Here is a 72,089-nt window from a genome sequence, read left to right on the forward strand (position 1 = left end):
TCTGGTAGCTCTGTGTCTCTTTTGGTTCTTTTTATTTATGTTTCTGTAAGTTGTTTTTGTTTGGTGGTATTTCATACTTTTATCCTCTGGTCCCTCTTCTTTTAAGCTATGTGTTGCAGTATTATATTATATGGGTGGTTACCATTAGGCTATTAAGAAAAATTTTTATATATAAGAGTCTTATGTGTGCTTCTGCCCTCTTCTACTCTTTGCTAATGAAGATCTTTATCTATTTCCCTTTCATGATTTTGTTGTCACAGATTATCCTTGTGTATATTGTAAACTTGTAGTTTGTGTGGTTTTTGTTCTTTGTATTTCAACCCCTTGAGTATTTCCTACAGTGGGGGATTTCTGGTGATAAGTTCCCTGAGCTTCTACATTTCTGGGAAAGTTTTTATTTCTCTTCATATTTGAAGGATACCTTTGATAGATATACTATTATTGGATGGTAATTACTGTTTTTAGTACTTTCAATGTTTGGGTCCACTCTCTTCTGGCTTGTAGTTTCTCCTGAAAAGTCTGAAGATGATCTGATGAGCTTTCCTTTATATGTTATGTTCTTTTTTTTCTTGCTGCCTTGAGAATTTTTTCTTTGTCATTGTTTTTGACAATATTATTATTTTTTTATTTTTAAAAATTTTATTTAGACAATTAATTTTAATGGGGTGACATTGATCAGTTAGAGTACTTAGATTCAGAGAAAACATCTCCGATCATTTTGGCATTTGATTATGTTGTATACCCATCACCCAAAGTCAGATTGTCCTCCATCACTTTTTATTTGGTTTTCTTTTTTTTTTCCAGGTTATCTTGTCATTCAATTATGTTGCATACCCATCACCCAAAGTCAGATTGTCCTCTGTCACCTTTATCTCGTTTTCTTTGTGCCCCTCCCCCTCCCCCTTTCCCTTTCCTTCTCCCCCTTCCCCCCGTAACCACCTTATTAAAATGTGCCTTGGAGAAGGTCTGTTTGAGTTGAGGTAACTCGGAGTTCTATGTGCTTCTTGGATTTGAGGATCTAACTCTTTCCATAGGCTCAGGAAATTCTCATCAATTATTTGTTTGAACAGGCTCTCCATTCCCTTCTTCTTCTTTTATTCTTCTAATATATGCATTATTTTTATATTTCTCTTTCTAATGAATCAGACAATTTTCATAGAGCTCTCTCATTTAAAAAAAAATTTTTAGTCTCTCTTTTCTTCCCTCTTTATAATTTCTAGTTGCCTGTCTTCAGTATCACTGATTATCTTCTCTGTCTGTCCTGTTCTATTAACTAAACTTGCTAGTTCATTTTTAAATTCATGTATTGAGTTCTTCATCTCTCTTTTTAAAGTGTCCTGTGGACAATGCCCACCGGGGGTGAGGATGACAGAGAAGCAGAGACCTGACTCCGGGGACCAGGTTCAGTGATGCAGATCCACTTTATTCAGGAAGTAAGCTAGCTTATATACACAGGTTTAGCCTATATGGTGTTACAGCATGTTCTTCAAAGCCAATGGCTGCAAAGGTCAGGGAGCTGCCTGGTTGGCGCTGAGTCATTTCCATACAGTGGTGAGCTCCCTTCCTAGGTGTGCCCAGGAAGGTTCCGGGACTGGAGTATTTTCACAACATTGCGTCAGCCACCGCTGCTAGGTAAATGCTTTGCGCTCTACCTATATCTCTCCCTTATCTTTTAATTAAGGCCAATTGAACCTGCTTGATGACTGCTTGTTGCTGTTACAGCTTCTGAATGCTACACATTATGCAATGAAACCCTAGTAGAACTAAAACAACTATAATACCTATTATCTAATAGATTAGCTGGATTAAAAATGAGGCAAGCTTCTGTACAAGACAGACAGACAAATGAGGGGGGAACACGTGTTGCAGTTAAAGCTGGGGTAGAAAATGGTGTCTGGGAGGCTGGGGTGGGGCATTGAGCCCCGGCAGGGAATGCGGAAGTAGCGACTTTGCGGTTTCTAATGTATCTAGTTTTGTTTCTGCACGCTCATCAAACTCGGGGGCCCAACCCTTTTCTTCCTCTACAGGGGAGGCAAATACAGAGGTAGGGGTTCCTCTGAAAGAGGAGTAGCCTGTAGGACCTTAGGGACCAGCAGAGGGTCCTCAGCAGGAGCACTGGTCAAGCAGGTGTGTATTGCTAATAAGGCAGGAGTGAGGCCAAGAGGGAAGGTTTGTCCTTCATGTACCTCGGCCAAACAAACATGTCAGAGAGCTTGGGCCCAAGTATCCAGGTCCCAGAGGGCGCATCCTCAAACCAGGTATTGAAACCAGAGAGAATCTCCCAGTAAATACAGAGATCCTTTTCACAAACTTTAATTCGTCTACTCTGCAATAGGGTGTGCAGGGCTAGAGCCTGTGAGGATCGAGAGTGAGGGAGAAGGTTTCCCATTGCAGAGGGTCACTCACCTGTCCTTTGAGTGCTGGCTGGGTCCTTGTTCAAGGCACTAGTTGTGGACAGGGCCCACTGGGGATGAGGACAACAGAGACTCAGAGACCCAACTCTGGGGACCAGGTTCAGTGATACAGATCTACTTTATTCAGGAATTAAGCTAACTTAAACACACAGGTTCAGCCTATAGGGTGTTACAGCGTGTTCTTCAAAGCCAATGGCTGAAAAGGTCAGGGAGCTGCCTGGTTGGCGTTGAATCGTTTTCATATAGTGGGCGAGCTCCCTTCCTAGGTGTGCCCAGAAGGGTTCTGGGAGCTGGAGTATTCTCCAGAATTGCATCAGCCACAGCTGCTAGGTAAATGCTCTGCACTCTACCTACAATGTCTACCACCTTGGTGAAGTACTTATTTTGTTTTATGAGCTTATGAAATTTCCTATCAATGTTTGCTTGCATTTCTTTAAAAATATCAGAACTTCAGTTTTGAATTCTTTATTGTTTAACTCCAGTATTTCTATGTGATTGAGATTGCTTTCTGGAAATTTTTTATTTTCTTTCTGGACTGTGTCTTTCTCTTGGGTAGTCATCATATTAGTTTTATTTTCTGTTTTGATGGCATTTGAGAGTAGTATTGTTAAAAAATCAAACAGAAAACAACAACAACAAAAAATAAAAATATATGAGAAGCCATCAATGAACAACTAAAGTGATGCAACTATGAGTTGATGTTTCTCATCTCTCTCCCTTTCTATTTCTCTCTCTAGCTAAAAAATTTTTTTTAAATTAATAAAAAGTTAAATAGAAAACCACAAAAACAAAGAAAAAAATCAATAATAAAAAACAAACAAAACAGCTCAGCATATGGACATCCCAGGTTTAATTCCTGGTCAGGGCACACAGGAGAAGTGACCATCTACTTCTCCCCATCTTCCTCTCCCCCTTCTCTCTCTTTTCCCCTTTCACAGCCAGTGGTTTGATCTGTTTGAGCATGGCCCAGGCATTGAGGATAGCTCCACTGGAGCATATCAGCCTTAGCTGCTAAAAATAGCTTGATATGCAAGCATCGGTCCAAGATGGGGTTGCTGGGTGGATCCTGGTCAGGGCATATGTGGGAATCTGCCTCACTATCTCCCCTCCTCTCTCCTAACAAACAAACAAACAAACAAAAAACAACCAAAAAAGAAAAAACAAAAAAAGGAGAAGAAAACCCCAAAACCCAAGCAGACAAAAAAAGAATGGTATTGTACTTGCAAGAATTTTTTTCTTTCTTTCCAGTAGGTGGCTCTGGATTACAAGCTTTATCTCTGTAAATTCCCCAGGCTGATCTTCAGCTGAGATGTTGCTGTCTGATAATGGGGTGGGTAGTGCTGTGAGGGCTTTATGGCATTATCCATGGTGATCTCAGGCCTCCCAGTGCACATCCCTGTGTCTCAGCAGACTAGGGAACCAGACACAGAGCAGCCCTGTTCTTTAGGAGAAAGAGTGGCCCTGTAGAACTAGCGGTGAGGTATGTCTCTGCCACTCTCCATATCCCACAAGATGCAGAGGCAGGGGCTGCACTTTGTATTTCTGTGTCTATGTCCCTACTGCAGGCCATCAGCAGACTGTGGGAATACTGGCAATGACACTCTGCCCCTGCTTTGGTTTAGTATCTTTCCAAATGCTTCCTCAATCTCTCCACTTCTTTGGCAGAAGTTGACCCAACAACTTGGGGTTTCTCCTTTCCCTGGAGCCCCTGCGGACGAAAGCCCAGACAGCCCAGGCTTCTCCCCCTCTCCAGAGCTTCACTTCGAGTACTTCTTATCTTCCACCCCTTTCATTTTACCTTCCCCACCTTTAGTTGATTTGATGCATGGATCTTTTCAGGCATGCCCTCAAGCCCAGCCGGGGTTTCTCACTGAGATATAGCTTTTCAATTTGTTGAAATTTCAAGGCAAGAGATGAAGGGTATCTCTCATGCTACCATTACTCTGACATCATTCCTGTAGTTTGTTTCTTTGTCTTCTTAATAACATCTTGCATGGAGCAAAAGTTTTAAATTTTGATAAAGTTTTTTAGATCTTTTTTACATCGACAATATGTTAGCCTTAACCAGGTTGCTCAGTTGGTTAGAACATCAGCCTGACATGCCAAGGTTACTAGTCAGGGCATATACAAAATCAACCAGTGAATGCATAAATAAGTGGAACAACAAATCGATGTCTCTTTTGTTTCTCTTGCTCTAAAAAATAATCAATAAAATATCTTACATTATTTTTAATGCTTGTATTGTATTTAGTTGTATGAATGTATAATAAGTTATTTAATCAGTTTTTTATCTATGTATATTTAGTTATTTCCAATAATTTACAATTAAAAACACTGTGTCAGTAATAGTCTGTGGATATTCAACTTTGTTTATGTATGCAAGTATATCCTTAGAATAAATTTCTGGAAGTGGTATTGACTAGATCAAAAGATATGTGTATTTAATTACCCATTAACCATTTTTGCGATATTTTGCATCTGTACTTGCAGGCCATGAGATGTCTTTTATTCTGTACTCTAATCACTACATGTTAGGATATTTGAAAGCAAACAATAAAAGTACTTTAATGCTTTTTTACTTATTTATTTAATTATGAGTGAGACTGAGCGTAGATTCACATGTAAGCCCTCCTTTCACTGGCTATGAACTCTTTTTATCTTGACCATTTCTTGTCTACTGAGTTGGTGATCATTTTCTTACTGATGTTGAAAGAGCTTTCAACATTAAAGAAGGAACCAATACTTTTCCAGATGCAAATGTTTTTCTTTGTTTATAGTATTTTTTTGCCATGGAGAAATTTAAATTTTCATTTGGTCAAAGTTTTCAGTTTTTCTTTTTTAAGTGAGAGAGGGGAGATAGATTCCTGCATGCACCCTGACCGGGATCCTCCTGGCAACCCCATATGAGCCTGATGCTCAAACCAACTGAGCTATCCTCAGCACCTGGGGCCAACACTCAAACCAACTGAGTGACTGGTTGTGAGAGGGGAAGAGAGGGAGGATGGGGAGAGGGAGAAGAGAAGCAGATTGTTGCTTCTCATGTGTGCCCGACTGGAGATCAAATCCCTGTCATCCACATGCTGGGCCAACGCTCTACCCACTGAACCATCTGACAAAGGCCTTAGTTTTTCCATTATAATTTTTGGGTTTGTGACTTATGAAGAAAGGAAAAAATGTTTTTAAAAATTGCCCCATGGGCCCTGGCCGGTTGGCTCAGCGGTAGAGCATCGGCCTGGCGTGCGGGGGACTCGGGTTCGATTCCCGGCCAGGGCACATAGGAGAAGCGCCCATTTGCTTCTCCACCGCCCCCCATCCTTCCTCTCTGTCTCTCTCTTCCCCTCCCGCAGCCAAGGCTCCATTGGAGCATCGATGGCCCGGGCGCTGGGGATGGCTCCTTGGCCTCTGCCCCAGGCGCTAGAGTGGCTCTGGTCGTGGCAGAGCAATGCCCCTGGTGGGCAGAGTGTCGCCCCTGGTGGGCGTGCCGGGTGGATCCCGGTTGGGCGCATGTGGGAGTCTGTCTGACTGTCTCTCCCCGTTTCCAGCTTCAGAAAACTACAAAAAAAAAAAAAAAATTGCCCCATGTTTTCTGTTGAACTTTAGTGTTTGTAATGTAATTTTTTATAGTGAATTCATTTTTAAATTTTATTTTAATTTTATTTAGACAATTAATTTTAACATGGTGACATTGATCAATTAGAGTACATAGGTTCAGAGAAAACATCTCCAGATCATTTTGACATTCAATTATGTTGTATACTCATCACCCAAAGTCAAATTGTCCTTCATCACCCTTCATTTGGTTTTCTTTATGCCCCTCCCCCTATCTTCTCCCTCTCCTTCCTTCTCCTCCCCCTGGTAACCACTGCACTTTTATCTATGTCTGTGAGACTCAATTTTGTGTCCCACTTATGTATGGAATCATACAGTTCTAAGTTTGTTCTGATTTACTTAGTTCACTCAGTATGATGTTATCAATGTCCATCCATGTGGTTGTAAGTGATCCTATTTCATCATTTCTTATGGCTGAGTAGTATTCCATAGTGTATATGTACCACATCTTCTTTATCCAGTCATCTATTGAAGGGCTTTTTGGTTGTTTCCATGTCTTGGCCACTGTGAACAGTGTTGCAATGAGCATGGAGCTGCATGTGTCTTTGCGTACCAATGTTTTTGAGTTTTGGGGGTATATACCCAGTAGAGGAATTGCTGGGTCATATGGTAGTTCTATTCTTAATTTTTTGAGGAACCACCATACTTTCTTCCATAATGGTTATACTACTTTACATTCCCACCAACAGTGGATGAGGGTTCCTTTTTCTCCACAGCCTCTCTATCACTTGTTATTACCTGTCTTGATGATACTAGCTAATCTAACAGGTGTGAGGTGGTATCTCATTGTAGTTTTGATTTGCATTTCCCTAATAGCTAGTGAAGATGAGCATCTTTTTATATATCTATTGGGCATTTGTATTTCTTCCCGGGAGAAGTGTCTGTTCATGTCCTCTTCCCATTTTTTTATTGGATTGTTTGCTTGTTTGTTGTTGAGTTTTGTGAGTTCTTTGTATATTTTGGATATTAGGCCCTTATTGAGCTGTTGTTTGAAAATAGCATCTTCCATTTAGTTGGCTGTCTGTTTGTTTTGTTGTCAGTTTCTTTTGCTGTGCAAAAACTTCTTAGTCTGATGTAATCTCATTCATTTATCTTTGCCTTCACTTCCCTTGCCTTTGGAGTCAAATTTATAAAGTGTTCTTTATGGCCAAGGTCCATGAGTTTAGTACCTATGTTTTCTTCTATGTAATTTATTGTTTCAGGCCTTATATTTAGGTCTCTGATCCATTTTAAATTAATTTTGTTACAAGGGGACAAACTGTAGTCGAGTTTCATTCTTTTGCACATGGCTCTCCAGTTTTCTCAGCACCATTTATTGAAGAGACTTTCCTGTCTCCATTGTGTGTTTTTGACTCCTTTTTCAAAGATGATTTGACCATATATATGTGGTTTTAATTCTGGGCTCTTTATTCTGTTCCGTTGGTCTGAGTGTCTATTTTTCTGCCAATACCATGCTGTTTTGATTGTTGTGGTTCTATAATATAGTTTGAAGTCAGGTATTGTAATGCCCCCAGCTTCATTCTTTTTCCTTAGGATTACTTTGGCTATTTGTTGTTTTTTTTTCCTGAAGCTGGAAACGGGGAGAGACAGTCAGACAGACTCCCTCATGCGCCCAACCGGGATTCACCCAGCACGCCCACCAGGGGCGACGCTCTGCCCACCAGGGGGCAACGCTCTGCCCCTCAGGGGCGTCGCTCTGCCGCGACCAGAGCCACTCTAGCGCCTGGGGCAGAGGCCAAGGAGCCATCCCCAGCGCCCGGCCATCTTTGCTCCAATGGAGCCTTGGCTGCGGGAGGGGAAGAGAGAGACAGAGAGGAAGGAGGGGGGGGGTGGAGAAGCAAATGGGCGCTTCTCCTATGTGCCCTGGCCGGGAATCGAACCTGGGTCCCCCGCACGCCAGGCCGACGCTCTACCGCTGAGCAAACCGGCCAGGGCCTATTTGGGGTTTTTTATAGTTCCACGTAAACCTGGTGATTTTTGTTCCATTTCTTTAAAAAATGACATTGGAATTTTGATGGGAATTGTATTAAATTTGTATATTATTTTGGGCAATATGGTCATTTTAACTATATTTATTTTTCTTATCTAAGAACAAGGAATATTTTTCCATTTCATTGTATCTTTTTATATTTTCTTTAACAATGCTTTGTAGTTTTCATTATATAGGTCCTTTATATTCTTTGTTATGTTTATTCCTAGGTATTTTATTTATTTTTGTTGCAACTGTGAAAGGGATTATTATTTTGTTTTAGTTCATTTTCTGAAGTTTTATTGTTGGCATATAAGAAGACAATAGACTTCTGTATATTTTTTTGTATCCTGTGACTTTACTGTATTGGTTTATTGTTTCTAATAGTCTTTTTGTGGAACTACTCGTACACTGCCCGGGATCGCAGAGCCTGGAACGCACAAAGCTGCTGCCTCTGGCGCTGGCTCCTGTGGGCACCCTGTACCAGAAACCTTTATCGGAGCCTGCTGCCTGTGTTTACCCTGCGTCCATGATCCTAGGCAGAGCTAGTGTGGTCTTCCTTCTGCTTGATCATCCACCCTAACCCAGCTTCCTCCCTTTGCCCCAGACCCTCCGCTTTGCTCAGCCTCAGACAAAAGCGTTCCTTCCTCAGATCAGTGAGGAAAGCAAAAAACCCTGTTCTTTGTCTTATTTCCTTCAGAGTGGATTATATATTCAGCCAATCATTTATATATTTTCGCCCAATCATACCTATGTCTGGTGTGTGAATATTTCAGGTGCTCCTGAGAGTTTTTCTCTTTCTTTAGTTGAATTTGTTGAAATTTCAAGGGGAGACATTGGAAGCACCCCTCATGGTGCCATTTCTCTGACATCACTCATTGTAATGTAACTTAAACACTAGTTCAGGTGAAATCAGTTTTGTTTACTCATAGTGTTGTTTGGAGAACCTCAGCAGGACATCTAGGAGCTCGTTAGAGGGGAGAGTCTCAGGCCCTACCCAAGCTTATCTTGTGCCAAACTCTGCATTTACCAAGCTCCTTAAATGACTTATACACACTTTAAAATGAGAGAAACATCACTGCAGGTGTGCGCGCGCGCATGTGTGTGTGTGCATTTTCCCCGTTGTTAAACAGGATAGATGTAAGAACACATATTCAGCTCACTCAAATTGTCACTAAGTGACTCATGGAGAATTTTGAATACTTAAAATTCAAAGTTTTAAATCCAGAAAATTGTGAAAACCAGACCTGACCTACTGGGTGCACTCAGTTGAGGATCAATTTTATGAGAAGTTGAGAGACAGCTAATCCAGGTCTGTGCTTAGAAGAGAGCAAAGAGAGGACATCTGGTTCTGTGATCAGATTTTGCTCCCTTTCTGGACATTGGTTCGAATATTTTCTCAATGACCAAGTGCAATGTTTTTGTTCTAGTAACTCCATGAAGATTCGAGGAACTTGCCTGGTTTCTAGCCAGCTCTGGAAATGGGGTTTTGACTTTCCTTGCTGGAATTACCCTCTTTGGTAACGGCTATATCAAGCTAAGCCCAGCTGGCCCCAGCAGCTGGCTACTTACTCTCACTACCCTGGGCTGTCACACTGCTGGAGATGTAGCTACTTTCCCCCTTCTTCTTTCACTCAGAGCCTAAGAGGTAAAAACAGAGGAAGTGATGGTGGTCAGGACTAGCCCTGTGGCCTCCCCAGGAATTTTCAGCATCTTGGTCATTTAGGTGAACAAACTGACTGTGTATCTAGGAGAAATCTTCAGGATACCGTCGCTCTGTGATGTTGTGAACATCTGCAACTACGTAAGGTCTGTTTTCAGTGTCTTAGTTGATGATTGGCAGTTATGTCTTTGGGTGTTAAATATTAAATTGACTGAATACTTCTTTTCTTTGGATGACACAAGGCAATGAGTTGGATTATAATATTCCCCAAACCACCGCTGGTACCTCAGGCTTGTGTCTGATGGGATAAATGCAGGGAACCTGAGGCCTAAACAATCACAGAAGTGTGACCATGAAATCATTTACTTCAATATAATGCATATTCCTTGAGGCCTCCTAGGAATTAGACACTGTACTGAATACAAATATACCTAAGGCATAGTTCCTACATTTAGGAAGGAGGTTAAGACTAAAACTAATAACAACACAAAAGAAATTGGAAAGGCAAAGAATGTTATATAAGGAAGAGTCATAGTAAAGAGAACACAGAACCACTAGCCAGGGTATCTAAATATAAAATCGATCTTTGTTAACAACACAGTGTGTATCAGCTTTCTTATGCACTGAATGAATTTATTAAGTTTATCACCATCAGCATTTTTTTTTCTGACCTCCCAGGGTTATCTTGAAAACCAAATACTATCATACATTTAAAAATAATTAGTGAAATACAAACATTTTTCTTATTTTATTTTATTTTATTTTATTTTTTGTATTTTTCTGAAGTGAGAAGCGGGGAGGCAGAGAGACAGACTCCTGCATGTGCCCAACTGGGATCCACCCAGCATGCCCACTAGAGGGCGATGCTCTGCCTATCTGGGGAATTGCTCCATTGCAACCAGAGCCATTCTAGCACCTAAGGCAGAGGCCATGAAGCTATCCCCAGTGCCCTGGCCAAGTTTGTTCCAATGGAGTCTTGGCTGCGAGAGGGGAAGAGAGAGACAGAGAGAAATGAGAGGGGAAAGGGTGGAGAAGCAGATGGTGCTTCTCCTGTGTGCCCTGGCCGGGAATCGATCCCGGGACTTCCACACGTCGGGCTGATGCTCTACCGCTGAGCCAACTGGCCAGGGCTGAAATACAAACTTTTAAGTGTCTCTTTGTCATACTTTGATTATGTTCTATGCAAGTAATTCACAAGCCAGTATTTTGAGCTACTTTTACTACTGAGAAATAAAGCAGCCCCGGCCTGGGCCGAGGTGTTAGGGAGATGAAGCAAGGTCCCACCAGAACCTCTTTGAAAGCTGTACTCAGCAGGAATGTCTTTGTGGGACACGGGCATCACTGGGTTGGCATAGCCTGGGTTACTATCTTTTGTCACTTGGTGTGTTGTGTGATTGCTTAATGGAGAATGTACTGTCTTCCTTCCTTTCCCATTACACACATTAAGAAAGTAAACCACAGCAATCATGAAAGCAGAACTTTGGTGAAACATATTGCGAAGCACCAGGAAACACATTACAGTGGAACCTGCAGCGTGCTGCTGTAAGTTTGGGGTGAGCAGGAAAATCAGCTTCTTACAGGTAAAGTGGCTGATGTGTACAATGGAGTTTTGTTTTGTTTGTTTGTTTTGAGTGGTATAGAGTACAGGGAATGATAGAGTGTTAGAACATGGGTGTTTCATGAAAAGATAGAAAAAGTGAACATATGAGACAGGATTTATCTTGGGCCTTGGGCAAGGAAAATAATCTCTCTAAACCTCACTTCTTTATTTAGAAAATGCAACAGTATTGTAAAATACCCTGATAGGATTGTTACAAGGATAAATAAGATGCTATATATATGGTGACTAGAATATTGTTTAGTAAGTAGTCACTACTATTATAATTATTTAAAGAGTCCTTATATAACAAGTGTGGAGATAAGCTATCTTTAATTGTGACTACAGGGCTTAAAAATATAGGAACTCCTTTCTCCTTGTCTGATCCCACAGCAGGCACCGCATTTTGACGATGTGCTCTTCCTACCTGGGGAGTTAGCAGATTGTTTTCCCAATTTGAATGCTGTGCCTGAGGTGGAATATGATTGATTTTTTTTAAAAAAGAAATGCTTCTAATTTAACATTTAAAATTTATTCTTTTGTTTGTTTGTTTCTAAAATAAGGTTCATTTTTATAGAAGAAGGAAAAATGTCAGTAAGTTGACAATGCTTATTTAAATGAAGTCTGAGAAGCCCACAAAGCCAGAAACTCAGCTTGCAGACCATTTAGCAAGAAGGTGAGGCAGAATTCTCCTACATTGTAGATAACAAACAGATCTCTCCTCAAGATGGCATGATGGAAGTTACTCATTGTATACATTTTCTCACAATAGTGAAACATGTATGATCTTTTTTATCTATTTATTATATAAAACCCATGATGTATATTGTTGACACTTATTTTATGTACTTTTGAGAGTTCTGCTTTGTTTAAATCTGGGAAATTAGAAGTTAGTGTCCTCCTGCACCTTCATCACCATTTGGCAAGACATGCCCACAGTCTGGCTTAGAGAATCTACCAGAGAGCTTAAGAGTTGAGGTAGGTCATGCAGGGTGAAGTAAGGGGTCAGTGGCACCCAGCGTGAGAATGACCACCAACAGGAGGAGTGTGCCCACATGCATAAGGAGAACTGCTGTGGGGATCCGACAAAATGTACGGCACAGTTCCTCTTCATTCATTCATGACTAGGGGTCCATCCTCAATTTCCCTTGTGTCTATCTAGATCACTGCCTCAGTGACTTAACCCGGTCCTGGGTCTCCACACAGGACAGTTCCCAGGTTTATATCCCCATGCTCAGGCTCTCCTCTAAACTTCAGACCTGTGTCCAACTGCAGACTGGATATGTTGATGTTCTCCTCAAAGGTGCTTTCCCCCCATACTTGGTCACCAGAGTGAATGGACTCCATTTTTCCAGTTGTTCAGGGGGAAAAAAAGGGTGAGTTTTACTTGATTCTTTTCTTTATATCACACAACACATCCAATCAATCAGCAAATCCTGTCATCCTACCTTTATTTTATTTATTTATTTTTTTGTGGCAGAGACAGAGAGAGGGACAGATAGGGAGGGACAGACAGACAGGAAGGGAGAGTAATGAAAAACATCAATCCTTTGTTGCGGTTCCTTGGTTGTTCATTGATTGATTTCTCATATGTACCTTGATGGGGGGTGGGGGGGCTACAGCAGACCCAGTGACCCCTTGCTTGAGCCAGTGACCTTGGGCTCAAGCTGGTGAGCCTTGCTCAAACCAGATGAACCCACGCTCAAGCTGGCGACCTCGGGGTCTCGAACCTGGGTCTTCCACATCCCAGTCCGACACTCTATCCACTGTGCCACCGCCTGGTCAGGCTGTCATCCTACATTTAAAATAAGTCCTCAGACTATTTCTCACTGCTATTACCATACCACTGTTGCAGTAGCCTCCTAATACATCCATTGTTTCTGCTCTTTTTCATTCCTACAGGATATTGTCCTTAGAATGGCTAGAGTGATTCTCTTTTAAAATACAAGTCAAATAATGTTTCTTTTCATAAATATCTCTAGAATCTAAACTCTGTATAATGATCTCTAAAGCCTTATATGATCTGTCTCCTGCCACTTCTCCAGCTTTGTCTCCTTTCCCCTCACTACACCTGCACCCCAATTTCTCCTTGGTCTCAGTAACCTCTTTACTGTTCTTCAGCTAAGCCTCAGGGCCTTTGCACTGAACTGTTCCTCCGGGAACGCTATTTTCCATATGTGGTCTGCTTGCTTCCTTCCTTCAGATTTGATCTCAGATCTTCACTAAGAGCTCTGCGTACTTCATCTCCACACACCTCCCATCCGTCACTTCCCATCTTCTTACGGAAAGTATTAGTCAAGTATCAACAGGATAACAAAAATCATTCTGAGTATTTGAAATTAGTTCTATGAGTGATGTAAGAGGCTGAGAAGTCAGAAGGGACAATGAAGCAACCCAGAAGTTAGAAACAGTAGGAAACCACGAGTCTTCCTCCTCCCCGGAAGGCCAGAGAAAGGCTCTCACATCACTTGGCCAAAGCAGGAACCACAGTGGTTGTAGAAGCTGGAGCATGAAGGGACAGCCCCCACTGCAGGTGCTGTCACAGGGGGGAGAGAGAACGACGTCCTGGCCTCTCCTTCCTGGGGCACTCATCTCCCTCAGTGCCTCCCATTGGATGAACTCATGTAGACATGGGGCTAACTCTGAGGCCTGTGCTCACCCTGCAGGGGCAGCACCCTCCACTCTGATCTCAGCAGAGGCCTGAATCCAAAGGCAAACAGACCCAGCCATGGAACAACCTGCTCTATTTTCCTCAGAGCATTCATCATCCTTGACATACCGTGTTTCCCCCAAATAGGACAGTGTTTTATATTAATTTTTGCTCCTAAAGATGCGCTAGGTCTTATTTTCAGGGGATGTCTTATTTTTCCGTGAACAAGAATTCACATTTATTGTTGAACAAAAAATCAACATTTATTAATATACTGTAGTCATGTCATCACAAACATCAGCATAACCAGCCGAACTCTGAATTCCATCAAGAATTTCTTGTGACTCTATTTCCATGTACAACAGTCTACCCTGTTTCCCTGAAAATGAGACAATGTCTTATATTAATTTTTGCTCCTAAAGATGCGCTAGGTCTTATTTTCAGCGGAGACCTTATATTTCTAAGCTTGAAAAAAAGAGCATAGGTCTTATTTTCAGGGGATGTCTTATTTTGGGGGAAACAGGGTAGTAACAATTTTCTGTGTATTTATGGCTTCTCTACCTTGACTGGAATACAGGGTCCATGAAGGCAGGGGCTTTGCTGTTTTATTCACTGTTATATCCCTGGTTCCTAAAACAGTGTCTGACACATGTAGGCACTCAATAAATATCTTTGAATGAAAGAATATATGCTTCATAAACAGTAAATCTGACTTATAGCAGGCAAATAATAAATATATATTGAATAAATAAGGCTGATTAATAATTTCAATACCAAGGTGAGTGTAATGTGAAAAATAACAAGGTGACATCTTAGTTGAAATCTGTCTCATCAGATTTTCTAACAGAAGACTCCTGAGAAAAATCACATTTATTTGAAAAGCCTTATATATATAATTTATGATGCATTTTCAAATGTGATTCCCTCCTTCTGGTACCATATTTCCTGAAGGGTTTTAGACTCAGTTTCTATTTCATCTTCCTGACATGTCCAATTAAAATGCTTTCTAGGCCCTGGCCAGTTGGCTCAGTGGTAGAGCATCGGTCTGGTGTGCAGAAGTCCTAGGTTCGATTCCCGGCCAGGGCACACAGGAGAGGCGCCCATCTGCTTCTCCACCTCTCCCCCTCTCCTTCCTCTCTGTCTCTCTCTTCCCCTCCCGCAGCCGAGGCTCCATTGGAGCAAAGATGACCCGGGTGCTGGGGATGGCTCCTTGGCATCTGCCCCAGGCACTGGAGTGGCTCTGGTTGCGACAGAGCGACGCCCCGGATGGGCAGAGCATCATCCCCTGGTGGGCATGCCGGGTGGATCCCAGTCGGGCGCATGCAGGAGTCTGTCTGACTGCCTCCCCGTTTCCAGCTTCAGAAAAAAAAAAAAAAAAAAAAAAAAAAAAAAAAAAAAGCTTTCTATTTGATTCTTTTTGGCTTTTTTTTTTTTATATAGAGACAGAGTCAGAGAAAGGGACAGGTAGGGACAGACAGACAGGAAGGGAGAGAGATGAGAAGCATCAATTTTTCGTTGCAGCACCTTAGTTGTTCATTAATTGCTTTCTCATATGTGCCTGACTGGTGTGCTACAGCAGAGTGAGTGACCTCTTGCTCAGGCCAGTGACCTTGGGCTCAAGCTGGTGAGCCTTGCTCAAACCAGATGAGCCCATGCTAAAGCTGGCAACTTCGGGGTTTCAAATCTGGGTCCTCTGCGTCCCAGTCCGATGTTTTATCCACTGCACAACCACCTGGTCAGGCTTCTTTGAAGTTTTAAAATAGTTCAGGAAACCTGAAACTCTGAACTCTGTTGGAAATATGTTAAACAACTTTAAAAATAAATGCATGTACTATTTATTTTTTTATTTATCTTTTTTTGCTTTTGTTTTGTACTATTACTAATTAAATTGGACACTGAATTTTAGGGGGAAAATGGACAAAATCATTAGTTTATTACATTTTGTGATTAAAACTGAATCTGGACCTACAAGCCAATTAAGGAATAAACACTGCATGAAACTGTAAATAGTGGTCAGACAGAAACATTTCTCTGTTCTGTAAACTTTTCACTTTAAGAAAGTCTTAAAGTCAGTGTAGATTATCTTGTTCTTATTTTCTTGATCTCTCCTAGAAATCAAATTCCAAGTGATTTACATCAGAAATCGCTAAATTTTTATTTTCTGATGGAATCTTTGGATAGATAATGATATCTGGGTAGTTACAAAATATACATTTTAACATGATTCTATGTCCAATTTAAGTATGTTAAAGATAATTTTTAATGGCTGATCTTTCTTTTCAAGGTTTCTCTATATCTGAAGATAATCAAGGGACTGAATTTTGGGCTAAAGATGTCGTGTGTTTAAAATAACTTCTAAACAAAACCAAACAAAAATCATACTATTTCCTCTGGGACAAATGATTCATTCAGGTGAGAGTCTTAGGAAAGTCCACCCATGATGAACAATAGAAAGGTTGTGATGAGTTTCTCTTTGTCACTAGGCAAGAAGACATTTCAATACACTCTTTCTGTGTGGATTCATTTAATCTCAGCTGCTCACGTCTACAAAATGACTAACCATTGTCAACATAGTCTTGCTCATGCTTGTTTTTAAGGCTGTTTCTTTTAAGACTTAATCACAAGACCATGAGAAAATCAGGGAGGACACAGCAAATTGAAACAAAGTTCATTGTTCTAATAGTTTGTTCCCAGTGTGGTACAGCAGGGGCAGAATTGGTTTGTATTTTATTCCACTTTTGAGAAATTCTAAGATCAGCTTCTAGTGTTTCCAGTTGTTTGTACTTTTGGATACATTGATTAACTTACCTACTTACAATAATGATGGCTTACCCTTATGGAGAACACTTACTATGTCTCTTGTACTGATCCTATGTACCGTACGTGACCAGTTCAAATTTAGAAGAACTCTGTGAGCTTGTATCTCTTACTGTCTTCATTGCACTTACGGAAGAACTTGGGTGCAGAGTGGTCAGTAACTTGCCTGAGATTTCACAGCTGATCAGTGGAGGACCTGGCCATGAGCCTCAGAAGTCTGGCTCCAGGACCCTTATTCTTTCCAAGCTAGCTAAGGAAATTAAAATATCTTCTTTGTGAAACGAGATGAAAGTGTATTTTGATGTTTTTCACTAGGCAAAAAACAAACAAACAAACAAAAAACCCCTCCTTAAAAAGCTTTTCCAAAAACGGGGGGGGGGGGGGTGTGTGTGTGTCATGTTTAAGAGACAATAAAGCAAAGTTACTGCTTAACTGCTGTTGTGGACCATAAATGGCAAAAAGCCATTATAGATTCGAGGCTTAGCAAAAGGCTAAGTTCTCCCCCCTCCATCTCCATATTTGGCTTTGATGCTGAGTATTTGCACCCACTCCACTTGCTTCCTTGGGTTGCAGGAAGCAATATACATGCCCTTCCTCTGACTCTTTGTTTGTTTCAGATGTTTGTAAATTTCACTAATGTATCCTGTGTAAATTTCACTAATGTATCCTGTTTTTGCTTTGGGAGAGTTCCTGTCTTAGCCTTTGATGTGCAACTTTGTATCAGGGTCCTTGATTTGCATAGGTCTATATAATAAAGTGAACTGGGGCTATGAGGCACTCAGATACTGCCAGGCAGTTTGAGGAGTCCTCCCGGTCCCATCAGTTTTGTTCTGACAAAGTGTGTTTCCTCAATTCCGCACCATTATTTGGAGCTGCGCTGGTCCGCGGCACACTGCTTTATATATGACTATTTTAAATAATCAAATAAAGAAGACATTGGGTATCTCATATTGGGCAAAGCAGGGAGAGGGTAGGACAGAGGAGCAGGAGGCTGGGAGTAGCTGGAGAGATGACTTAAGAGGTGGGTGATAAAAAAGGCATTAAGAAATTTTTTTTGCTCCAATGGTTTGGTAGAGGGCCTTAGAATACCTATGGAATTTTGGAAGTCAAGTTTATTTAAACTCAAAAGATGAGTGATATCACCTGACGTCTAGGCCAGTGGTCCCCAACCCCCCGGCCATGGACCGGTACCGGTCCATGGGCCATTTGGTACTGGTCCACAGAGAAAGAATAAATAACTTACATTATTTCTGTTTTATTTATATTTAAGTCTGAACGATGTTTTATTTTTTAAAAATGACCAGATTCCCTCTGTTATATCCATCTAAGACTCACTCTTGATGTTTGTCTCAGTCACGTGATACATTTATCCATCCCACCCTAAAGGCCGGTCCGTGAAAATATTTTCTGACGTTAAACTGGTCCATGGCCCAAAAAAAGTTGGGGACCACTGATCTAGGCTATACTTATCAGTCTTTGACATAGCTCTAACATCTATCACAATATACTGTAGAAAACTGTGTTTAGATATTCCACTGGGATTAAAAATAGGATTATCTTTTTTTTTTTTTTTTTTTTTTTTTTTAGTGAGAGTAGGCGAGGCAGAGACACTAAGGAGCGATGTTTTTCCCATCTGGGGCCCTTGTTCCGTTGCAACCGGAGCTATTTTTTTTAGCACCTGAGGTGGAACCATGGAACCATCTTCAGTGCAAGGAACCAACTCACTCCAATCAAGCTCTGGATACAGGAGGGGAGGAGACGAGAGAGAGAGAGACAGAGAGAGAGAGAGAGAGAGAGAGGGGGACAGAGAAGCAAAAGGGGGAAGGGTGGAGATGGTCACGTCTCCCATGTACCCTAGCTGGGAATCAAATCTGGGACATCCACAGGCCCAATCGAGGCTCTATTGCTGAGCCAACCCACCAGGACCAAAATAGGATTATTTTTATAGTTGTATCTTGCTCTCTCCTATGAATCATTTTTTTTTCTTGAAAATAAAGGAGAAAGTAATTTCCCATAAGCAAATCTGAGTGCAATTTCATATGCTCTCCAAATTATAGCATAACAGGCATTTATGCCACAGAACTGAGAATAGGTGTAAGGAAACAAAACAAGCTTGACCACACTTGAGAACCTACTACATGTTAACGACTAAGCCATGCCATCTTTTTGAACCAACAATATTGAAGTAGAATTAAAATATAATAAAATTCATTGATCCTGGCTGGTTGGCTAAGTAGATAGAGTGTCGGCCCGGCATGTGGACCTCCCAGGTTTGAGTCCCAGTTAGGGCACACATGAGAAGGGACCATCTGCTTTTCTCCCTCACTTTCTCCCCCTTCTTGCCCTCTTCACCTCCTGCAGCCAGTGGTTCCATTGGTTTGAGCATTGGCCCTGAGCTTTGAGAATAGCTTGGTTGTAGCTTGGTTGGTCCCAATGTCAGCCTCAGGTGCTAAAAATAGCTTGGTTGATTTGAGTATCAGCCCCAGATGGAGGTTTCTGGGTGGATCCTGGTCAGGGAGCTTATGGGAATCTGTCTCATTATCTCTCCTCCTCTCACTTAAAAAATAAAATAAAACTATAGTCATGATTCAGAACATTTTCATTCATGTTCCTTTGTAGTTAATCCCTTCTTTCATCTTTGGTACCTGAAAACCAGCAATCAGCAATCTGCTTTATCATTATAATTTTGCCTTTTCAAATTTTTCATATAAATGGAATCATATGATATATAGTCTATAGTCTTTTGTGTCAGGCTTTTTTTTTTTTTTTTTACCATAACGCTTTTGAGATTCATTTATATTGTCCCATGTATGAGTATTTGTTGCTTTTTATAGCTGAGTAGTTTTTCACTACCTGAATGTGCCAGCTCATCCATTCATCAATTGATAGACATTTAGGTTGTTTCCAAGTGTTAGCTATTATAAATAAAGTTATTATGAGTGTTTATATACAGCTATTTATGTGCGCATGTTTTCATTTTTCTTGGATAAATATTTAGGAGTGGGGTAATTGGGTTACATGGTTAATATATGTTTAACTTTATAAAAAATAGCCCAACTGTTTTCCAAAGTGACTATTTTATTTTTTAATTAAATTTATTGGGGTGACACTGTTTAACAAAATTATACATGTGTAAGGTGCCCAATTCTACAAAACATCTCTGTATTGTGTGTTCATCACCTCAAGTTAAGTCATTGTGCATTACTAGTTATCCCTTCATGGCCTCCTCCACTTGCCCCATCCCAGCAATCACCACACTGTTGTCTGTGTTCGTGAATATTTTTTGTCTTTTTTTTGCTCAATCCTTTCACCTGCTTCATCCAGCCTCCCCTTCTCTCCTACCCCAACAGCTGTTAGCCTGTTCTCTATGAGTCTGTGTCTATTTTGCTTGTTAGTTCATTTTGTTCATGAGTTCCACATATGAGTGAAATCATATGGTACTTGTCTTTCTCTGACTGGCTTATTTTCATTAATCTAATAATTTCCAACTCCATTCATGCTGTCTCAAAAGGTAGGATTTCCTTCTTTTTTAATGCTGCAGAGTATTCCATTGTGTAAATGTACCACAGTTTTTTAATCCCCTCATTTACTGATGGGCACTTGGGATTATTTTTTATTCTTACTAGCACTCTAAGAGAGTTCCAGTTACACTATATCTTGTCAAAACTTGCTATTTTCAGTCTTTTTAATTTTAACTATCTGCAGGTTTGTAGTAGTATCTTATTGTGATTTCAATTAGCAATTTTCCTAATGATAAAGATATTGAACATCTTTTCATGTGCTTATTTGTCACTCAGATAGCAAATCTCTTGGCTATTTTAACAAGTTGAGCTGTTCTTATTTTTGAGTTATAAGAGTATGTATCTACAGTATTTTCTGCCAATATGGACTTGACTTTTCATTCTTTTAATTTTTTTATAGAAAAGCAAATGATTTAAGTGTTGATAAAGTTTAATTTGTCAATTTTTTCTTTTATGGTTTATGTTTTTGTTGTTGTTGTTGCTGTTCTATCTAAAAATCTTTGCTTATTCCAAGGTCACAGATTTTAAAAAAATATTTTCTTCTAGAAGTTTTATATTTTTAATTTTTAATTTTATAGGTCCGTGGACCATTTTTAGTTAATTTTTTGCCAACAGTGTGATGTAAGGTTTAGTTTATTGTTATTTTTTTATGTGTACAGATATTTGATTATTTCAGCACTATATTTTGCAAACACTGACCTACTTTTTACTACATGCTAAGTATTAAGCTGTACTTCTTAAAATTTATTTTTTTTGTCTTAAACTTACTGTAAGCCTTTCTTTCATGGATTTAGGAACACTGAACTGAAGGGAAAATGTATCCACTGGGGATATATTGTAGGAATTCTGAGATTTTTTTTTTATTAGTTGCAACCTGCTGAGTCTATTACCTCATTAGAATCAGGTTCAACTGACAACCTCCCTTCTGTGGGTCAGAAAATTTATAAAGAGCTGTGAGAGTATAAAGGTAAACTCTAATGGTGAGAATTTAGAAACTCAACAAATACATGGTGTGACAAAGAGGGCAAGAACGTACGTTTAGGGTTAGGTGACCCATATATTTCAAACACGAGGAGAAAAATTTCTATATTTCTTTTATATTAGGAAAGTGTGCAAAAAACTGATTTCAAACTTTCTAAAGAATAATTAAAAGCATTAAACTATGTTTGTGGAGGGCAAGGTGGGGGAAACACTACTTTCCTACTCCTGCTCATTCCTGAATTGTTGGGGATTACCTCTGGTGAATTTGGAAGTAGAAACTGTGTACATGTAGTTACATCCTGGTTTCTTTCTCTTTAAGCTCCACACAACTTTTTCTTTTCCTTTTTTTTTTTTGTGTGTGCATGCGTTTGGGGGGGTATAAGACAGACAGAAAGGGAGAGAGATGAGAAGCATAAGTTCTTCATTGTAGCACCTTAGTTGTTCATTGATTACTTTCTCATATGTGCCTTGATCGGGGGACTCCAGCTGAGCCAGTGCCCCCTTGCTCAAGCCAGCCACCTGGGCTCAAGTCAGCAATCTTGGGCTTCAAATCAGCAACCTTTGGGTTCAAGCCAGTGACTATGAGGCCACGTTTCTCATCCCATGCTCAAACCAGGGACCCTGTGCTCACGCTAGTGAGCCCATGCTCAAGCTAATGACCTCGGGGTTATGAACCCGGATCCTCTGTGTCTAAGGCTGATGCTCTTCTGCACCACCTCCTGGTCTTGCAGCTACACAGAACTCATAGGGAGCTTACATTCTTGGGGAGGCCTTGTGTTTTCTAGTTTTTCCTATGACTTGTGGGTATGTCTCATTCTAGAATTTTATATGAAGAATTTGCATGACCACAGATACATTCTTCAATATAAACTTTATAAATAATAGACATGGTATTTTGCTCTCCCAACTGTACGGTATTTCTCAATGGGTCCAGAATGTGGGTAGGAATGAGGGATGGAGTTTATTGGGCCTATTCAACACCAAAGGTCCAGACAAAATAGAATGCTAAGGATTGGTTTAATAAATGTTTTAAGTATTTAGTTATTTTAAGACACATGTCTACAAAGTTTAATATAGGCTCAAAGTAGAGTGAAAATTTTGTTTATACAAATATCTTCCTGTAAAAAGAATCAGACACTTCAGAATGGCAGTTGAATCTTTATCCAATAGATAAATTAGAATTAGGACTGGCAACGATGTTAAACAATAGTTTTATTCTACTTTGAAGCAAAGTTCAGTTTAAACAACCTCTTGAGATTTATTTTAGGTCTACGAATTTATTAATAACTGTAGATTTTTTTCAGCACTTGAACAATACTGAAAATAACCAAGTTTAAATTCTTATGATAAAACATCTCCACTCCTCTTGAATGTACTTTTTCTTCAGTGGCAGTAAAATCCGATGATGAACTTAGTGATTCTTTACATTGAAACCAAGTGTTAGTCTTCATCACTCGGGTAATATTCTTTGCCTTAGGATCATACTCAAATTGCTTTGATCTACGGAAAAAATAGAAGAATCCTACAGAGAAAGAATCATGATTAGTTATCTTATACAACTATACAGTGGTTCTCTACTTTTTAATTTTCTGAATGTAGAATAAAATCATTGAACATTCTGCAGAGGAAAGAAACTTGTGTAATTATATATATACATTTTATTTTATTGTTATCACAAGAGAAATATTATATTTATTTCCCTGAGGAAGAGGCTAAGGTATGAAACATGAATGTCAAGGGGCTTACTGCCTTTCTAGCCAGACTGTGGTTTATACCAGAGGTTTTCAAACTACGTATGTTTCAAAAGAGTGTCTCAATGAGGGAAGAAGAAGGTCTCTGTGGGTGTGGACTTGGGACCTATATCCTCATTTCCTTAAAACTGTTTTACTTTATCTGTTTTGGGTGTTGTGGTTCTGTGTTAGATATCATTGGGATAAAAAATTGTGTCACTCAAAAATATTTTTAGACCTCTGTTTACTCCATGGTCTAGGTCCTTATCTTTGAAAATACTAGTAGCTAGACTGGTACATTAAATTACCTGAGGTCATTTAAGACTGCAGATTCTTCGACATCAGCCACAATATCACTGCCTCAGGAACTCTGAAGAATTTGCAGTTTCACACACAAATCTTAAGTGCATATTAAACTATATATCTCATATTTTAAGAATCACTGTTCAGTTTATGTGCTTAGTCATTTTTCACACTTAAAACTCCTCAGGCAGTGTCTTCTAGGGGGTATTTGAATCAATGATAAGTAAAACTACTTTTGGCACTTTTCACATAGATTTGAAATGGTATAAATAACAGAGACTATAATTCAGGACTTACTGGTTGAATTTGTGATGATGCCCACAGGATTAAAGTTTGTTGTTACATGTACTCAAGAGTAGTAAAATTACATTACAATTAAAACCTTGATAAAGTCTTCGAGGTGTCTTAAGGGTTTAGGCCTTGATGCTCACCTTTGTGCAGGAAAGCAGCGTCAACTCGAAGACCAATTCCTGGGAAGTATCTCACCACTCTCCGTGGGTACCCTCTGTCCATGGTTTGAGTCACTTCGTCATACCTGGGTACATGGATATGAAATGCTTTTTTGGGTTCTTTGTTTTGGGGAGCTTAATTCATCTACTTCCCACTTGAAATCAAGCAGGTATATGGAGAAAAGAGGCCTAGTAAAGGAAAACTAATTGTCTCAATAATAAAAGATGGGAAAAGATGTTTGGTTGAATCGTTTCCAGCGTCTTGGAAACCAGAATCGATGAGGGGAAAAAAACACATCATTTGTCAAATTGATGCTATTCTGAGGGAATGTTAAAGAAAAGGATCAGCTTGGAGCTTTCACAGATGTTTTATTGATTGATCGTAGACAGAAGAAGATAGAGAGACAGTGAGAGAGAGAGAGAGAAGAATTTCTTTATTGTTTCACTTAGCTGTGTGCTCATTGGTCATTTCCCGTCTGTGCCCTGACAGGGATCAAACTGTCAAACTGATGTTTCTGGATGATATTCTAATGACTGGGCTAATTAGCCAGGGCCATTGACTGAATATTTTTGTGTCACCAGCAAGTTGGTTGATATCACCAGTTTTATTATTTCATGTAATCTTTATCTTTTTCTTCTTCTTCTTTTCCAAGTGAGAGGAGAGGAGATAGAGAGACAGACTCCTGCATGCACCCTGACCAGGATCTACGTAGCAACCCCTGTCTGAGGCCAATACTCTGCCCATCTGGGACCATACTTGCAACTGAGCTATTATTTGTGCCTGAGGCAGATGCTCCACAAAGCCATCCTTAGCACCCAGCCAAGGTACTCGAACCAATTGAGCCATGGCTGCAAGAAGAGGAGAGAGAGGAGTACGGGGAAGGATGGAGAAGCAGATGGTCACTTCTCTTCTGTGTCCTGACTGGGAATTGAATCTGGGATATCCACATGCCAGGCCAACACTCTACTACTGAGCCAACTGGCCAGGGACTATTTTTATCTTTTAAGTGGGAAAAAGATCTTTGGTCTCACTAAAACATTCTTTTGTTAGATGCATGTCATCCATCTGGAATTGCCTTCAACATAATTCACTTTAAGAAGACTATAGGTTAGTTTTATTTTTGCTTGTGCTAAAGTGATTCTACATGAGTAGTTTTCTTCAGAATAAATGAAAGGGTCAGTTGTCTGTAAACTCACCTCCAGCACCAAATGTTCACAAAGAAGTAGGTTTTTCTTGTGTTGTGGTCACAGACAGCTGCATCAATTTTCTTCACATATCTTGGAAAGCCAAGTGTGTAGATGGATTTGGGATAATCTGGTAAAACAGCATATCCTCTAATCATCCAGAATTTGTCATCTAAGAAAAGAGAAGGTGATTATGTTATGGTCTATTTTCTAGAGTGAGAAACAGATGTCTTAAGAAGTTTGAAAATAGTTAGATGCCTAGTTTCTTTCTGGTTCAAGTCTTAGAGATTTAGTAATCATTCTCCATTTATTCTTACTGCTTTCTATAGCTGCTTGTATCATTAGTATTAGACAAATAATATATACCTATAGTTAATAGTGTACATATCCATTTCAATTGATTTTACTGTATTGGTTGCTTTTCTAACTCTGACAAAAGTGTGCTTGGATACATTCTCTTAAATTTCATCACTCAGGCCCTGGCCGGTTGGCTCAGCGGTAGAGCGTCGGCCTGGCGTGCGGGGGACCTGGGTTCGATTCCCGGCCAGGGCACATAGGAGAAGCGCCCATTTGCTTCTCCACCCCCACCCCCTCCTTCCTCTCTGTCTTTCTCTTCCCCTCCCGCAGCCAAGGCTCCATTGGAGCAAAGATGGCCCCGGCGCGAAGCCCCGGAGGGGCAGAGCATCGCCCCCTGGTGGGCATAGCGTCGCCCCTGCTGGGTGTGCCGGGTGGATCCCGGACGGGGGCATGCGGGAGTCTAACTGTCTCTCCCCATTTCCAGCTTCAGAAAAATACAAAAAAAAAAAATTTCAGCACTCAAGTGTTCTTAATAACAAGTAATCTGATGAAATCCTTATATAAAGTACCATTGCTAGATAAGTATAAGACACCAATTAAATTTTAATTTATAATAAACAATGACTGACTTTGTATAGGTATATCCAATATATACAAATACTGCAATATATACTCATTCTAAAATTATTTGTTGTTTTTAGAAATTCAAAGCATCCTTTGAATTTCTAAATGTGGCAACACTAGTAAAATGGAGTATAGAAAAGACATGGCTTACCTTTATTTGGAAGAAAAAAGACTGCTTTTTAGATTCTGTCATATCAGTTTATGCAGGGTTTTTTTGTTTTTTTTACAGCTTTTGTGCAATAGGGATAGTATCTATCTTCACAGCACAGAGAAACCCTGGATAGTTATTCTTTGCCACAGAAACCTAAGTTCAGGCATTCATGTGTATGTGTGTGGGAAGATCATAATTGGAAAAGTTACCTTTAAAAACCAGAATGTTATCTTTAGGATTCTCATATGCAGCATGAATATCAGCTGGCAGAGTTGGCCAGAATGATGAGATTAATTCAAATTCAACATCGGTGATATCACAATAGGTCCTCCACAGGTGCCTGCGTTAAACAAAGACACTTTATACGTACATATAGTGTATATATCTGCATCATGAAAACATTGTAAACTGAGGCTTGTCTCTAATTGTTGATATTTTCCTCAAATCATTCAGAGCATTAATACAATTTTCTTCAGTAAATTTACGTGGCTGTGAATTCAGTTCTACCATTTGGACTAGCAAGGTTGGGACAGGTCTTTGTGCCCATTCTCTTGGGTACTTAAGAGTAGTAAACTAGCCATGGAAATCTCATAAATAGTACTCAGTGTTTGGGGAACTTAATTCATCTACTACTCATCTTGGAGTGCTCAACTGGCCTCATTTTTGCCAAAGCAGAAATACCCAACATTCTAAGCCAACACCAAACATTCTAAGAACTCTTTGGTGCAATATTTGCTAGAATGAAGAAATGTTGTTATGGGTGTGGTGACATATTTTCACAGATTTTTCCTTTTTGGAAAGTCCTGAGTCTATGAATGAGACATGAAAAGTCCCTATATTCTGTTCCCCTTCCTGCGCCGGGAACCCTCTCCTGACAAGTGGTCTCTTAGCCTCTGTTGTTAGGAGCATGCCATTATAGTGCTATATAGTCATGGGTGGAGGAATCTGATTTCTAATATATTTTTTATGTCACTATGTCTTTGTTAAATTGTTAGATGGAGTATGTCCTGATACTTTGTTCTGAAAATATGGTCATGTTATACATAACTTATATACCATGCTGCAATTTAAGTCCAATAAATCATATATAGTGAAAGAAGAGATTTCTTACTACCATTTCTTGCTGATATGCATTTAACATTGCGCTATCTTAGTAGGAAAAAGACCTAATTTTTGTCATGTTCTTATTTTCAGGATGTAAATAATCTAACCACGGCCAATTTCAAGCTACCAAAGCAATGTGAACTGCTTTACAAAATTCCTGAAAAATTAACATTTGGATCCTAAAATGGTAAAAGTCAACTCCAACGCATCACTGGGATTGGTGTATTATTTTAGCTAAGAAGTCACTGAAAGTTGACTTTCTGTGGAAATTAAAAATTTTGCTTAAAGACATTTAAAAACCAATTTATCAAACAACTAAGATATATGCACATAGCAAAACTTTCAGCAGTATGGGCAGTAATAAAATGAAAATTAAAAGGCACACATTCTCACTATCCTCACGATTCCAGGTTTATCCCCAAATCCCTTGAAATGAAAAATCTTCATAAGAAGTTAAGGTATTCACCTAGCCGGTTGGCTCAGCGGTAGAGCGTCGGCCTGGCGTGCGGGGGACCCGGGTTCGATTCCCGGCCAGGGCACATAGGAGACGCGCCCATTTGCTTCTCCACCCCCCCCTCCTTCCTCTCTGTCTCTCTCTTCCCCTCCTGCAGCCAAGGCTCCATTGGAGCAAAGATGGCCCGGGCGCTGGGGTTGGCTCCTTGGCCTCTGCCCCAGGCGCTAGAGTGGCTCTGGTCCCAGCAGAGCGACGCCCTGGAGGGGCAGAGCATCGCCCCCTGGTGGGCAAAGCGTGGCCCCTGGTGGGCGTGCCGGGTGGATCTCGGTCGGGCGCATGCTGGAGTCTGTCTGACTGTCTCTCCCTGTTTCCAGCTTTGGAAAAAAGAAAGAAAAAAAAAAAAAAAAGAAAAAGAAAGAAGTTAAGGTATTCAAGCAAATGAGTTTACCTGCCTTTAAAGAACATTACTTCTCTGCGGAAAGTGGTGATAGCATCAAAAGTCAAATCAGGGTCACAGGCATAGGGTACAGTGGGTCTCCTTGGCTTAGCAGGTACCTTGAGTAAACCTCCTTCAATGAGAAAATAAATACCACAGTGAATTAAGAAGGCATGTGATAAGATCGTATAGAAGGATCTTACCCAAGTAAATATTTTCTTCATGATAATATTTCAAGAACTGATTTTCTCAACTTCCTTCTGGAAACCTTCCTATTTAGCTCATGCATATTCAGATTTATGAGTTGCTCACCATAGATGGATTGGATTCCATTGATATCATCCTGAGAAAGTGGGTACTTGTTAGGATCCAGGGAGACATAATTTGGGTACATCAAAGCCGTTGGATCATTGGAATGAGAAAGCCCTAGTGAATGACCAAATTCATGAGCAGCCACAAGAAATAAGTTGAATCCTTAACAAAAACAGGGAAAACAGGAGTACATGAGTCACTGAACAGGAGAATGGTTACATCTGAGACTAGAAAGTAACTAAAGGTTTGCCATATAGCAAATAATTCTTGTAATATATGCATCATCATTTCTATGGGAAACATTTCAACACTATTCAGTAGTATTAGTCATGTCATGGAGAAATCTAACTTGGGGTAAGCAAATGGTAGAAAACAAGTGTCTCAGAAATGGATAGTATTAAAAAAATGAAGTTGCCAGCTTTGGTTGGTGTTATGCTATGCTATATGTAATATGCTTCTTCTATTTATATTCTTCAGAGGTTTTCCATTGGCTGTAGGATAAAGTTCAAATACCATAACATAGCCTTTTATGATCTAGTTCCTGCATTTTTTCGGGCTCATATTTTAGTTTCATATTCCAAGCCATAGTCAATCACTTGCACTTCTTATCTACGCAATGTCCTTTCTAATCTCAGTGTCCTACGATCTCCATCCCTTCTTCCCAGAATATTACCTCTCTCATCCCATTTTTACCTAGCTATCCTATTTATTCCTCAAAAATCCCCTCTGGAGTTATCTCCTTCACAAGGTTTCCCTTATCCTCCCAGCTCCTATCCTGATTGAGTTAAATGGAACTCTCTGGGATTCCATAGACTTGATGCCTAACCTAATTCTGACATATTAAGGGACTGCATTGTCTATTTCTTTCACCAAGCTGTACACCTTTCAATATAATGCCCATGTGTTAACCATCTTTTATTCCTGGTGACTGCTGAATTTTGTATTAAGGTGCTAATAATAGTTGCTGAGTATCTTGGTATTTATTTGAGTGAAAAAATAGTTATATGCACCTCTTCTATAAAACCATAGAACCTTGTACTTCCCCATACCTGAAGTTTTACTATGCACGATAAACTGCCTTTTTATTTCCCTGTCTTTCACTAGTCCTTACTGTTCTAAATATTAGAGACTGCCTTTGGACTTGCAACCAAGTCTATGGATCCTAAGAAAGACTCCAAGCCTTTCATGAGGAAGCCTTGTTCAGTGATGTTTGCAGAAAATAAATGTGAAACGGCAAAGGAGCATCACATGATCTTTCATGCTTTTCTGCTCTTGACCTTGTGTCTGCCCCTCCCCCCAGGTGGTAATATCACTGGGTGTTCTTGGGGCAAGAGATGGGACAAATGACTCTGAAAAAATAATTAAAACCCAGGTCATCAAATCCATACATTTATCCTGGCCTTCAAGACCCTCTGTAATCTAAGTCTTAGTCACTATTTTAACCTTCTCTTCCATCACAATTCTAATACTTCTGTTGGTTGGATTTTCCTGTCCAGAATACTCTTTACTCCACTTTGCCTTCTGAGTTCCTGCTTGGCCTTCAGGTCTCATGTTGGGCATCACTTTCTTCTTGATCCCCGGATCTGTATTTGAGTAGAATTTGTTTGATGTGCTTCTATAACATTCCTGTAGTTTCTTTTATTCCAATGTTGATCATACTGATTCGAATTGCCATTTGATAGTATGTGCCCCCTTGATTGTAAACCCCCGGACATGAGGGTATACATCTTGTACACTGCTGTGTACAAGACAGCCTCTGTCTATCATAGAGCCTAGGTCAAAGAAGATATTGAGTAAAGGTCTATTGAATTACTTCATTTACCAAATACCGTATTTTTCGCTCCATAAGATGCACCTGACCATAAGACACACCTAGGGTTTTAAGAAGGAAAATAAGAAAAAAAAAATGTTCTGAACCAAATGGTGTGTTAAAATATTTAATAAAATACCGTATTTTTTGCTCCATAAGATGCACGGGCATTTTCCCCTCCACTTTTTGGGGGAAAAAAAAGTGCGTCTCACGGAGCGAAAAACATAGTACTTGTAGAGGATCTATCACATGCTGAAAATATTACAGGATGTATGATACTGTAGGAAAAAAGAGGTCATCTCTGCCTTTTTGGAGATGTGATTAAATAAAATTTGCATTATACATTGGTACCTCTGTGAATGTTTTTTCTTGCGCCTAGAAATCACTCTAATCACCATCATCGTCGGTACTACTAATCATCAATATAATCATCAGTATCAAACACCTTTTGAGTATTCATCACGGGCAAGTGCTTTGAAGAGTGTTTTATTACAGGTACTTGTGTTATCTTTCTGCAAGAATGCATTATTAGCCTTATTTTACAGGTAAAGAAACAGAGCATAAGAAGCTAACTAACTTGTCCAGGGTCCCTCAGGTAGTAAATGGGAAGCCCTGAAAGAAACCACTGTCTGCCAGACCACAGACTATTGCTCTTTGCATATCACAATGCTGTGCATCAGTAAGATATATTATGTATATGTAACAAACAGATACAGCCAACAGGGCAGCAAGTCGCAGAGGGAAAGGGGGGGATGGAGGTAGGGGAAGGCAGTAAGGAGGTGAAATGGTAATGAAAATAGATTTTGCATGGGGTATAGAGGGCACAATGCAAGGGGTGGAGGGTATTATATTGAGTGGAACACTTAAAACCATGTTAACACGATAAATTACTTTAAAAATAAAATAAAAAGAAATAAATAAAAGGTCTGTTTTAATTGTTCAGTGCACGTGCATATATAGAACATACACATTTAAATACAGGCTTTGGGAGATTCTAGGGAAATCTCTGTATGAGCTCAAATCCTTCCTCTATCACCATGCAATGACTTGTCCTTTCCTTAAGAAACAGTGGGATTAGCAGGTGACTATTGTCTATTGATCTTAAGAAAGTCATAGAGAGAACCTACATATTCCAATAAAGGAGATAATAATAATAATATATTATTGCCAACTTTTCTATTAAAAAAATCCCAATTAAATTAGAAATAGATTTGCTTGAGGTTTTTGTGTTTGTTTGTTTTTGTTTGTTTGTTTGTGGTGGAGAACAAGAAAACAAGAGCCATACAACTGGGTGTTCTTGGGGCTGACAATTTGTACCTTGTGGAATGTAATAAAGCAGTTAGATGGCCTGTTTGGGAACTGTTGTGTGGTTATACACCCAGAACTTAGTGGAGGGCTTTCTTTATCCCCTGCCTTGCTCAAGCAAATTTTACCAACTTGGGGTCCAGAACTCTTTGGACTTTTTAATAATTTACCCTACACATCTCTCTTGACAGAAGGTTTATGGCAGTGTGGGTAATAGTAGTGACTAAGTATTGGATTTAATAGAGATGAACGGATAGTGAAAGCTTTGACTAATCTCTGCCTCTAGATATGAAGGTAAATTCTGGACAACCAAAGGGAGTCATCTTGATTTTGACAAGTACTAGGATATTTCCTATGACTTCCTGATTGAACATATCCACACTGCCTTCAGGAAAAATCCACAGAAATATTGGGACATGTCTCAGCAAAGATACATAACGTGATCTATTCAACTCCTCTGTCATTTGGATGATGGTGCCATCCTACTTCCTTCATCTTCTTGTCTGTGATGCTAAACTATTTGGCAATGGCAGCAACCAGCTAGGCTTCTGCTGGTGCCTGAAATCCAGCAAATCTGACTTATTTATCCTTCTTGTTCACTACTACTTGGAAGAACAATTGCATCACATGTTCAGACTTAACAGTGAGTGGCCATGAACCATATTGAGTCACTGGCTTTCAGTTTTGCAGAAACTATAAAATTGACATTCGAACCCTGTGGAGTTGCTTGTTCAGAGCTGAACTATGGCCTGTATATGCCCTCTCAGCAGAGCCACAGCCTCTGCTTTCCTGGGAGCCTGGACACCAGACACCAACCCAGGATGACTGTTATCAATGATAGAAATAAAAGAGTGAGGGAATCTGAGTGTCTACCTGGGCTCCTTTGTTTGCTGTGCATACTTTTAGTGTAGTAAAGTTTTGTTTTTTATTTAAAAAGTAATAAAATATCTCTTATTTTTGTGTCAGGCGGCCTGTTAGGAGAAATAAAATCAACTGCTTTGTCTGAAAAATGGATCAAATGTAAAGATTAGGGTCTAATTCCTTAGCAGATGGGCAAGAGTTGTAAGAGGAAGTTCATGCTTATAATAAATTTCGAATGGGCCACAAACTTATACACTATCCTTTAATCTTCAATCACTAACTCAAAATGACCACCTTTCTAGAGGCTCTTTCAATCTTCACCCACAGGTGATTTCTACCATTGGAACAAAACACAGCAAGCTCTGCCTGGTATGGTGGTATATGTGTCTAGGTATTATATACCACACAAGATCATGAACCTCTGAAGGACAGACTTTTCTAACAACCCTGTGGTTCCTACAACACCTTGCATAATTCAAGCGTATAGTGAACCTTCAGGCAATGTGGGTGTATGAACGAAGATGAATAAGTGAAGAATGTTCTTATCATAACAAGATTAGCAACTTTATGAGGGTGTTGTATAGATAAGGCTTTGAATTGTACAAGCATTATTGTCTAAATAGATATGGAACACTTTTATCAGTCATCTTAGCATATGGAAGACTGTGAGGAAATTGGTAATAAAAGGCAACTAATTGCAAAGTTAATCTTTTCAGGGATTCTTTAGAATAATAAAATTTTGTTCATAAAGAAAATTGGGCTCACCTGCTCCATCCTTGGTCCAATTTTCATCCTCATCGAAGTGAGTGTCTCCACCTATCCCCAGACCAGGAGGAAAGGCATGGCCTAGGACTCCCAAGGGGCCATCAAAATAACGAGGACACTGACCATGGACTGAGACATAATATACAAGGGGAAAAGGGTCAGTTTCTTCAAAGCCCTTGAGATGAAAATAGCCATATTTTTCTTTCTATTTTAAACCTTACTTCGTGTCCTGAAGGCAATCATGATATCTGCAATCCCCTTGGAAATCTTGGTGAATGTCAGTGGGGTAACTTTGCCCCACACTTCCAAACCTCTCTGAATAGCGTCATCCACGTCGGCTCGTGCCATGTCTGGAGTGTAGTTCACGATTCTTAAAATTAACAAAAATGTGTCAGTTGATGGTTATACATGCGTGAATGCACACATACTGCAAAAAGGAAATGATTTCCATCTTATGAATCATATGCTGCAGTTATTTTTTGGTATGATGCTATACTTACACTTGGATAAGTGTAAGTTATTTTTACTTACTATTACTTACTTTTATCTACTATTTAAATAATTTTTAAATGATCTGATCTGCCTTATTAATTAGGTAGTATTATAACACTTCAACAAATGAGGCTCAAAGAGGTTAAAAGTTTTCTAATATCACATCCTAAATGGGAAAGCATTAATCTCATTTATGTGTTTGCTATGTATACGACTATATTATCAATGTTCTAAAAGGAATTGAGATTTTTCTCAAATGGCTTGTGGAAATCAGTCTTATTGCAGGCGTCATATGTTAAGAGTCTCACTTGAGAGTCATAAAGGGTTAGTTACTCAGGAAAAGATTTTCCTTTTGTTTATGTTACCTATCTTGCTCAACTTATTCTTATCTCAACCCCTAAGACTCAATAAGATGAAGAAACAACTATCACAAAGACTCTCTAGAGCCAGCCACGTGGGGTCTAGAGCAATGGTCAAGGTCACTGTCTCAGCTCACTGGAGCACTTCATCCTCTCTCAGCCTATAAGCCAGCCCCTATCTTTAAGATGCCTGGAGGCAGACTCCATACTTCACTCTGGGGTCCATCCAGCGTTTGACAACCTCACACACATCGCTAAGGTCTTCCTATTTTCTCTTAAGCACACTTCCTCTGTACCTTCAAGCATCTGCATTTAGATTGTGGTGCTTCTGGTCCTGAGTTCATGCAGAGGTGACAGAAGCCAGAGATATTAGAACATACCTGCTGAAGCCAGAGCTATGCAACCTTGAGTATAAGAAGTAAACCAGTTTCTCTGTGTTTCAGGTGACAATAACAGTGGTGTTGAAAGCACAGGTTGTTGGGAGGATAAATAAATGAAATTGATCAACTAGTATGCACACAGGAAGTGTATAGTAAAATAAACTTATTATTTTTTAAATGGCTTATTTATTTATTTTAAAACTTTGTATTTATAGATTTTAAAGAGAGAGGGAGAGACACATCAATTTGTTGTTCCACTTATTTGTGAATTTATGGGTTATTTTGAGAGAGAGAAGAAAGGAAGGACAGAGGGGGGAAGAGAGAAATAGAGAAGCATTAACTCGTTACCCCACTACTTGTGCATCCACTGATTGCTTCACATATGTGCCCTGAGCCAGGCTTGAATCAGCGACCTTGAAGTGGGTCACCACCCTTAATCTAGGGCTTGCATCTTCCATCCTCTGGGTGGAGCCCTGACCGGGGCTTGAGCTTGCAGCCTCACACTCTAGGATGACACTCTATCCACTGTGCCACAGGCCAGGGCTGGTTGATTTTTTTGTATGTGCCCTGCCTGGGGATAGAACTCACAACCTTGGCATATTGGGATGGTGCTCTAATCAATTGATTTACCTGGCTAAGGCTAAAATAAACTATTATTATTTTTGTTCTTTGGAGATTATATTCATGTTGCTTGGGATTAGAGGCAAATAAATTGATGACGGTATTACCTGTATGTGAGGTTGTATTTCGTCCACCCAGGTAGAATGAAGCCGTACTGACCCACATCAGGAACTCCACACCTGGGTGTCTTCATAATTTCAAGAGTGTTTGAATCCAGTTTTCCAGTCACTGTTAATCCAAAAAATGCTTGCATTGCCCGAATTTTGCCATCTGTGAGACTCCTGTTTACGCTTTGAACAAGATGACTCTCTTCTATTTCAAGAGAGTAGAACTGGTTGAGATATGCCTGACCAAAGAGACAAAAATAGCACAGACTATAGGAGAGCACATTTCCATCTCAGGATAAAGCAAAATTGTCTGAAATCCTTTCTGGAAGTGGGGGAAGGGGAAGAAAATAAGTAATGAGGATAAGGAGGGCACAAGGGAGAAGAGAAGAAATGAAGGAAACAAAGAGGAAAGATAAGAGTTTCCAATTTCCAAGAACTGATTGAGCTATGTGTCACCAGAATTGGGCAAACCACTTAGCCCATAAAACTACAAGTCTCCACAGAAGAGAATCAAGCTCCTTCTTTATGTTAAATAATCACATATCTTACATTTGCTACTGTAACATTCATTTTGGTGTTTCCTTGAAACAATTCTAGAAATATAGGCCATTGGTCATTTTGTAAATTTTATTGATTTAACCAAATATGGCAAGCTAACTAGACTGATTTTCTAAGGGACTCTCTAAAGCAATGTATTTTTCATACATGGAGGGATAAGGGGATCCAAACTGTAGTTGGATCCTCCTGGCTGCTGTTAAAATACTTTTCCATAGATCTCCATGTTTGGCAGGGCTGCCCTTTCCCCTCTCAGTAGCTCTGCCCTTGTTATCATTGCTCAGAGTTGTAGCAAATCCTGCTTCCCCACCACCACCATGCCTTCACTCTCCACCCTCACACAGTTCCTTGCTGTCCTCACAGCCAGGGAAATGAAAAGCAGCTCCTTCTCACAAGAGAGTTCAGGACTCTTTTGTAAGAATTTGCTGTCATTTTAGGTCCCAAGACAATCAGTAAAATGAATTTTTTATTGATAGTCATTCATAACATTTGTTGAGCCAGTACCTGAGCCAGTTGCTTGTTTTCTTCATCTTCCATCTTTTGGTTTGTGGGGAATGCAGAAGAAAAGGTTATAAAGAGCAGGGACAGAAGCAGGAGGCTCTTCATTCCTTTCTCTCTTCTGGTTCTGTTTGCGTAGAATTTAGAAAATCATAGTGAGACGTGGCATAAATTTGCATCGTTTAATTAATAACAGAAAAAGGACATTTGCCATGAAGTGTGTCATGATGTGCTTTTTTTTTCTTAGGTTGAATTGATTTTGCAATCAAGATTTGCAGTTGTTTAGTAAACAGAACCATTTTTCATTAGTGAATTAAATATAAAATGAAATTGGCCTCCAAATTACTTTTGTCCTTGAAAAGTTGGAGGTTTTCCCATCCATAAATTCTTGAGAGTTTATAAATTTTTTTTAAAATAAAAACTATCTTGGGTAGCATGGTATTATGAAAAGACAGTCAAATCAGGAATTGAATTACCCTAATTAACTAGGGTAAACATCAAATGTTTATTGAGCACCTATTATTTGCCTATCATTGTCAATGTTAGTGTGAATGATACTGTTCTGGCCTTGGTGGAGAATTCAGACATACACAGAGACTATAAAGCCTCACAACATGGAAGCACTGGCAAATGCACAGTGAAGATTCTAGAGACGTGAGAAGGGCTGAAAAGTAGACAGATCACTGCCGATGGGTGTGGCCTAGAGTGTTAAAGCTGGTGGGGCTTGCACTGGGTCCTGAAGAATGGGTGGTATTGGGATTGCACAGAAGAAGGTAGAAAGCATATGAGTGAAAGGAGACCATGGGCAGCAGGGACTGCAGCCAAAATGAGCAAATCTGGCTTGAATGGAGCTCAGATATTTGTAGACAGCAATGAGAGATTAATGGAGGGCCTAAGAAAGGGTGTAAGAAAAATGAATGCTTAGAATCTTTATTATTTCATCCTCGCATTTGATTGAGAGTATATCTGGATATAGAACTTCAGGCTGAAATAAATTTCCCTTAGAATATTGAAGATACGTACTGTTCCAGTGTTTTCTAGAACCTAAAAGTCTTTTACCCTGAGTTCTGATATTTTTCTTCTCAAAAATTTTATAAATCTTCTTTTTACTTAAATATTCTGAAGTTTCATAATGATATGTCCTAATGTGGGGGTTTTTTTGCATTAGCATTAGTGGGGAGTATGTGGTCCCTTCCATTATGAAAACTTCAATTCGATGGATCTTTCCTATATTATTTCTTTGATAATTTCCTCCCAGCCATTTCCCTTTTTTTCTTTCAGGTATGTATATCTGAAGAACCTCTGGACTGTGTTTCTGATATACCCTCCCTTTACTATTTTCCATCAACTTTAATTTTCTAGCTCACCTACTGAATTTCTTATTTCAGCTATACATTTATGTGTGTGTGTGTGTTTCTTTTTCTTTTTGTGTGTGTATGTGACAGAGACAGAGAGACAGACAGACAGGAAGGGAGAGAGATGAGAAGCATCAATTCTTCACTGTGGCACTTTAGTTGTTCATTGATTGATTTCTCATATGTGCCTTGACTGGGGGGCTACAGCAGACAGAGTAACCCCTTGCTCAAGGCAGTGACCTTGGGCTCAAGCTGGTGAACCTTGCTCAAACCAGATGAGACCACGCTCAAGCCAGCAATCTCGGGGTTTCCAACCTGGATCCTCTGTGTCCAGTCCACGCTCTATCCACTGCACCACTGCCTGGTGAGGCTGTGTGTGTGTTTTTCTTAAGTGGGAAGCAGGGAGGCAGAGGGACAGACGCCCCCCAGGACTGGGATCCACCTGGCAAGCCCACTAAGGGGTGATGCTCTGCCCATCTGAGGCTGTTGTTCTATTGCAATCAGAGCCATTTTAGCACCTGAGCCTGAGACCATGGTGCCATTCTCAGTGTCGGGGTTAACTTTACTCCATTGGAGCCTTGGCTGTGGGAGTGGAACAGAGAGATAGAGAAAAGTGAGAGGGGGAAGGGTAGAGAAGCAGATGGTCGCTTCTCCTGTGTGTCTTGACTGGTAATCAAACCCGGGACATCTAATGCTCTACCACTGACCCAACCGGCCAGAGCCTCAGGTATATTTTTGATATCCAAGAGCTCTTTTCAGTTCTCTGAGTATCCTTTTATTTTTTTACTTTTTTGCATTGTTAGTGTTTTTGGATGTAAAATAGGCCTACCTTGGGGAGAATGTTAAGTATATATTTAGTTTATTTTGACACTTTATTTTGCTCCCAAGATTGTTTCCATATCTTCAGGGTTTTTTTTTTTTTATGTCTTTTTTCACATTAGAAGCTTTCCCTCACACCCCCAACAATGTTTGGAGACTCTGTGTTGTTCAATCTGTTTAAGAATGCGAGATGAGAAAGCTGTGTGGAAGCTCTGTGTGCATGGTCAGGGCACGTCTGTCACCTGGAAGTGGGTTGGGGTCCAGACATTTAATGTGATGTATTAGTTGGAATGAGATTTGGTTAGATAAAAAAATCCAAAAAAACAGGTGATTAAAAGATAAAATATTTTTCTCTTGCAAAGGAGAAATTCAGATTTGGTTGTCCAGGGCTCGCAGGACAACTCTGCATCATCAGGGGGACTCAACATCCACCTTGCTGCACCACTCTCTTAAATGCAGTGCCTCATCATTGACCAGGTGGCCTGTCAATGTCTGGTGAATGCATCTTTGCTACAGATAGCAGGAAGAGGAAGACAGAGGAAGTAAATTCCCAGTCTCTTTCCACATTCACATTTTGTCAAACAATTAAACACATGGCCACATCTAGCTGAAAGCGAGACTACACACTTCGTCCTTTAGCTGGATGCATTGCTACCTCAAATGACATTGGAATCTTAGGCCTTGGTTCAGCAGTAGAGCATCTGCCTGGTGTGTGGATGTCCGGGTTCGACCCAGGGTCAGGGCATACAGGAGAAGCGCCCATCTGCTTCTCTACCCCTCCCCCTTCTTTCTCTCTTCTCTTCTCTTCTCTTCTCTTCTCTTCTCTTCTCTTCTCTTCTCTTCTCTTCTCTTCTCTTCTCTTCTCTTCTCTTCTCTTCTCTTCTCTTCTCTTCTCTTCTCTTCTCTTCTCTCTTGTCTTTTCTTCCTGCAGCTATGGCTCAATTGGAGCGAGTTGGCTCAGGGTTCTGAGGATGGCTCCATGGCCTCTACCTTAGGCATTAAGAAATGGCTCTGGTTGCAATGGAGCAACTCCCCAGATAGGCAGAACATCACCCCCTAGTGGGCTCGCCGGCTGGATCCCACTTGGAACCCATGTGGAACTCTGTCTCTGCCTCCCTTTCTCTCACTAAAAAAAAAAAAAAAAAAAAAAAAAAAAAAGGGGTCTTATCTCAGCAAAGAAAGGGGAGAATTTTGTTAATGTGGACAACTGGTAGGAGATGTCTCTGGCGCCTTGTGTCACATCCCCAAGGTGGCCACGGATGGGTTTGTGTAACTCACCTTGCTCTGACAAAGTCCTACCCTAAGCACATATTGGATATTCTGCTTTCTGTCCAGGCCATTGAGATGCCGTAGAGCCTGACAGGTCAATGCCTTAGAGCCAAGCAGTGGGGAAGCAGCTGAAAGATGGATGTCCCAGCCTTTTCTCCACTGGAGAGCTGGATGATATTTGGTGTTCGGTAGGCTTCTCAGGCAGTCCAGTGGAAACTGAGCCCCAGTCGCCCAGAGCAAAAACCCGACGACACAGACTTGTACTGGCTTTTGCTCCTTCTCTGTTTTAGTCTTCTTGCTCCCTCACTCTTGTTTCCTGGGACCATGTCCCAAATAAAATAACCACACCAAAGTCTCAGGTTTTGTTTATGGAAAACACTCAAACTAAGATAAAAAAGTCTTATTATTTAAATTCTAACCTTAGATTCTCACTCACTTGTACTCATATAAAACTTCAATGTAACAGCAAGAAAATACCATATGTGGTCAAGAAAAGAACCTAAAAAGAAACAGTTTTTTTGAATTCTTTATTATACTTCATATTTATATTCACTTCCTATGACTATGAAATATGGTTAAAGAAATAATATGCACTCAGTTCTTATATCAATAATGTATAAATGAGATTTTTTGGCCAAGAATCTGTTATAACTAGCAGGTGCTCTGAGAAGATGAATTTCCCATTCTCATGTCTGTACAAACTGACATCGTGTTAGAAAATATGATAGCCTAAAACTGAGTCTTCTGTTGAAAGTGAAACACCCACATCTTACAGGCCAGTCTGTACTTGTTACATGATACAATGAATTGCTTATACATCTCTGTCACTTTCCCCAGCACAGCACCTATAACATGTAGGCGATTGATTAATCCTTGCTAAATAAGTGAACAAATGAATAAAATTATAGTATATGCTAGTTTGTATTTTCTCACCTTATAAAATAAGTTGAGTGTTATGTGCTGGCATATTTTAAGGAACTTTTTGAGGACATTGTGCATTTATAAAGTATTTCATAACTTGTGTAGCAATATCTGAAAGCTTAATATCAATGGTCCTGGCCTGTGCACTGAAGTCGCAGGTTCAGTCCCCAGTCAGGGCATGTACGAGAAGCAATCAATGAATACACAACTAAATGGAACCAATAAGTGAAACATGAGTTGATGCTTCTCTCTCTCCTTTGTCTCTCTCTCTTCCTACCCACTTTTTTTTCTCTCTCTCCTTCAAATCAATAGAAAAAATTAAAAAAATTATAGAAGCTCAATATCCATGTTATAGTTCTAACAAGGGAATAAATGGTTACAAATAGCAAAATTCACTGTATTTATACTTTGGATAAACTATGTGGTAATATCTAGGAAATTATAGTAGATTATAAGTCAGTCATTTAAAATAAATCATTTATTTTGAATTCATTTAATAGATAAGTTTTGATTCAGAATAAGATGCTAAATTATGCTAAATAATAATTACCTATGGGATTTGAAAACTTTAACAGAAAAGAAAATAGGATGTGCTAGTGCTAAATATATTTTACAATTACATACTTACTGTGTAATAAGATACATTACATTCAAACAACTGCAAATATGACATAGGATTTTGATATCTGGACTAAACATTATGGTCTCACAGGTTTTAAAGTCTTTTATTATTATTTTTTAATTTTTTATTATTTTTCATTGATTTGAGGGAGGAGAGAGAGAAAAAAAATCAACTTATTGTTTCATTTATTTGTTCCATTTAATTGTGCATTCACTGATTGCTTCTTGTAGGTGCCCTGACCAGGCATTGAACCGGCCACTTCTGGTGCCGAGGTGAGGCTTTATCCACTGAGCTACCCGGCCAAGCCCTTAAAGTTCTTAGCAGAAAAAAAGCCATTAGCAAATTTGTGTATCTAAGCTGAATTTAATTTAATTTATTGAGATTTACTGAATTTTGTGCCCAGCATTGTTCGTGCAGTAAACTCCAGTTATCTGTAGAAAGTGTCCTGAATATCATAGGGAAAAAAAGATACTGAACAACAGTTCCAATGAGCCTATTTGATTGGACTCTAGCAGGAGAGAATGGAGAGGAGGTAGGAGAAGAAATGGTTCCTCTCCTTTTTGCTGTCTCCTGAAGATGCCAATAATCCTTTCTGGGGGTTCATCTTTGTCATTCTGTGTTGATTCATTTTATTCAGTGCAGATACACTGATTAGCTTCCTAGGGTTGCTGTAACCAAGTACCCAACTTGGTAGTTTAAAACAACAGAAATTTGTTTTATCACAGTCCTGGAGGCTACAAACCCAAAATCATTGTGTTGGGAGGGTCAAGTTCTTCTCTCTGACGGCTCTAGGGAGGGTCCTTCCTTGTCTTTTTCTAACTTCTGGTGGTTTCCGGCAGTTCTTGATATATAGATGTCTCACCTCTATCTTCACATGGCCTTCTTCACTGTGTATTTATGTCTCTCCTCTTCTCATAAGGACACCGAACCTAGTATAAACTCATCTTAACTAGTTACATCTGCAAAGACTAGTTCTAAATAAAGTACATTCATAGATACCTGGAGTTTGGACTTAAATGTGTCCTTTTTTTTTTGGTGGTGGTGGTGGTTGGGGGACATAACTCATCCTACATACATCAACAGTATTTCTTTACAAGAATGGAAAATAGTGCCACATTTTCAGTAGAAGCCAGGGTGACTGTCTAAGCTGTTCATAATACTTCTAACCAAAATCCAGTGCTAAATTGCATGTAGCACCATACTTAAGACATGTTTATTTTATTACTTACTGATTTTATAGAGACAGGAATGGAGAGAGAAACAGAAACAGAAACATCAATCTGTTCCTGGATGTGCCCTGACTAGGGATTGAACCACCAACTTCTGAATGTCGGGACGAAGCTCTAACCAACCAAACTATCTAGCCAAAGCACTTAAGATATGTTACATAAGCATTTAAAAGTCAGATAAGCAAGTAATGAAATAGTGAGTATTGAGGTGACAAAGAGGACTTCCTCTCCTTTTCTCATGATGGATTCACTAACTTAAGATGGCATATAAAAGAACTAAAACAGGCTCGGCAAACAGCAGAATACACCAGATATATTTTCACTGAGGACAGGACCAATGAATATAGTGACAGCAAACAGTATTATTTACTACTGTTGAGAAAAGTATAACTAAAACATGTCATAGATATGAAAATTAGACTTTTCTTTTATATTCAGAAAATGGATAAAAGCACATTTGATTTTGCTTCAACTTTATCTACAGTTAAGCCATAAAATGCTTCTGTCAACCCTAGTGACTCTATGACCATTAAGGCTAAATGCATAATATCTTGGTCCACTGAAGAAAATGAAGAAGTCTACAAAAAAAAAAAAAAGATAATATATTGAATTAGAGAAGTAAGATCGCTGATGTTTTCAATTAAAAAGACCCCACCTCTATTCCATTCAAATGCAGGTGTGCTATTTAAAAAAATTGAACAAATTAATTAGTAGTTCTTTTCTACTTACTATCACGCTGAAAAACTGCATCAACTCTACTTTCTATTCCTGGAAAGGTACTTGCTATGCTTTGGGGATAACCTGGTTCCATGGATCGTCTTTCGTTATCATATCTGATGAGAAAAAAATGTCTTGTGTTTTAAGACCAATACAGTATTTAATGATAATGATTTTATTTACATTACATGTACTTTACAAAGTGCCTTCACACATATGTTCTCATTCAGTCTTTACAGTGTCCTATTTACTGGGACTAAGAATGCCTAATTTTCTTTTTTTATCTATACCTATTTATAAAATATATAGGTATCACTATTACTAAAATAGGCTTTTCATTGCTGGTGCAGTGTAGTTTTTAAAATGAAGAGCTGTATTTTCTAAGGTTCAGTTAACTAGTACATAGTGTCTTTATCTCTTTGTCTTTCTTTCTTTCTCTTTCTGAATTAATGGAATGAAATCTAACTTAGGCACCAAATTTTCTAGGTTATCTAGATAACATTTGCTTAAGAATGTTAGACTTTAACTCGTAAGTAAGAATTAAACTTTTTCTTTGCATATCATCCTAATGCTTTATAAGGTTTGTTCTCTATCATGATATAGCATTCTCAATATCATGGTGCTGGCATTTTAATTTTATAAAAATAAAAATTTCAACACAGTAACATCATATCAATAGTAACATAGTAACATAGTAACATCAATCATCTTATGAAAAAGAATGGTTATCAAAGACCACCTAGATATTTTAAACCTTCAGATGTCTGAAAGTGGTTTGTAGACAGGGTAAATAAACGTAGATTTCAATCTGGAGTTGAAAAAACAGTATACCTTACCTCCAGACTTGGTTGTTTATGAAGAAGTATGTTTTTGTCCCATGGGAGACAGCTGCATCAATTGCTCGAACATTGCTTGGGAAGCCGTAATTTGATATATCCTGGGGATAACCTTGCTGAATGTCATAGCCACTCAGAGCCCAATATTGATTGCCTGCAAAAGATTCAAGTTATATGGTAGATAAAGTTCTTCCTTTCCTACAAAATAATGTACTGTGTAGCACTTTTTTTTTCTTTTACAGGGACAGAGAGAGAGAGAGTCAGAGAGAGAAATAGACAGGGACAGACAGACAGGAACGAAGAGAGATGAGAAGCATCAATCATCAGTTTTTCGTTGCGACACCTTAGTTGTTCATTGATTGCTTTCTCATATGTGCCTTGACCGCGGGCCTTCAGCAGACCGAGTAACCCCTTGCTCGAGCCAGCGACCTTGGGTCCAAGCTGGTGAGCTTTTGTTCAAACCAGATGAGCCCATGCTAAAACTGGTGACCTTGGGGTCTTGAACCTGGGTCCTCCACATCCCAGTCTGACGCTCTATCCACTGCATTGCATAAATTTATCATAGAAATGATAATGGGATAAATAGTCTTTAAATTGAAGTTCATTGGGCTATGATAGCCCCAGTGATTCCCCAGCTGCTATTTAAATAAATCCATTTTTCTGTGTGACATATACAGCCTCACCATTGGTTGTGTTATCTCATGTGACTACTCTGCAGAGACTCAATGACAACATTGGGGAATTTTAGAAAATTATATCTGGGATGAGGGTGGAAGAACACTAAAAGTTTTTTCATTTTGTAGAAGAGAAAACTGAGGCTACACAAAGATAGATCCTACTCAAGCTTACACAGCAGGTAGTGGCAGATGGACAAAAGCCTGGCCAGTCTAACACTCCCTCACTGGCCCACCTCTTCTGAACCTGAAAGAGACCACCAAAAGGTCTTTTCTCCCTCCAGTCAGGCAGAACTGAACTGAAATGAAACCCTAGGCAGTTACCTTTAAATAGGAAAACTATGTCCCTGTAAGAATCCTCATAAGCAGCCTGTATACCCGTTGGCAGGGACGGCCAAAATAGAGAAATAAAATTGAGTTCAACGTTTCGTAGCTGAGGATGCCTTCTCCAGAAGTATCTGATGGAACACAAGGGAGAGAACCACTCACACTGTAGTCTAAGTAGGCAGCTTCTGTGGGTCTTGGACTAGTATTGGTCCTTATAAGATTGTTGGAAGGATATGACAACATAATAAAAGTAAAGCTTCTAGCACAGTGACTGACATATTCCCAGTGCTTTACTGTGATTTTGCCTTTCTGGTGAGTACTTGACAGTTCTCAGAGGGGGTCGTAAGAGTGACTTCATTTGATTACATTTTACACTGTCTCTTCCTCACGCATTGACAAGTCTTATTTTAGTCTCATTTTTTCTACAAAATGACGAGCATATTTAGACTACTTCAGCAAAAGCAATATGAGCACATTTACCTTGTGATTACATAAACATAAAATAGCCAATGGAAAATAGAAAAATTCAATCATTTAGATGATTGCCCTGCTTTTTAAGTGATAGCTTCCATCTACCTGATGGAATTTGAGTGAACTGAATAATGTTTTGGTGTTGGATGAACATAGCTATGGAGCCAAGCAGCTAGAGCCCAAGTCTGCTTACATCACCACAAACATCTGAATGTTTATAAATGTTTTTGTTTTCTTTTCCTGGATGTTTTGAGTCACCCAGAAACCATTAGGAATTCCAGTGAGATGCATCTGTATAGAATTCAAAGAAAAGCTGAGTAATATGTAACTTCACTAAAGTCCAGTTTTATGTTATGCCAGCAAAAGAAGCCAAAGGAAGGAACAGTTCAATTTTATACTTGTCTTTAAAGAAAAGTATTTCTCCTCGGAGCGTGGTGACAGCATCAAATGTTAGCCGGGGGTCACAGGCTGTGGGTGTGCTTGGTCCTGTTGGTTGGATAGGGCTGTCTGAGGGTCCTGAAAGATAAAAGGCTTTTTATAAACATAAGTCCACTGTAATTCCTTATTGTATTCCAGCACTCTCAGGAGATGGATGGCTACCAGACTATCATACAAAGCAACAAAGTAACTACATTTGGCCCTCTTAAAATTTTTTTAAAAAATAAGAGTAATGGTGATTTTCAGAGAGAGTTCCAGGTTACATTGTGAAGTAAAGAAATTTCAATTCTCTGCCCCCCAAATCCTAATACCATCCTTCTCTCCCTTCTTTGCTTCCTCTTTCTGCATTTTTTTTTTATTGTCACTTAGTATCCAATTTTTCCTTCCCCTCCAAAATTCACCTTCGGGAAAGAAACTGATATCAGACATTTACCCCACAACGTCACTCTAAGTCAAATTTTAGCACTATTTTTCTATAACTATAGTGTTTGCATTTCAATGTGTTTTTTCACAGTGGTACCCTGGCATGCTTGGCTGTGTACTGCTAGCCCACCCGAGACAGCAGAATGCTTCCTGGCTTCCTCTCCACTCTCTTCCATTCCACTTACTTCAGCACTTATAGAGTCACAAACTTCTTCTCTGAATTTTTGTTTTTAGTCACAGCCATTAGGGAGCAGGAGGGCAAGAGGGAGGAGAAATGCAGTGGTCTTATCCAGATGGTACTTATAAAAGGGCCAAAGACTTTTGTCTCCCACTCTGAAGTTTCAGTCATTTAAAAATGTTTCTTTCTCTTCACACATTATCTTCCTTCCCCCACAAACAACATTATTAATATGTTCAATATATATCTTTTTTGTTAGCAAGCTGAAATGCCTTTCTCTGTCTATATGCATTTTTTGTCTTAAGTGAGAAGTCAGGAGACAGAGAGACAGACTCTTGCATGTGCCTGACCGGGATCCACCTGGCATGCCCACCAGGGGGCAATGCTTGGCCCATCTGGGGTCAATGCTCCATTACAGCTGGAGCCATTTTAGCGCCTGAGGCAGAAGCCATGGAGCCATCATCAGTGCCTGGGAAAACTTGCTCCAGCGGAGCCTCGGCTGTGGGAAGGGAAGAGAGAGATAGAGAGAAGTGAGAGGAAGAAGGGTGGAGAAGCAGATGGTTACTTCTGCTGTGCATCCTGCCTGGGAATCGAACCCAGGACATCCACACTCTGGGCTGATGGTCTACCACTGAGTCAACCAGCCAGGGCCTATGTGTATTTTTAATTTATGTAGATTCACATATTGTGAAATTTAATTTATACTGTGTATTATGTATCATTCTGTTTCTTTTCCATAAAGCACAATGATTTAAAGACCCATTGTTACCATATAACACCTAATTCAGTGTTTCTCACTGTTGCACATGCTCTGTGGTGTGGATGCAGCACATTCTACCTGGGTATTTTCCTCTCAGTAGACCCCCAGGTGCCCTCCAACTTCTACCACCACAAACAGGGACTGCAATTAACGTCCTGGGCATGCTCAGTTCTCACCATATGCTGAGATGCTCTTCAGATGACCTTACCATAGATGGCCTGAATGCCATTGATGTCATCTTGAGGGAGTGAGTAGGTGCTGGGTTCGCTGAAAGCGTAGTTAGGATACATCAGGGAACCAGGGTCAGTGGAGTGAGAGAGCCCCAGGGAATGGCCAAATTCATGGGCAGCAACAAGAAACAAGTTGTAATCTGAAATGCAAGCACATGTGGTGAATGGCTCTAAGTGCATCCAAGGCTGGTAGAAATATGATCTCAAGAAATGCAGCTTCTAAGCCAAAATTGCCTGGAGAAGTAGCCCTTCTCGTGCCTGCCATTTACTTTTCCCCTTTAGGAACCTGAAAAAATGAGGATTAGAAGGAACCACAGCAGGAGCTATAAGTTTAGATTAGATGACTATGAACTTTGTGTCAAATTTCAGAATAAAATAAAACCCACCTTTATTCTGACTCCCATATTCATGGGTGTAGATCTGGGGTTCAGAGAACTGCCAGCAGAACCATCACAGGTCTCATGACTCAGAAGCCCTCTCTGCTTGTGCACCTACTCACACCCCTCCCCAGTCTCTCAGGCCCATAGCCCCATGGGCCGGGTCTCGGTAAACAGATAGGTAGACAAGAGGCCTGCCAGGTAGCAGAGTAGCCTCAGACACAGAGCTGACACACTGATCACCACAGTCCAGCACCAGTGCTTCCCTGATTCTGAGCTCTCGTAGCAGCTTCAGGAATTCCCCATCAGGACGAGACAAACCCTGCCTCTTATTGCTCCTTTCCCTCACCTTTTAATTTTACAGGCATAGTGCCCTTCACAACTAGAAACTTAAAAACTTCCAAGGCTAATACTTTTTTTGTCTTAATTTTCTTATTTTTAAAAAATTTTCTTTTAATTTATTGGGTGTACATAGATTCTAGTGTCCCCTCCCATTCCTCCCCCCTCCCCCTTGAAGGCTAATACTTTTTATCAAACAAAGTCCAAGTTCTTTTGTCAAGTCCAAGACCTCTTTGCTTGGCTTCAGCTGACTTTTGAGGGCTTGACTGCTGGTGTGAACTTTTCACTGCAGCCAGCCTATGTGCCATTTCACAGACACACTGTACATTTTCTTACATGCCTGCACTTTAATTCACACTTGTAGAGTGCTTTCTATAGGCTAGGCAGTATAATATTATTAATCCTAACATTTTTAGGAAGCATTTAAAAAATATTTTTACAATAACAAACGGAAGCCCACAGATTTTGAATATCTTATTAGTCTTGCAGCTAATAAGTGATAGAGCTGGGGTCAAACCCAGTAGATGATAAGACTTGTCCTCTTACCCCAATGTTCAATTTCCTGTTGATAAATAGCAGCATAAATTCTATCCATGCACCAAAACTTGTTTTCTTGATCATTATATCCTTCTTCTTCTTCTTCTTCTTCTTCTTCCTCTTCTTCTTTACTTCTTCCTCCCCTTCCTCCTTCTTTACTTCTTCCTCCCCTTCCTCCTCCTCCTCCTCCTCCTCTTCTTCTTCTTCTTCTTCTTCTTCTTCTTCTTCTTCTTCTTCTTCTTCTTCTTCTTCCTCTTCTTCTCCTTCTCTTCCTCCTTCTTCTTGTTCTTCTTCCCCTTCTCCTTCTTCCCCTTCTTCTTCATCTCCTTCTTCCTCTTCTCCTTCTCCTCCTCCTTCTCCTCTTCTTCCTCCTCTTCTTCTTCTTTTGTTGTATTCATGAATGCATTACAAAAACAATCTTTGAGTTCTCAGTAATTTATCATCATGCACAGTTTGAAAGGAGAAATGTATGCAAGAAATATGAATGCATTGAATAATGAGAGTGGATAGAGAAGAAGAAAAAAGGGATGTCAGAGGAGGCCTCATTTCCATCTGAGAGACAAGATAGGGTTGACATTTGACATAACATGGAAATAGAGAGATTTTGAAAAGTAGGGTTTGAGGTGTGGGGAAGGGCACTTTAGGAAGAGGAAGCAACATAAGCAGATGCAGGGAAGTTGGAAAGCACATGGTGTGATCTAGGAACAGTGAATATACAATGCAGCATCTCTCTATGAAATCTGAAGAGAAACAATGAAGGAAGAGGCTGGAAAATCAACAAGAGCTTGTAATGCCAAGTGCAGGTATTTTGACACTTTTTGGTCCATATAATGTAAACACTGAATGTTTTAAGCAGAAAACTAATGTAATCCCAGATGGCCTTTTCAATGACAAACCTTACTGCAGTTTTGGGAAAAATTAGAGGGAGCAGAAATTGGAAATGAACAGTTTAGGTGGAAATGTAGATCATTTAATTCAGGTGAAAGATAATGACCATATGAACAAGCAGGTTCAGCAATAAGAATGCATAGTAGTTGAGAGTGTTATTTATCTTGGTTACACACGGCTCCTAGCACAGGGTCTTAGGTAGAATAAACACAACCTACATGGTGAGAAAATGGTGGGCAGAACAAGGCCCAAACAAAGGTAAAATGTTCCTTTTTTATTATTTTCTATCAAGTGTTCTTTGACATATTATTACCCCATGGCCTTGTGAAATATCATATGGACTGGATTTACCTGTTCTTATCTTCAATTCTTCCCCTCAAGTGGTCCAACTCTTCTAATTCTGTCTTCTGAAAAAGGTGGCTTGCTACATAGGGGCATACCTTTTAAAAATAGCTTCATGAAGACAAAATAACTAGATGAAAAAGGAAGATGGCTGCTCTTTTCTAAGTAGATAGTTTTCTAAATGAACTCAATTATTTCTGAGTTTCCAAAAATAAGAACTTTTTTTCTTTTTTTAAAAAATTAAGTGAGAGGCGGAGTGGCAGAGACAAACTCCTGCATGCGCCCCAATGAGATCTATCCAGCAAACCTCCTACTGGAAGAGCATCCCCATGGGCAGAGCTCCGTTGCTCAGCATGGAGCCATCCTCAGTGCCCAGGGCCAACTTGTTTGAACCAATTAAGCTATGGCTGAGGGAGGGGAAGAGAGAGAGAGAGAGAGAGAGAGAGAGAGAGAGAGAGAGAAGGGAGTGGGGAGGGGTGGAGATGTAGATGGTTGTTTCTTTTTTGTGCCCTGACGAAGAATCAAACCCAGGACTTCCATATGCTGGGCCAATGCTGTACTACTGAACCAACTGGCTAGGGTGACCTTTTTCAAATGTCATTAATCTCATGATGTTAAGAGAAAGATCTACATAAAGCAGTGGTCAGCCAACTTTTTCTGTAAAGGTTGTGAAGATTTTAGTGGTGAGCCACATGGTCTCCATTGCAACCACTTAGCTCTCCAACTGCCATATAGAAACAGCTGTAGATGGCACGTCTACAAGTAAGCGTGGCCCTGTTCTGTTCAAATGTTATTGACATAAACAGGCCAGGTAGGATTTAGCCATGATCTGTAGCTTTCTAATTACTTCTCTAAGAAACAAAATCACGAATTGGCTTCAGGATTTCTTTAAAACCTAAATCGACTTGATATCTTGAGGTACCAAAATTTTTAAATGGTTTGTTTGTGTGAGTTTAAAGTATTATGATAACATACACACGCGTGCACACGTGTGTGTGTGTGGGTGTGTGTGTGTGTGAGTGTGTGATGGCAGGGAAAAATTCCAATGTGGCAAATGTTTATTCAGAAGCTGCACATTTGGATAACTTACTTTCAGATGTACTGGTCCATGTTTCTTCTGCATCAAAGTGAGCATCTCCTCCAAGACCTGGGCCTGGCTGAAAGGCATGAGCCAGGATTCCATTGGGTCCATCAAATGGAGAATTGTCACCATGAGCTGAAATAAAAAAAATATGTATAAGGTCTTTGCCATGTTTCATGTTAGCCAGAGAAAGCAAAATTGAACATGCCGGCTTTGAGCCTACCTCTTTCAACAAAATCAATATTGATGTCTGCTTCTCCTTGTGAGATCTTGGTGAAGGTCAGGGGTGATACACCGCTCCAGACGTTAAAGGCTTTCTCAATAGCTGCTTCCACGCTGGTGTGTGGCAATTGTGGGGTATAGTTAATGATCCTTCAAAATGAGAAGATGTGTGAAGGGCTCATTATTGTTTTAGAACAGCACTCGGTCAATAGGTTGAGTTTCTGCATTTTGGAGTGAGATGCATACATAATAAGCTACCACTGGAGAGGGTCTAGGTAGGGCGTTCTGGACAAGTTATTACATGTCTTTAAATTTAATTTCTTATTTACAAAATGGGGATAATAAAATAGTATCCCTTTCATAGGGTTATTGTGAGGGATTAAATACATGTAAACTATTTAGTTCACTATTTGGCAAATAGTAGCACTTAACAAATATTGGGTATCATCATTATCATCATCATCATCATCATCATCATCATCATCATCATCATAAAGTGTATGGAAGGTGAAGCTACTTTCCCTCCAGTGATGACTAAGTCTTTTTTGGATCCTAAAGTAAGTTCTTAGAGAGACAGGCTAACATTGGCATAGTCCTCTTTAGATTATTAGAGAAAGAGGTCAAAACGGCGGGCTTTGGAGTGAAGAGGTCTTTACCCTTGTGCTTTCATACTCATTCATTGGCATCTAAACTCTACAAGGCAAGGGTGTTTGTTTACTTGTCTTTGGTGTATTGCAAGTCCTAGAATAGTGCCTGTCACATTATAAATGCTCCATAAACACCAGCTGAATAGAAATATCACCTGTAGGTCAGGTTAGTCTGTCTCCACTTGGGGTTCCCTGGAGTTAACATGAAATCACCCGTGTCAGGCACTCCACAGCGAGGCTTTTGCATCATCTCCAGGGTTTCCTCATTTGGCCTTCCCGTCACTTTCAACCCGAAGAATCGCTGCATTTCTTTAAGCTTCTCAACTATCACACTGGTGCTGTACTTCTCTGACTGTTCGGTAATTGGTATACGTTTTGGTAATTGGTAGAAGTTTTCTAGGTAATTCTGGACAAAGACAACCTTGTGAGGGGACTTGCTATGAATTACTTTCAATTCCGTGGGCATTTTGCATTCCTTTTAAGTTACTGCAGACTTGTAACAGTCTAGTAATAACCTGATTGTCACAAGAGAACAGTGGCTATTGGAAAGAACAACCCCTCAGTAAGTGCTCCAATTAATGTTTATACAAAAAAAAAAATAGGCATTTCATAAGGGATGAGATCCAAGTCCTCATGCAAAATGCTAGACTACAATTAGGAGATGCTTTCTTATTTTTATTAAAAAAAAACCAAAACAAAAGAGCACTAGCATTGATTGACATCTTGAAGTATTAGTTGCATCAAAGCAGATTCTCTCTTTTAATCCTCTTTTCACCATTGCAGAGAGGGTTTACTCCTCCTTATTAGGACAGGGAGGTGTGAAAGGAAAAAGAAGAAATGAAGGTGCAGAGAAGGAAGGAGATTGCTGAGGTACCAATCCGGGTCCAACTCATCATATTGCTTCTCAAGTGACAATTGACAATTTCAAAAAAGAAATGCAAATAAGTTTTGGGGCAAGAGCAGCCTCACTGACATTAGTTAGCATTTTATCTACCACAGTAACTCTTTTAAAGGGGCCAACACTCATTAGGAAGTAAAAGTTCAGAGGGGCATCAAGCCAAACGTGAGATCGCTTTCACCTCAAGCAGCCTATGAATACCTGATACTTCACAAGTGACAAAGTACAGAGCACTTTTGTGTTCCCACAGGCTATGGAATCCGGTTGGTTTGGGTTTGAATCTTACTTCTGCCACAAATTAACTGTGAGTCCTTGGACATATATCACTTAACTGACTTCAGAGTCACTTTGGTTTCTAAAGGGGCATGAGGGTTGTCATGAGGCTGAAATAAGATAATATTTGTGAAATATTTAGCAGAATGCCTTGTACAGAGCAAATATTTGAGTAAACTAGTTATTAGCACAGTGGTTACTGTCACCGTTGTAAAAGATATTCTTAAAAAGTAAAAGAAAACAAGAAAAAGAAACAAGAACAATGCTTTTCTAAAACTGTAATGCCAAGAAAACTGTGCATGACAAATTTATAACAGCATTCCCTTGTGTGTCTTAAAACTTTGGCCTGATGTTTATACTGTGAAACAATGGGAAAAAAAAAACTATTGGTTTTGCTTTTATAGTGCTTCCAAGAGTTTATAAACAGCCCCATAATCCGGTGTAAGGAAATAGGATTACACTATAAACTGATTTTATTTCCTATATTTTCTATCTCCACGCTTTCTTATACACCTGGGATTTTTGGCTATGAAGACAAGTCCTATGGAAAACACCAGACATGTCATAACTGGGCTGAAGATCTATTGGAAGTGAAAATCTTAGGTAAGTAAGAAAGGAACACCACTCAGTTCTGTAATTAAGACCATTCCTTCTGACAGGGCTCCCCAGCTGGTGGCGGCCGGGCAGCAGCATGTTCCGGGTTTGCTGAGCCCAGCTTGTTTTCATGTCTGGCTTTCAGAGGATCCGGCTAGGAACCCTTCAAATTTCTGCACTGAGATGTTTAAGCTCAAACAAATCATTCACATCATTTCTTTCAGGCTGTTTTAATTAAAAAAGAGAAAGCAACTCAGATAATTTCCTAATTACCAGCAAATCAACCACCCACCTGGTTGCTAATTTACCTGAACAACCTCTAAGTTTTTCTTTTCTTTGGGTTGAAAGGCCACTGGAGAGGCCTTGGAAAGCTGCACGTGGAGAAGCAGCAGCAGTGGAAGCATCTTCAGACCGGACATGGCCTTTCCTCCGAGCTCTGCCTCTCCTGGCCTTCCTCACTGGCGCTCTGTGGAGGGTCCTTCCCCTGGTGGGTGCCCCGACGTTCACAGCATCCTCTGTCCCTCACCACTCTCTTCTGGTCCCTTATACAGCTATGTCTTAAACAATTGCCACATCAGGAATGTGAAGAAACACACATCAATTACACTCTGACAATTTTGCAACATTATAATGTGATTTAGTACCCCCAAATAGAGAAGTCTTTCTACAGAAAAAGTGCAATTTGCTACTCTTTGCTCTTGAGGGTTTTAGGTAGATATATACTTTTGCATCATTATCTGGTCAAGGAAAAGGAATAGGAGACTAATCCTGAAGTTATGAACAGCATTTGTCTATAGTTTACTTTGCTGGGTATATAAGATACTGGCTATATTAATTTACGCATGGAATATTGTTCAGTTAGTGGTAGGTATCTTAGGCCCAGTTCAAGAATCTGCACTTACCCACCCTAGCTATGTGTGAGGACAGTGTGCCTTGTGTCGTCACAAAGCAGGATGTGCACGGGGGTCTTGGAGCAGCTTCTGAAGGATTGGTTTTGGCATCAATATATCAGAACATCTTCGATCTGCAATCTGGATCTTCCACTTGAAAGACAAAGAAAGCAATAAGGACGATAATAATTAGCACTTGCTGGATATTATTATGCCCCAGAAATACATGTTGTATCTCTATCACTTCAGGTCATCCTCACACAACCTTGGGAGGTAGATACTATTATTATCATCTGTATTTTGCAAAGGAAATCAAGTCCAAATAAGTGAGATGACTTGTACAAGTGACCCACTCTGTGATCACGGAGGAGGCAGGAGTCAATCCCTGGTGGATGTGTAGGGAGACTGAGCTGGCAGCTAGCGCCAGGCTGTTTTATGGTTTCCACGGCAGTGCCCAGCTGGCCCCCTAGTGGAGCAGTAGCTGTAGGCCATTAACAACTGGGATACCTTGGCTTGTGTTCAGGGAGGGGACAAGAGAGGGAGAATGAGGTGTCTTATATTCCCCAGAGAAAATAACACTGAGTGAAGATTGGCAGACAATGTGGCTACCTAGGGGGTTGCATTGGTGAGGGGCTCTCGGGCATGTTTTTCAGAAGATGTCACCTCGTCCCACTTATTAAATCTACATGAATGTAGGTTATGTTACTCTACCATATAGTATATATATTCATTTACATGTATTTATATATATAAATATAAATACTGTTCACAATAACTAGGGGATATTTTAAAATGAATATGAAGCAATAACAAAGAAGCATTTGTTTATTTTTTATTAAATAAGAACATCAGAAAGCAAACAACAAATCAAATAAACTTGTTTGATTATGCAAATGAGATGTAAAACTGACTTTTATTTCTTTGGTGAAAATGCACTATACAAAAGGCTAAAAGTACTGGAGTATCTGCAAGTTCCCTGATTCCCTAACTTTTGTGAGCAGTGTATTATAAAGGGTATTCTTTATGTATTCTTGTGTATAAATATATACATCAACATGTATAATATGCTAACAATGTGTTAGTATTTAAATAGTGTCTTTGTGTAAGATGTTATAATAAGCAGTTCACTTCCCTCCTGATGTTTCTTATAATCTGCATAACCAATCCAAAGAAATACATCTTGGGTTAGAACACATCTGGACAGCAGATTAATGTTCATGATGTAGATTCCTACATTCAATAAACATTTCCTGCCACCTACCATATGCCAGGTGCTTTGATGGGTAATAAATAGTTTATTAAACATAATAAATGGTTCAGATAAAGTGGTGGTGGAGTCTAGGGAAAAAAAACAATGGTGGGAATGTGGAATCAAAGAAGGCTTCATGATAGAGGTAGAATTTGAACTGGCCCTTGAAGGAGAAGTAGATTATGGACATAAAGAGATGTGGTGATCTATTCTCTATACATATGTGGTACCTCCCCACCTACCCCAAGTTGTTCAAGATATTCTAAGGTCATGATCATGTTAACCCTCCCTTCTTACATAACTTAGTTCTGACGTGGCTTTTCCCCTATTAGGTCTTTAGTGAAAAAACTTTTTCTTACTGAATAAGAATGTCTTAAAATTGGTCTACCTTATGTTGAGATGTTTACAAGATTGGTTTTTTGTTGTTGTTGTTGTTGTTTTTTGTTTTTGTATTTTTCTGAAGCTGGAAACAGGGAGGCAGTCAGACAGACTCCCACATGAGCCCGACTGGGATCCACTGGGCATGCCCACCAGGGGACAATGCTCTGTCCATCTTGGGGCGTCCCTCTGCAGCAATCAGAGCCATTCCGGCGCCTGAGGCAGAGGCCACAGAGCCATCCTTAGCGCCCGGGCAAACTTTGCTCCAGTGGAATCTTGGCTGCGGGAGGGGAAGAAAGAGACAGAGAGGAAGGAGAGGGAGAGGGGTGGAGAAACAGATAGGCGCTTCTCCTATGTGCCCTGGCCGGGAATTGAACCCAGGATTCCTGCACGCCAGGCTGACGCTCTACCACTGAACCAACCGGCTAGGGCCGAGATGTTTACAAGATTTATAAATGTATTTTCTTCTGAATGTAATAATAAGTGATTTAGATAAGAATTTAATACTTTTCGTGAACTCAATTCTCTGACATATATGTACATGTTGTATTAAAAACAGAATTGTTAGGTCTGGATCCCTGACAACAGATCCAGCCCCAGTGTGGTGGGGAAAGCCACGTTTGTCTCCAGGGCCTCCAGCTTCTGCTTTCTGAACCCTTTCTTTATGCCTGACCGCCGCCTGCCTGCACTGTGTCTGTACCTCCCCCCTTCTGATGCTTGGAACTCAGAGTTCTCTCAGGTCCTCTTCTCCCAGAAACTCTGCACCTGGGAAAAGATCAGCTATCAGTCCTTTATACCTCAGTGTAAATTTAGGGGCTATTTTCTTTTAAGTCAATTTTCTACTAGGAAAAAAAAACAAGCAAATTAAAAAAATAACCAGAAGTCATTGTTTCCTGTAAGTTTCAGAGCAAGTAAGGAGATGAAAAAAATTTAGTTTTGGACAAAGACAATACAATGCAAAAAAAATAGAGGATCTTTTTGTCTCCCTAATCCCACCTAATGTGCTGGTCCACGGAAGAGATAGAAAGTTGTATTTCTATGGCTCAGTTTTGTTTTTTAGGTCTAAAAAGATGAACTAATTGCATAGATATAGTTTGTTTTCTTTTTAGTTAATAAAAATGAAAAAGCAACATCAGATGAATGATGGTATGAGAGATCCCTTTGGTCTCTTCCCTTGAAGTTTCAATAATTTGAACAGTTGTAACTCACAAAGGATTCTCTGCTCAATGCACCACCATGCCTGAGAAATCTGCACATTGAAACATCTAAAGATGGGCAAGTAGGAGTGAACCAGGGAGGCAAGAAGGGAGAAAAGCTGAGAAAAGCCATGAACACAGCCCTACATCCAGGAGCTCACAATGGGGTTGAGTCCTGAGAGGGGAAAAGTGAGGTTGTGGATGGCACTCCTTTCTGCTGAAAGGAACCAAGAGATTCAGTGGGCATTCCTGCAGGAGTGGGCACAATGAGCTGCAGCTGAGCCCAAAGACTTGGGCAGAGACACAGCATGGAAGTATGCCTGTAGTTGTCAGGTGGTCAGCATTCCAGACACAAAGCATAAACTCCCAGAGCTCACTTTTCCCTCGGGTACAGAGCACATTATCTGCAAGCCCAAGAACTAGTACTACAGAATCACTTTTTCCCCTGAACAGAGGGTGCACTCAGAGATTGGTCCCAGGGTCAGGGCACAGAGGGGACCTTGTGGAGGTCTGAGGTCACCATTACCAAGAGAACAAAATAACCAGAAGGCTGTCAGGTTCCCCCAGCCCACCCCACCCTCACATACCACAGCTACACTGACAGCAGTATCTGACTTCAGGGGAGAGCACTGGGACTTCACATATTTGGAGCCCCATTATCCATTGCATTTATCTGTGAGTTGGTTCCCTGGGACTTGAGCAAACAGATCACAAGGGAGGCACCCACATACTAGGGAATACTACCCTACAGAAATCTGAAAAGCAGAGAGTTACAAGAGACCTAAAACTCTCTCTCTCTCTCTCTCTCTCTCTCTCTCTCTCTCTCTCTCTCGCACACACACACACACACACACACACACACACACACACACACACACACACACACATCCTGTGATTCAGTGCCACCTACTGGAAAATAATAGAAAGACCTTTGCATATTAATCTGCTAGAACAGTGCCACTCTTGCATAGATGCCTAGACAGAGAAAGAAACCATCAAATACAATGAATAACCAAGGTAGTGAGGCAGTTCAGAAAGAAAATAAAAAATCTTCAGAAAATACACTTAAAGACATAGAAAGATGTGATTTAAACAATAGAGAATTCAAGATTGCCGTTCTGACAAAACGCAATGAGATGCAATAAAATACACTTAGGCAGTTTAATGAGTTCAAAAAACAAATCAATGAACAAAACAAGTGCTTTATCAAAGAGATCAAAACTTTAAACAAGAACTTGACTGGTGCTGGCACAGTGAATAATAGAGCATCAAACTGGAACAATGAGGTCTCTAGTTCAAAACCCTGAGGTCAGCATCTTGGGCACAGGGTTGCTAGCTTGATCACACGGTCTCCAGCTTGAGCTGGGATCATCATCATGATTCTCAAGGTCACTGGTTTGAGCAAGGGATCGCTGGCTTGGCTTGTGCCCCTCAGTCAAGGCACATATGAGAAGCAATCAATGAACAACTAAAGTGAAGCACTTATGAGCTGATACTTCTCATCTCTCTCTCACTCTCTCTAAAAAAAGGAAAAGAACCAAAAAATTCTGGAGATTAAGAACTCAATAAAAGAGATGAAAAATGAACTAATGAGCATAGGAAATAGAGCCAACCAGATGAAGGGAAGAATTAATGATATCAAAGATAGAAATCTAGAAATGATGCAGAGGGAAGAAGAGAGAGACTTGTGCATAAAAAAAATAAAACAATTATTCTTTCTACTTGGTCTGCCTCCAAAATTAAAAAACATTGGTGCATAAAGACACATACATCTCCATGTTCATCGCAGCATTATTCACAGTGGCCAAGATATGGAAACAACCACAGTGTCTCTTGATAGAGGATTGGATAAAGATGTGGTACATATATACAATGGAATACACTCAGCCATAAGAAATGATAATATAGTGACATTTATGACAACATGGATGGACCTTGAGAACATGATACTGAGTAAAATAAGTTAATCAGAAAAAGCTAAGAACTGTATGATTTCACATATAGGTGGATATAAAACTGAGACTAATGTACATAGATAAAAGTGAAGTATTTATTAGAGGGATGGGGTATAAGGGAGGGGGAGGGGAAGGGAGTAAAGAGGGACAAATATATATGATGAAAAATGATTTGACTTTAGGTGATGGGCATACAACATAATCAACAGTTCAAATGCTATAGAAACATTTACCAGAAACCTATGTACTATTTTTGATCAATGTCACCCTATTAAATTTAATTTTCTAAATAAAATTCAAAAAATAAATAAAGTAAGGCCTTGGCCAGTTGGCTCAGCGGTAGAGTGTTGGCCCAGCATGTGGAAGGCCCGGGTTCGATTTCTGTCCAGGGCACACAGGAGAAGTGCCAATCTACTTCTCCATCCTTCTGCCTCTCCTTTCTCTCTATCTCTCTCTTCCCCTCCTGCAGCCAAGGCTCCATTGGAGCAAAGTTGACCCAGGTGCTGAGGATGGTTCCATAGCCTCTGCCTCAGGAGCTAGAATGGCTCCGGTTGCAGCAGAGCAATGCCCCAGAGGGGTCGAGCATTGCCCCCTGGTGGGCATGCCGGGTGGATCCCGGTCGGGCATATGCAGAAGTCTATCTGTCTGCCTCCCTCCCACTTCTCATTTTGGAAAAATACAAAAAATAAAAAATAAATAAATAAATAAATAAATAAATGAATGAATTCTATAAGAACTATTTGACTTTATCAGAAAGAGCAATATAAGAATAATAGGCATTAACAGAAGAAGAAAAGAGGGAGAAGGAAATAGAGAGCTTATTAAAATAGTTGATGAAAACTTTCTAAATCTATGGAAATGCTAGATCCTCGAATCCAAATAGAAACCTAATTACCTCAATCCTAAAAAGGCCTTCTCCAAGGCACATTGTATTAAATCTGTAAAAAATTAATGAACAAAGAAAAATACTTTATGAATTTGACCCCAAAGGCAAGAGGAGTAAAGGCAAAGGAAGTAAAGGGAAGTAAACGAAAAAGCTTCTGCATAGCAGAAGAAACTGACAACAACAAAAATGGCAGCAACCAAATGGGAGATGATGTTCACAAACAGCAGCTCCAATAAAGGATTAATATCCAAAATATATGAAGAACTCAAAAAGCTTAGCAACAAACAAGCAAACAAGCCAATTAAAAAAAGGGGGAAAGAACCTGACCAGACACTTCTCCCAAGGAGACATACAAATAGCCAACTGATATATTAAAAGATGCTCAACTTCAGTAGCTATTAGGGAAGTGCAAATCAAAACTGCAATGAAATACCCCTCATACTTGTTAGACTGGCTATTATCAACAAGACAGATAATAACAAGTGTTGGAGAAGTTGTGGAGAGAAGGCATCCTCATTCATTCACTGCTGATGGGAATGTGAACTAGTAGAGCTATTATGGAAAACAGTACGGTGATTCTTCAAAAAGTTAAGAATAAAGTTACCATATAGCCTGACAATACCTCTTCTGGGAATCTTCCTGAAGAAAAAAATCACAACGATATATACACCCTTATGTTTATTGCAGCATTACTCACAGTGGCCAAGACATGGAGACAACCAAAGTGTCCTTTGATAGAGAATTGGATAAATAAGATGTGGCACATATATACAACAGAATTCTACTCAGCCATAAGAAAAGGTGAAATACTATCATTTGCAACAACATGGATGGACCTTGGGAATATTAGGCTAAGTGAAATATGTAAATCAGAAAAAGCCAAGAACCATGATTTCACTCATATGTGGGATATAAAACTGAAACTTATACACAGACAATGGTATAGTGGTTACCAGAAGGAAAGAGGGTGTAGGGGTAGTAAAGCATAAAGATGTCCAAATATGTGGTAACAGATGATTTGACTTTGGGTGATGGGCATACAATGCAATATAAAGGACATAGATCATAGAAATGTACACTTGAAACCTATATAATCTTATTATTGATGTCATCCCAATAAGTTTATCTAAAAAAAAATGGGTCAGACCAGCTGGGATGGGCAAAAGTAGCTGGAAAAGCTGCCTGGAGGTGTTCATCTGTGCCTGAATCTTGAAAGATGAGTAGAAGTTTGCCAATGGGGAATGTGATCTTGCGGAGGAAACAGCATGCACTAAGCTTGGAAGTACACCCAGTAAAGCATATGACTAATTTGATTCATATAAGCCAAAGAAAAATGTTCTTTGCATCAGGCATTTTTGAACTGTGATAATCAGGATGGATGTCTACAAGCTTTGATCAAGTTAATAGGATAATTGTTGGGGTCAGATATGATGAAGGGTAAAGAACATTGGACTTGAAATTATACTACTGACTTGTAGTTCTGTCACTTCTTATTTACACCGTTTTTTGCAAATCATTTCAATTCTTCCGAGCCTCAACAATCACATCTATTAAACTGGCACAGTAACATCTCCCTTGTTATATGTGAAAATCTTTATATATCAAGAAAATGTAGATAAGGGTGTTTATGTAAGAGCTCTGTGTAAACCCTGCAGTGTGGTGATCTCTACACACCATGAATGTGATGGAGTTGTGGCCATACTAGTTCATGTATCCATTCTGTGAACTGAGTTATCATCAATGTCAGAAAGGCCCTCTTTTCCAGAAAGAGAAGTGCTTCAAAGTTAATCCACAGAGTGATGAAGTAATTTCCATATCCTTTCCTTCAGTATTCAGGGCTTGGTGCAGCCAGGGAACATATGCATGTGACTTACACACCCTTTGCACAGAGTACAAATGGTTAAGTTAAAATCACACAAACCAGCATGAATTAAATACTGTGCTAAGCTGGCAGTCTTTACTATTAAATGAGTAAACCATGTGAATTAAATATCCAACATCTGTCTTAGAGATTTACTGTTTATTATCTCCCTCAAGCTTCATAACAGCCCAAGAAAGTAGGGGTTATTATCCCCATTTTAAAGATAAGGACATTGAGGTTCTGAGAACTGATTCAAAGTTACCATTCCATTAATTCTTCCTAATAATCCCCTTAGTTCTCTCAGTAGGAAAAATTCACAAAAGGCAATGGTTCTCAGTCTTGGCCCTACATCAAAATCTGTACCAAGATATAGATGTGGGGGTCCCTGACCGTGTAGCTCAGTTGATTAGAATGTCAACCCAATAGGCCAAGATTGTGGGTTCAGTCCCTGATTAAGGCACATGCAAGAATCAATGAATGAATGCATAAATAAGTCGAATAACAAATTGATATTTTGCTGTCTCTCAAATCAATAAATTTTTAAAAATACAGAAGTGGGCTTTACTCCTGCTACTGAGTCAGAATCTCTGGAGTGGATATATACAATCCCAGGAATTACACTCTTATATGCAAACCCAGAAATATACAATCTTAGAGAGCACCCCAGGCAACTCATAAATAAGCTAAGAACCTCTTTTGTAAGAGAGGGTAGAGAACAGACAAGAGAGGTGAACATACACACTTTTAGATTTTAAAGAAGAAATAATCATATCCTATCGGGGAGATCACTTCATAGAGGGAGTGGCCCTTGAGATGAATTTTGAACAGTGGATTGAATTTTGGCATTGAGATTGGGGTGGATGAGAGTGGGTCTGGAAAAAACAAAAAGCAAAAGTGGACAGACGAGAAACCTTGGTTATACAGGGGTGGGCAAAGAAAGGTTTATAGTTGGAAGCACGTGAAACAGAGTTTATTCTTGTATTATTATTTATTTACTAAGTATTGTACAATTATTTGTATTATAATTGTAAATTTACTGTTGCCCACCCTTGTGTGTGGGAATTAACAAGGCTCTGGGTGACTAAGCTTAGAATTTATAAAGAGAAGCAGGCTGGGGTGGTAGGTTGAAGCCAGAGGGTGGAAGGCCAGGAATTGAACATCAAAAGGCCAATAACATGCAGTCACTGTTAGTTTCTTTCATTTTTGGTAAAAATTTTTATTTATTCATCTTAGAGAGGAGAGAGAGCGATAGAGAAAGAAAGAAAGAGAGAGAGAGAGAGAGAGAGAGAGAGAGAGAGAAAGGGGTGAGGAGCAGGAAGCATCACCTCCTATATGTGCCTTGACCAGGCAAGTGCAGGGTTTTGAACTGGCGACCTCAGTGTTCCAGGTCAACGCTTTATCCACTGTACCACCACAGGTCAGGCCACTGTTAGTTTCTGAGCTGGGATCTACAGCTCATCTGGCCACAGTGTCAAGGACAGACTGAGGTGGGGCAAGCTGTAAATAAGGAGAACAATTAAAGCAGTGGTAGTCAACCTGGTCCCTACTGCCCACTAGTGGGTGTTCCAGCTTTCATGATGGGTGGTAGCGGAGCAACCAAAGTATAAATAAAAAGATAAATTTAACTATAGTAAGTTGTTTTATAAAGATTTATTCTGCCAAACAGCGAAAATCTGACATAAAGTACTTGGTAAGTAATTATTATTATATGCTTTAACTTGCTGTAACTCTGCTTTATAAATTTTATAAAGTAAAGTTATTTCCCTACTTTATAAATCACCATTACTGTGGAACCATTGGGCGGTTAGAAAATTTAGAGATACAAAAGTGGGTGGTAGGTATAAAAAGGTTGACTACCCCTGAATTAAAGGGTAGGATAAGAGTTTCAATGAAAGCTCCTGAGAAACTGACCCTGGAGGTGGTCAGCGGTCTTCATCCATGAAGAGGAGAGACATTTCTGTCTTTGTGTGGGAATGGATGGCTAAGAAATGAGGTGGAGAAGGGCAGGAGGGAACCTGGACCATGGCACATCTCCAGGATAGCCATTCACATCACAAATGTCCACTGGGGAATCCACACTGGATAATATCAGCTGTTTGAGTAAGGTAAGAACTGTTGTTTTGGGGTGGCAGGTAGAAGCCAGGTTAGGGCTGGGTTTGAAGAAATTGGAGGTTACTTACAAAAGCTATAGTAGTAAATTCAACAGGCAGATGAGACCAATAAAAGCTGGCTGAGAAACTGTGTTGGCTCAGGCAAGTGAAAGGGTGGCTACAGTTAGCAATGAGGATCTAATCTCTACCTTGTTTATGAGTTTCACACATTACCATTTCTCCCCCCAATTAGTCCTCCTTCTAACTGAAGAATGCTGAGCATATGACAGAATGGAGAAAATGACCCACTGATAGTCAATAACTGTCCACAAACCAGCATTACAGAGACACACAAGAACAGATTTCCGTTCCATGCTCCTCTGCATTTCTGGAGGAAGGAAACTGCTGGCTGAATTTGTCCAAATTCTCATCTTTCCTTTATCAGTCCAGATCTGTGGCTGGGCTGTTTCATTTTCCATGTGTTTTCTAAATTTAAGCTATTCTTTTTTTTTTTTTTTTTTTTTTTTTTTTTTTTTTTTGGTATTTTTTTGAAGTGAGAAGTGAGGAGTCAGAGAGACAGACTCCCGCATGCGCTGGACAGGGATTGACCTGGCATGTCCACTAGGGGGCGATGCTCTGCTCATCTAGGGCATTGCTCCTCTGCAATGAGGGCCATTCTAACATCTGAGGCGGAGGCTACGTAGCCATCCTCAGTGCCACCGGGGCCAACTTTGGAGCCTTGGCTGCAGGAGGGGAAGAGAGCGATAGAGAGAAAGGAGAAGGGGAAGGGTGGAGATAGGTGCTTCTCCTGTGTGCCCTGGCTGGGAATCAAAATTGGGACTTCCATATGCTGGCTTGATGCTCTACCATTGAGCAAACCGGCCAGGGCTATAAATCTTCTCCATTCTTGATCTTCTAACCTAATGTCCAGCTATACCAACAGATGACATTATTTCCTCCCATAGCTGAATTGTGTAACATTCATCACAAAAAGTCTGATTTCCTTCATCCCACACTCCTGATAACTATTATTTAGTTTATTCACAGATCTTTCCTCCCCTCCCCTCTGTATTTCTACACCAGAATTTATTCTCTTAATACATTCTTTTCTGTCTATTTTTCTTCCCCCTCTTTGGCACTTTCCCTTCTGTCTACAAATGCTACCAGACTTTCTCTATGAAAACAAACAAAATGAAACAAAACAATAGCCTTCTCTCCACCCTGCTAAACACTTGAGTTGCTGTCTTTCCCTCACGCTCAGCTTGCTGAAAGGCCTGGTCTGGGGCTCCATTTCCTCACACTGCACACGCAATCGTTCTACCCTCCTCGCCCAGCCTCCACCCTAAGTGGTACCATAGGAGTCGAAGAGAACTCATCTGAATAAACTCTATCTCACGTCTATAGGGTCCTCACTAAATTCTGTGTTTGGTCCCCTTGGTCAATGGTACCTATCTTTTTTTTTAGTGTAATATACCTGAAAGACACCACCTATTCTTTTGGTGACTTGTGGCTCCCACTGCATATGCGCACACTGCATCCAACGTTCAGAAGTGGGCTGAGGACTGAGGCATCTCCAGGCTTCACGATGGCAGGTCTTGCCGCCTCGCCAACACCCCCAGCCCCACTGACCCTGATATGGCAGACAGTCAGGGAACATCTGGGAGTCTCTCCCATTGGCCAGACTGCACAGGGGGAGGTTCTTATAATGAGCACACCAAAGGCTAGAAAGGTGAATGGATAGGGCCCAGAGCACAAAAAGCTACCAAGATAATTGCATATAAAAAGAAAATGCCCCCCTCTTTATCTCTCTAAGAACCCCAGGCTTGAGCAGGGAGGTGAGATGGTCTGAGATGGGAGTTCACCATTCTCCCAGGTCTGGCACCTGAATAAGCCTTTTCTTTTTTTTCTTTTTCTTTTTTTTTTTTTTTTGCACCAGCATGTCTCACAAATTTGTTTGTCCTTGTAGCAGGCAGGCAAACCTGCGGACTCACTGAGCTAAAATCAAGGTGTTTCCTTCTGGAGGCTCTAGGGAGAATCTGTTTCTTTGTATTTCCAGCTTTAAGAGGTTTCCTGTGTGCCTTGGGTGTGGCCAGAGGCAGATTTAATGGTGGGAGCACTAGGCACCCACCCTGGGTCCCCACTTCTGAAGGGCCTCACAAAACCCCAATTTTACACTTTTTTGTAATGACACCAAGTTTGGCTTCATATGTGCAATTTTTAACATTAATAGTACATAGTATTTTTTTATTTATTTAAAAAATGGTGGGAAGATTCCAAGTTGGCAATGGAGTAGGCAGACATTCCATCTGCCACCTACCAGGACCAAACTGACAACTTAATTTAAGAACAATCATCTTGAAAAAACAACTTTGGACTAAACAAAGAGGAGTCTATAACCAAGGATTACAGAAGAAGCCACACCAAGACTATTAGAAAGGGCGCAGATGTGGAAAGGGCTGCCATGCTCCTAGGAGCGAGTGGTGGCTGAGGGTCTGAAGGGACTTTCACTGTGGGGAGGGTCACCCTGAGAGGTGTGGGTGTTCAGCCCCAGGCCCGGAGCTTCAGCCTAGAGTTCCAGAGCCTAGAGAGGTGCCCACACAGCTTTTGGCAGTGAAAAGAGCAGGGCTTCAGTCTGCGAGAAAATGATGGAACTCTTAGAGACGCAGGCGCTGTCTTAAAAAACCTGCTCAGAAAATCTAGTTCACAGCCACTTACCTGGGGCTCTGGAGGAGGGAGCAAGCTGAGAGGACTGGAGTTGCATGAGGAGAGTAGTAAAGTTAGAGGTCCAGGGAGAGACACTGTGGGGGATGGCCACCAGAACCATTGTGCTGAGTCATTTTCCAGTACTGCAGTCGCCATCTTTCTTAGGTGGAGCAATCCCACTGAGTAGCCTGGGGAAAAGCAACTGCTCTGCCTTCGGGAGTCTCTCCTGCTCCAGTCAGGGCGAAGGGTCATTCTGAGAGGCCAGGAAACAGGGGGCGCATCAGTGACTCAGTTTTCTGGTGTTGAGACTGGAGCTACCTGCCCCCTGCCCATGTTCCTGAGTCTAAGACTGGTGCTTCCACCTCACAGGAGACTCAGTAGAAACTGTTCAGAGGGCAGGAAGACCACAGTTCTGGGTCTCAGAAACCACACTCTCCAGACTCTTGGGGCCACACCCTGCTGAGGTCTGTGAAAAAATTCTGGACAGACTGACACCTGGAGCTAAGGGGTGTAGCCACACCCACTACTCTCCTTAATGCCTGAATTGCTGCAGGCCCTAGACTCTAGCAGAGTTTTATTCAGCGGCTGAGCCCAACAAGCAACCAGCAGACAGAAGCTGCAGAAAGAGGGACTCAGGGAACCTTGACCTGTTAAGCAGACTTTCCCTCAGGCCCAGAGTGGGTAAAAGCCAGCCTACGTGTGCAGGAAATACCTAACTTGGTATTTCCATGTACACCTGGGCCCAGCAGAGGCAGCCACAAACTCTGGATTGCTGGTAGCTCCAAGAAGGTTGCTGAGGGCCAGACACAGGGACTATCTCTTACTAGTCTGTGCAGATTCCTGCCAGGGAGGCCCAGAGCTGGCACATCCAGTGGCCAGCTGTGGAGAACATCAGATCAGGACTAACAACCCTTGCTAGAGTGGTATCCTAAGGAAGGGCTTCTCACACCTGGCCCAGCTGAGGCGAGTTATGTTCTCTGTAATCAGCACCGGGATAGTGCCTCATGTGCATTGGATAAGGTGGAGCTTCACAGTCAGTTGGCCTGGGTGCTGGATAGCCTACCCCACTGGGCTAGACTCCAAAAGGGGAAGAGAGAGAGGCTTGGAGTATGAACACTCAAAATGTGAGTCCCTGTGAGCCTATTGTTGGATCAGGTCAAGGGGTTTAGCCACTTTCTGGGGGGGGGGGCTGTCAGCCCCAGGAGATGACTCTCTCAGTCTTCCTCCCTGAGACCAAGGTCTCATCAGCTACAAGAACCTCTGCAGAGGGGACTGTTGGCCTCATTCTATCTGAACCTGCTGCTCACTTTGTTGAGGTGAAATAAAGTTTTAGTATCCAGCAGTGGCTGAGGGATTAGGCTCTAGAGTGGGGGCTACAGTCCCTGTACTGAGCTACTACCAAGAGACCCTGAAGTAGGAGGTCACACTAACATTGTATTCACAACCTCAGATGCCCTAATCCAACAAGCTTGCAATGTGTAGAAGACACCACCTCACACCTGTCAGAATGGCACTCATTAACAAATCAACACACAATATGTGCTGGTGAGGGTGTGGAGAAAAGGGAACCCCCCTGCACTGCTGGTGGGAATGCAGACTGGTGCAGCCTCTGTGGAAAATACTATGGAGTTTCCTTAAAAAATTAAAAATGGAACTGCCTTTTGATCCAGCTATCCCACTGATAAGAAGATATCCTAATACCAAATCACAGATTCAAAGTAAGATATGCACCCTTATGTTTATTGCAACATTGTTTACAATAGCCAAGATCTGGAAACAGCCCAAGTGTACATCAGTGGATTAGTGGATTAAAAAGCTGTGGTATATTAACAGAATAGAATACTATGAAGCCATGAAAAAGAAAGAAATCTTACCTTTTGTGATGGCATGGATGAACTGGAGACTATTATGGTAAGTGAAATAAGCCAGGCAGAGAATGCAAATATCATATGATTTTACTTATATGTGGAATCTAATGAGCAAAGTGAACTGAGGAAAGGAAGAGAGGCAGAGGCGGGGTCACAGGGAGCAGAGGGACAGCTGGTAGAGGGAAGGGGATGAGGGGATGGGATCGGAGAAGGTGAAAGAATTCATGAAATTAAATATATAATATACATAACACAGAGATACAGATAACAAGACAGCAAATCCCAGAGGGAAGGGCAGAGTGAGTTAGGGGGAGGGGGGCAAAAAGGGTGTAAATAAGGGCATGGGGTGGGGGGGTGAGGAGGTTATATTCAGTGGGATACTTGAATCCATGTTAACACATTAATTAAAATAAAAAGGATACAATTTTAATGAAACTGCATTATATCCGAGAGAGAGAGAGAGAGAGAGAGAGAGAGGATCTTATAATCAGTCAGAATAAAAATCAGATCACCAAAATCTGCAGTTAATTAGACTACAGATTTTTTAATAGGAAGAACCAAAAGACAATGCAAAAAAAGAACAACAACAAAAAAAGAACAACAACGACAAAAAAGAAAAACAAAAAGAAGAAGAGAAAGGACAAAATAAAAAAAGACAAAATTCATGAACACAGGTAACAGTGTGGTGATTGCCATTTGGGAGGGTTGATAAATGGTGATGGATGAAGACTTGACTTGTGTATGCGTGTGTGTGTGTGTGTGTGTGTGTGTGTGTGTGTGTGTGTGTGTGGCGTGGAGGGGTAAACATATACAATATCATGCAAAGAGTTGTGTTGTAGAGTTGGGCACCTGAAACTCGTATAATTATGTTAACTAGTGTCACCCAATAAATTCAATTTTTTTAGAATTAATTAAAAAATACGGTTAAAATGTATTTTTATTTTCCCTGTCTCTCTCTCTTTTTTAAAGGGCCCAATATTGTCTTCTGCACTCGAGGCCTCAATCGACTTTCATCTGCCTCTGGCTGTGGCCCCTGTTTTCCATCTTCAAAACCACCAAAGTTGGCCCTGGCTAGTTGGCTCAGTGGTAGGGCGTCGGCCTGGCATGCAGGAGTCCCAGGTTCGATTCCCGGCCAGGGCACACAGGAGAAGCGCCCATTTGCTTCTCCACCCCTCCCCCTCTCCTTCCTCTCCGTCTCTCTCTTCTCCTCCTGCAGCCAAGGCTCCACTGGAGCAAAGTTGGCCGGGGTGCTGAAGATGGCTCTGTGGCCTCTGCCTCAGGCACTAGAATGGCTCTGGTTGCAATAGAGCGATGCCCCAGATGGGCAGAGCATCGCCCCCTAGTGGGTGTGCTGGGTGGATCCCAGTCAGGTGCATGCGGGAGTCTGTCTGACTGCCTCCCTGTTTCCAACTTCAGAAAAAAAAACCCAAAAAAACCACCAAAGTTGCTTCTCTCTAACCCTTCTATGGTTATCATGTCTTTCCCTAATAGCATTTGGAAAACGTTCTCCACTTTTAAGGATGCATGTGATTAGATTAGGCCCACCCATGTATTCCAGACTACTCTCCCCATCCTAAGGTCTTTCACTGCCCTGACTGGTTCGCTCAGTGGTAAATTGTTGACACAGCGTATGGAAGTCCTGGATTCAATTTCTGGTCAGAGCACACAGGAAAAGCATCCATCTCTTTCTTCTCCCCTGCTCCTCCCCCTTTACTCTCTCTTTCTCTCATATTCCCACAGCCATGGCTTGATTGATTTGAATGCATTGGCCCCAGGAACTTACCTCAGGTGCTAAAAATAGCTCGGTTGCCAGCATCAGCCCCAGATGGGGGTTGCCACTTGGGGCACATGCAGGAGTCTGTTTCTCTATCTTCCTTCCTCTCACTTAAATTAAAAAAAAATCCTCTATTTTAATTACACCTGTAAAATCTCTTTTGGCATATAAATTAATATACAGATTCTAGAGATTAGGGTGTGGACAACTTTGGGGCCATGTGCTTCCAACCATAGACAATACTTTTCCATGGGAAGAAATTAGGGTGGTCAGTTCATGCGTGGAGTGATGGCATGGAGAAAAGCACTGAAGCTCTGTGTGTACTGGGTGCTTTGACAAGTCTTTTGGAAGATTATGCCCTATAATCCCAGGGTGACCTGTTCTGACTGGGTCCCATTTAAATTTCAAGGCCAAGAACATATCAGGTGCATATTTACTGAATAGCCATTATCAGTCAGTGCTGTAGTGCAGGCATACCTCTTCTTACTGTGCCTCACTTTGTGCTGCTTTAAAATACTGCATTTTTTACAAACAAATTGAAGTTTTGTGGCAACCCTCTGTTGAGCAAGTCTATGAGTAATTTTTTATAGGCTCAGATGATGGTTAATATTTTTTTAACAATAAAGTATTTTAATTAGGTTTTTTAAAAGATATAATGCTGTTGCACACTTATTAGACTACACGCAGGGGTCTCAAAATCGCGGCCCGCCGAACAATTTTGTGCGGCCCGCAGACTAATCCACGGGCTTACTTAATTTTATCCAAAATATTTTGAACTTCGTGGATTAGTCTGTGGGCCGCACAAAATTGTTCGGCGGGCCACATGCGGCCCGCGGGCCGCGAGTTTGAGACCCCTGGATAACTTTTATATACACTGGGAAGCCAGAAAACGTGTGGCTCACTTTGTCGCGACATTCACTTCATAGCAGTGGTCTGGAACTGAACCAGAAATATCTTCTAAGTGTGCCTGTAAGTACCTTTGCAGAGGCATGTTAATATAAATCTCTTAAGTATGGCTTTTAAAGCAATATAGAAACTGAGACTCACAGAGGTTAGATGAATTACTCAAGGTCACACAGCTAGTAGGTATGTAATATAAGGTAGACTTTAGGGACCCAGTGTTTGTTTCATAACTCTGATTCTAAAGCTCTTTCCATTAATGTTGAACAAAGTCATAGACTGGAGTTGACCTTTCACCTTAGTCGCTTCTTTAGTTGAATGGTCAATAAAGTCACTATAGGTATATTCTGACTCTTCCTTCCTCCAAATTCTACAACTGCGATTGCCTAGTACAGGAGGGTAGAACTGCAAGGAAGTTTGTGTTGGTAAGCCTGAGGCACAGGCAGCCAGGTTATTTTTTGCATGTGGAATGGAAGGCTGGAGACCTGGGTTTGATCCTCCTCTACAACCTACTTGACCTTGGACAAGTTTCTTCATCTCTGTGCCTCAGTTTCACACCCTGATTGGCTGCTTACTGCTATGGAACCCTGAACAACTCTCTTCGTGTCCATAAACCTCAGTTTCCTCATGTGTAAAATGGTCATAACAATAGTACCTATGTCGTAGGAATGTTGTGAAGATTAAATACCGATATGCATGGAAAGTGTTTGGCACACAGCCTAGCACCTGGTGCAAAATAACAGATGAGATTACATTTTCCTGACAAGTAGATATGAGACTATCTCATAGGACACCTGTGGGTTCTAAGTAGGTAATTGATGGAAAGCAGTTTATAAACGATAAAGGTTTGTTT

At 40.4% G+C, this 72,089-nt stretch overlaps 2 protein-coding genes across 2 annotated transcripts; both read right to left on the reverse strand.

Annotated features, from left to right (window-relative positions):
- Positions 1 to 22,501: 22,501 nt before the first annotated feature.
- On the reverse strand, positions 22,502 to 36,127 carry MMP27 (matrix metallopeptidase 27). The gene is made up of 10 exons (XM_066360738.1): positions 36,026 to 36,127; positions 34,967 to 35,205; positions 33,229 to 33,377; positions 33,008 to 33,136; positions 28,267 to 28,428; positions 27,967 to 28,087; positions 26,170 to 26,300; positions 24,901 to 25,060; positions 23,686 to 23,789; positions 22,502 to 22,743 (listed from the first exon to the last, which is right to left on the reverse strand). Exons 1-10 carry the CDS (start codon positions 36,125 to 36,127, stop codon positions 22,502 to 22,504), a joined length of 1,539 nt encoding a protein of 512 aa, XP_066216835.1.
- Positions 36,128 to 40,964: 4,837 nt separating this feature from the next.
- Positions 40,965 to 53,930, reverse strand: MMP8 (matrix metallopeptidase 8). Its single transcript, XM_066360740.1, has 10 exons — positions 53,795 to 53,930; positions 51,877 to 52,127; positions 51,076 to 51,224; positions 50,862 to 50,987; positions 47,267 to 47,428; positions 45,658 to 45,775; positions 44,786 to 44,919; positions 43,788 to 43,941; positions 42,964 to 43,067; positions 40,965 to 42,812 (listed from the first exon to the last, which is right to left on the reverse strand). Exons 1-10 carry the CDS (start codon positions 53,903 to 53,905, stop codon positions 42,709 to 42,711), a joined length of 1,413 nt encoding a protein of 470 aa, XP_066216837.1. The 5' UTR covers positions 53,906 to 53,930; the 3' UTR covers positions 40,965 to 42,708.
- Positions 53,931 to 72,089: the final 18,159 nt, after the last annotated feature.

Source organism: Saccopteryx leptura, chromosome 1 (genome assembly GCF_036850995.1).
Source record: "Saccopteryx leptura isolate mSacLep1 chromosome 1, mSacLep1_pri_phased_curated, whole genome shotgun sequence".
In the NCBI taxonomy this organism is placed as follows: domain Eukaryota; kingdom Metazoa; phylum Chordata; class Mammalia; order Chiroptera; family Emballonuridae; genus Saccopteryx; species Saccopteryx leptura.

Coding starts and splice junctions, on each gene's coding strand:
- MMP8 (XM_066360740.1), bottom strand. CDS start 53,905: ATGTCCGGTCTGAAGATGCTTCCACTGCTGCTGCTTCTCCACGTGCAG. Junction 51,225..51,876: donor CAGACTAACCTGACCTACAG/GTGATATTTCTA, acceptor CTCATTTTGAAG/GATCATTAACTATACCCCAC. Junction 42,813..42,963: donor TGCAGTTTTTCAGCGTGATA/GTAAGTAGAAAA, acceptor TTTTTTTTGTAG/ACTTCTTCATTTTCTTCAGT.
- MMP27 (XM_066360738.1), bottom strand. CDS start 36,127: ATGAAGAGCCTCCTGCTTCTGTCCCTGCTCTTTATAACCTTTTCTTCT. Junction 28,088..28,266: donor TGGAATCCAATCCATCTATG/GTGAGCAACTCA, acceptor TTCTCATTGAAG/GAGGTTTACTCAAGGTACCT. Junction 25,061..26,169: donor TAACATTCTGGTTTTTAAAG/GTAACTTTTCCA, acceptor CTCTTTTCTTAG/ATGACAAATTCTGGATGATT.